We start from the raw sequence: 71786 nt of genomic DNA, 5'->3' as shown, positions 1-71786 counted from the left end.
GGGTCGAACGTGTTAAGTTCCGCAGGAGACCCAAGTCAAAACCTAAAAGAACGAATAGATTAAGTTTTGGATCAAACGTGTTAAGTTCCGCAGGCGATCCAAAATTTAATTTAAAAGAACACATGGTAGCTAGGAAAAGGTTCAGACCTTTGTACAAAATTTTTGTACAGTGGAACCTCTAGGTTTTCCGAGTAGCAACCAACAATTGGTATCAGAGCTAGGATTTTGCCTCTGTGTATTTGGTATTAGTTTAATTATGCACATGTCATACATAATTTAGGCAGGTTAATAGTAGGATGTGCTAACTTTGTGGATGCAGGATCCAACTATTATGGCTTTTAGTTATTATGTGTGTGATTGGACCCTTGGACATGTCAAGGGCATTTATATGTATGTGCATGATTGTATTATAAAATATAGCAGGAGCTGTATTTAGTTTGATTAGGATTTTATTTTGATCTAGATACATGTACATTCCTTTTATGAAATATAGGATCAAAAATGTAAAATTCTATTTATGTCGCGGATCGAATCTTGCAAAGCGTGGAACCTTCTAAGGACCAGAGGCGCAGCGGAACTAGGAGCAAGATGGATGTGACAGCTAGACTCGGTGGCGGTGGCCAAATATGGCAGCAGCTTGGGATGACAACACACGGAGGACAACTAGAGATAAAAGCCATAATAGTTGAAAATTAGATTTTCTATTTATTACTTTTATATTGTGCTGTGTGTGCATGTTGGTTTACATATTTAGTAGGCTAGCATAGTTAAAATTCCTCATTTATAAATAACTAAGTGGGAGAGGGATTTTTAAGTAAATCCCATGGTCTCCATTACTGGTTTGTAAGTGATGCAAACAAGCTTGCGCGTTGGCTCTGAGTGCCTTCCTCCATAACGGATGAGCTTGTTTGCGGATCACTAGAACAGACTTCCATTTTTGGATGACTATAGGAAGTTAATTAAGAGCGTGTGATCTTCCCCAACGGAAGGGGCATAATCTTATTAATGGACTTAGTGTCAAGTAATGGTATACACTTAGACACATCTAATAGTATCCTCCCATCAGTCACTGCTATTATTTGTGTGACCAAATGAAACCAACTATTAATTTGTTATAAAACTAGGTTGACAAGATAATAAAATTAAAGGGTTAAAACCCCTCTTACAAATGATTGATTTTGTATACGTCCACACTAACGTGGCATACAAAATTAACGGTGTTTGAGATAATTTTATTTGTCATAAAGTTACGTTGACAAGATAGTTAATGGGTAAAACCCTCCTCTTACAAATGTTGATTTTGTATACGTCCACACTAACGTGGCATGCAAAATTCATGGTGTTTTGAGGTGTTGGTAAATTTAAATAGTATTGTTAGAGGAATCAATATTATTTTAAATTTAGAGTCTTGACCAAATATTTGATTAAAGATAGACCAACTATTAATTTTATTCGTCATAAAGTAAGGTTGACGAGATAATAAAATTAAATGATAAAATTTCTTCTTTGAATTTGTATACGTCCACACTAACGTGGCATACAAAATTCATAGGGATTTTTAAGGAGTTGGTCTTAACCAAATATTTTTGTGATTCTTAGGAAGATGGTCAATCCCTAGCTGATATACTTTAGGATAGACTTAGTGGTCCCAATTATAATTGATTGGAAATAGAATTTGGACATTAAGGTATCCTCTTAGAACTAAGAACAATATAGGTGTATTTTATTCATTAGTTGATACATGTTTAGTGGAGTTATCTACGGTACTGGTGTGTAGATATGGGAGCCACTGATCATGTCTGCAATTCCGACAACTAAATGAAAATAAAAACACCGTCCACATGGGCACTACTGCAAAAGTAGCAGTATTGCGATGGGAGAGGTTTATTCTCTAATAGGAATAAAATTTGGATTATTAGGAATTGTCTTTACATACTAAGTTTAGAAAGAACATGATTTCAGTTTCTAAACTATTATAGAATAGATATTGTGTCTATTTTGATAACAAAGTTGTTATCAAGAAAAATAGGCAAGTTATCTATTCTGGTATGTTGGTTGACAATTTATAATCCAATAACTCCCATGATGCAACAAATGGAAATTAATAACACATCTTCTAACTTAAGAGAAAGCAACCTTCGAAAATGAACCAATTATATCTTTGACATCTAAGGCTAGGTTATATTAACTTAAGTAGGATTCATTGGTAGTTGATGAACTTTTGGGTTCATTAGTAGTGGAAATTTTTCCAACCTGCGAGTCTTACTTGGAAGGAAAATAACCAAGAAGCTTTTAAGTCCAAGGGGTATGGAGTCAAAGATATGTTGAAATCGGTTCATTCTAATTTGTGTGATCCTATGACTATCCAGACAAGAGGTAGTATTGAATATTTCATCTATTTTATAGACAACTATTCAAGATACAAATAAATTTACTTAATGTACCGCAAGACTAAGTACTTTGATTAGTTCAAAGAGTACAATGCGGAGAAATGTTAAAGTAAATGTCACTATGGTAAGATCGTAGTGGCAAGTACCTCTTGGGAGAATTTAAGAGTCACTTATTAAAAGTAGGGATTCAATCCCAACTAACTGCACCTGGTACACCCCAACAGAATGGTGTAGTAGAAAGAAGGTAAAGGACTCTTATGAAATAATTAGATAGATGATGAGTTATTTAGAAAATTACCAAATTTGTTTTAAGGATAAACTCTGATAACGAAAGTGAACATAGTACCTTCCAAGTTAGAACTCTCTACTCATATAGAATTGCTGAATAGGTGAAAACCTATTTTGAAGCATATTCGGATTTGGGTAATCCAGCACATATGTTAAAAAGAGACAATGATAAGTTGGATAGGAGTTCACTTGTTTGTAAGTTATCCTAGATAAACAAAAGTAGGTTTATAGTCTTAAAAATCAGAAGGTCATTGTTAGCATCAATGACTGATTTTTTAGAAAAGGACTATATAATGAACCACGTGCTCATAAGTAAATTTGTTCTTAAGGAAATAATAAAGGACATGTCTAACCTAGTACCAATTGTACAAGATGAGATACCACAAGAAAACGCAGCACGATTACCACAAATTGCAACACGAAAGTGTCTTGTAGTAGTGGGAGGGTTGTTATGCAACCTAAATAGGTTCATGTTTTGGGAGAGTTTTTGGACTCGATCCCTGGAGGACATGAACCTGATCTCCGGTCATATGATGAAGCACTCCAAGATAAAGATGCAGCATCTTGGCAAAGAGTAATGAATAAAAGAATTAGAATATATGTATTCTAATAAAATCTGGAAGCTTGTAGAATCACCAAATGGTGTAAAAGCCGTTGGGTGTAAAAGGTCTATAATAGGAAAAGAGGGATAGACAGGAAGGTAGTAACTTTCAAAGCAAGGCTTGATGAAAAGAAACTTTTCACTGGTAGTCATGATTAAGTCTATCCGGATTCTTTTATCTATTTGGCAAGTGGATGTCAAGACAACATTCCTTAATGGAAGTCTTGAAGAAAACATCCATATAAAGCAACCAGAAGGGTTCATTGCAAAGGGCTAAGAGCATCTTGTGTGTAAGCTCAATCAGTCTATGGACTGAGGCAAAGCTTCAAGGTCTTGGAATATCCGGTTTATCAAAGTAATCCAGATCTATGGATTTAGTAACCGGATAAGTCTTGTGTATACAAAAGATGTGATGGAAACGTGGTGGTATTTTTTGTACTATACTTAGATAACATTTTTGGTAGTTGGAAACAATATCAAAATGTTGTCAGAAGTAAGGGTATGGTTGTCCAAACAATTCGATATAAAGGACTTGGGAGAATGTATATATTCTTGAGATCAAAGTAATAAGGGATCGCAAGAAAAGAATATTTTACTTATCCCAAGCTTCATACATCGGAAAAATCCTTGTTCGTTTTAAGCATACAAAACTCCAAGAAAGGTTTCTTACCTTTTCAGGATGGAGTAACTTTATCTAAAGATATGTCTCTGTAGACATCAAAGGAGATAAAGGAAATATAGGCAGTTCTTTATGCTACGGCTGTTGAAAGCCTAATGTATGCTATGCACGAGATCAGAAATCTGTTTTGCCAAAGGCATAGTTAGCAGATATCAAAGTAACCCTGGACAAGGACAGTGGACTGCAGTAAAGCATATATTGTAGTACCTTAGAGGCACTAGAGATTATATGCTAGCTTACAAGACAGTTAATTTGGTCCTTGTGGGTTGCATGGATTTTGACTTCCAATCGGATAGGGACAATAATAAGTCAACCTCGGGATTTTGTGTTTACTTTAGGAGGTAAAGTCATAACTATGGAAGAGTGATAAGCATAGGTGTTTTTCTGGACTCCACCATAGAAGCTTAGTATATGGCAAGCCTCTGAGGTAGCTATAAAAGCTGAATGACTCAATAATCTCAAGATAGACTTAGATATGATTTCTGGTTTGTCCAAAGATTATTACAATTTATTGTAATAATATTGGTGCAGTAGCAAACTCGAAGAAACCATAAGTCTATAAACACAATAGAGCGCAAGTACCACCCAATACGAGAAATCGTATAAACGAGAAGAAGTTGTTGCTGCCTAGATTGCATCAAGTGATGACCTATAGATCCTTCCACCGAGGTCCTTAAGGCAAGAGCTTTTGATGGACATGTTGAAGGGTTAGGAATCAGATGTATGGCAAGGCAACTTAGTCTTTTAGTATAAGTGGGAGATTGTTAGGGTGTATACTAAAAGCCTAGCTTTTGGTATAAATATTTATCTAGTAATAAGAATCACATTGGTCAAATGTCTACATTTATGATAAATGTAGTTGTTCAATTAATTTATATTGTAGATAACATGGTGTGTGGTGTCACACACAGAGGATCATGTTATCAGTACCTTATAAATTATAAACAGTAGCTCACGACCAAAATGGAAAGGAACAAACCATTAGAAGGTTGTAGTGTAATTAGGTATCAGTTTATCTTGACTGTATAATTACACTAGTACACTTAGAGTGTATTGAGTAGGACCATTTGAGGTCGTTTCCTTTATACTGATTTTATAAAGAAACAAAGACCTCGGTTATTATGGAAGTGTGTGCTCTTAATCCTAATATAATAACAAGCACATATATTTGATATTTATTTCTTTAATTTATCAATGGGTGAGATTTAGTTCGATGAATCAATAAGCCCGATAAGTTGGGAAATGGTATCACTTATAGTGTGTGTTGTTGATTATAGAAGGAAGTCCTAGAGATACTAGGTTGATAATGTCCTCAAGAGGAGCTCATAAGGATTGTCATGTTAAACCCTGCAGGTGGACCTAGTCCGACATGATGATAAGGTTGAGTGGTACTACTCTTGGACTAAGATATTAATTAAATGAGTTGTCAGTAACTCACTTAATTAGTGGACATTCGACATCTTAAACACAGGGAGACTAACACACTCATAATAAGGAGCCCAAAATGTAATTTGGGATTGGTGCGGTAGTTCAATAATAGTTCTTTACTGGATTGAATTATTATTGATAAAATTAAGTTGTGTGTTCGGGGCGAGCACGTGATGCTTAATTTTATCGGGAGACCAAAACCAATTCCTCCTCTCGGTCCCTATCGTAGCCTCTTGTATATAGAGATTTATACCCACCACATACCCACCTTCTTACCCAACCAATAGGGGCCGGCCAAGCTAACTTGGAACCCAAGCTAGGGCCGGCCAAGACCCAAAGGTTGAGCCAAGTTGGTGGCCGGCCACATCATATTAAAAGTGATTTTTATTAAAATTATTTCTTATGTGGATATCATAGTTTTAAAAGAGAGTTTAAAATTTAAATCTTTCCTTTTAAAGCTTTCTACAAAAGATTAAGAAAAGATTTGAAATCTTTCCTTATTTGTAGATTAAAAGGAGATTTTATTTTAAGAAAACTTTCCTTTTTAACCATGATAATAATCTAAAAGAAGTTTAAAAATTAAATCTTCTATTTTATTAGTTTCTACAAAAGATTAAGACACGATTTGATATCTTTCCTTATTTGTAGATTGAAAAGAGATTTTAATTTTTAGAGCTAACTTTCCTTTTGAAATTATCCACATGTTTAAAAGAAGAATTTTAATTTATAAAATTTCCTTTTATTAACCACCATGAAGGGAAAATTATTGGAGAAATTTTTATAAATTTCGGAGACAAATTAGGAAGTTTTAATTAATTAAAACTCTCCTTGTTTATAACTTGATGATGGCCGCCATTTAAATAATAGGAAAATTGTTTTAATTAAATAAATTTTTCTTTTCATGGCAAAAGAATTAAGGAAGTTTTAATTAAATTTCCTTATTTGCCAAGACCAAGGATTATAAAAGAGGGGTAGAGGTGCCTTCATGGGTGAAAAAACTCTATTATTCTTCTCCTCTCTTTTCCTCCTTGGTGGCCGGCCCTAGCTTCTTCCTCTTCTCTTCTTCTTATGGCGGTGGCAACCTCTCTTGGAGCTCTTGATGGTGGCCGGTTCTAGCTAGGAGAAGAAGGAGAGAAAGGTGGTTTGTTTCTTGCATCCCTTGGAGCTTGGTGGTGGTGGCGGAACCTCTACTTCTCTTGGAGAATTGTGGTGGCGAAACTTGTAAGGAAGAAGAAGGTGCTTGGTGGTTTCTCATCTCGGAAGATCGTTGCCCACACAACGTCCGAGGTTAGAAGAGGAATACGGTAGAAGAGCAAGAGGTCTTTCTAAAAGGTATAACTAGTAATTTTTTCTTTCCGCATCATGCTAGTTATTTATGGAAATAATACCAAATACAAGAGGCTTACGATTCTAGAATTTCGAATATGTTTTTCGATGTTGTGTTCTTTTGTTTTTTCTTTTCCTTGTGATTTGATTGTTCTTTTCGGTTAACCTAAAGTTATTTTAGGAAATTAAATATTACCTTTCTATAAAAGGTTTTGTCTAGTCGGTGGTGGTTGCTCCCATATCCAAGAAGGCCATGTGCCTCGCCACGTCAGTACTGGGAACCAATTATGGAAATTAATATTTAATGGAATTAATAACTTAAGGTGATTTGGGTCGAACGTGTTAAGTTCCGCAGGAGACCCAAGTCAAAACCTAAAAGAACGAATAGATTAAGTTTTGGATCAAACGTGTTAAGTTCCGCAGGCGATCCAAAATTTAATTTAAAAGAACACATGGTAGCTAGGAAAAGGTTCAGACCTTTGTACAAAATTTTTGTACAGTGGAACCTCTAGGTTTTCCGAGTAGCAACCAACAGATCAATTGGGAAGAATTCTGTTTGAGCGATATAAGCTCCCGATCGATCGGTTGATTGATTAGGCCAGCCTTCATTCGCGCGCATAGCCAATCGATCGACTGATCGATTGGACTATGGTCCAATCGATTGGTTGATCTATTGGCCTCCCTTTGACTTGCTTAAATCAAGTTTAGGATCCCCAATTCCAATATCCGGTCAATCATGACCTGTTGGAACTTCTCGTGCCTAGTATCTAGTCAACTTTGGCCTGCAGGGACTTCTTCACCAAGTGTCCAATCAATCCTTTGACCCACTTGGACTTTTCCCTTCATGCCAAGTGTCCAGTCAACCTTGACCAACTTAGATTTACCGTCTCATGCCAAGTGTCCGGTCCTCCATGACCCTACTTGGACTTCCATCAGATGTCCAGTCTCCCCTTGACTCATCTGGATTTCCTCGTGCCAAGTATCCGGTCAATCCTTTGACCTACTTGGGCTTCCCAACACCTGGTGTCCGGTCAACATTGACCCATCTAGATCTCTACGTACCTGGCTTCACTCACCAGAACTTTTCATTTACCTAGCTTCACTCACCAGGACTTTCATCTAACTTCACTTACTAGGGTTTTCACCTAGCTTCACTCACCAGGATTTTTCCACTGTCTGGCTTCACCCACCGGGACTTTCACTTGCCTAGTTTCACTCACTAGGTCTTTTACTAGGCTTCACTCACCAGGATTTCCCAACTACCTAGCTTCACTCACTAGATTTTTCACCTGGCTTCACTCACCAGGATTTCCCAACTGCCTGGCTTCACTCACCAAGACTTTCACTTGCCTAACCTCCAGATAGGACGGACTTTCTCAATCAAGTATCCGGTCAACCCTTTGACCTACTTGACTCTTCTTCACATCTAACTAGTCAGTCTTTGATCAGAGGGGAATTGTATCAATAATCACCCCAATCAGATGATTGCATCTACAATCCCCATGTATTGTCAAACATTGAAATCCAAACATCAAGACTCAAGTTTGAGCCAACTCAAGCTTAGTCAATCAGGTCAACCTTGACTTAGGGATATTGCACCAACATCAACTTGCTGGAGGTATTCTACACGATCTTTTATTATGACCTAATTGTTTGCACCTACTATACTTGTTTTTTACCTTTCCCATGTGCTTGGGCAGGATACTCGCCTTCTTCCTTCTTCCATGTTGCACAAGGCTACTAGGTGGTAAAACAATACATTCTTGTCCACCTATTGACTAATAATGTTTACTCCTACATGTATAAATATAATCCATGTAAGTACTTTTCTAAGTTTCAAATAAAAATAATGCTCACAATACTTATACGAGTCCATGTTTCTGTATGAACACACTGCCATAGCGTGTGAGCAAGAAAACCTTGAAATCTGGAACTCACAACAATCATATTTACAAAACTTCATGTCAATTATATAGGATGATGATGAAGTTTATACCTCTATTTCTGTTCTAGTATGTAGACGAACTGTAAAGTACCTAATTTTTTTCTCCTAGTGTCAATCTCCTTCATAACTAATGACATCAATACTCTTACAGGATTAACCACTTGCTCCCTACAATTATAAAATCATTGAGTAACCTTCCTTCTTATGTTGTTTATTAGTACTGTAATTGGGAGTTCTCGAGTCTTCTTGAACAATGCATTCATCCTTTCAGAACAATTTGTTGTCAACTTAAGTATCTTCTACTAGGGAAATCTACATTTGCCCATTTTGTAGGTTCTATATTTTAAAGTCATTTATAAACATCTATATGTGTCTCTAACATAGTTTGAATGATTTAATCAAATTATGGAATTATATTTGCTCTAGCTGCAGACCAAAATAATCCTAATGTAAGTTTATCATGAGTATCTGTAACCATATTATAAGATAGGTGATGACAATATAATCCATGGTATGTAGTAGGGTAAACTTTACTCATTGCATATAATATTCTACGATGTCTATCAAATATAATTGTCATATTTGGAATATCTTTAAATGATTTAAAAATCACTCCCATATAGAGCCACACTAAATCTCAACAATTGCAAAGCCAACTGGAAGTAGATTTTCATTATCCTCTATTATTATGGCCATCAATAGTACATCAGGATACTTGCCCCTTAGGTGTGTTATATTAATTCCAATTAATTTTTAAAAATATGTTCAAAAAATTCTTCCACATGCACTAGAAGCCCAAAAACAACGTTGGAATTTATCACCATTTCTTTTAAATGCAATGTATGTATCATATATTTTAGCTTACGAAATAATTTAAGGATATCATCATAATCCTTATCGAAATCACCTACCACTTTATTTATAGCTTTCACACGTGCATAGTATGCCTTTCAATATGATATATTCGCTCTAAATTTTGATTTCATCTCATTCTAAATGTTTATGGGTCTATAATCTTCTGATGTCACAAAATGACTTTTAATTTAAGAAGTTATAAATGAAGATGTGCATGCAGGATGATCAGTTGTTGTCATACTAAAAAAAACCTAGTTAGCTTCATTGATTATATCAAGGGGTGACCAACCCGGTCTCATGGAATTTTTTTACCGGCCACCAAGGTAAATTGGGAAGCGCTCGCAGTGGATGGCTAAGAAGTCGAGTATCTTTTTGTTGTGCGCCCCATTTGAACGAAAAAATTCTACAAATTTACTATAGCTAGAGATCGAATCGTGGGTGTCTGGGTGACAAAGCTATTGACATACTAAAACCGCACTGATGACACTAAATATTTTGTAACTATGAATTCAATATCTCCTCTTGTAATAATTGTCCATGTATAATTTTCTTCAACACATATTATTTTAACTCTATTCTTTTTGATGTTCTTTATTTTGTATTTGAAGCGTCTATTCATAGCATATTTAATAAATGTATCTGTAAAATATTTTTGTGTTGCATATACCAATAATAAGAATTTATATATGTTTATGTTAGTACTATTAGGCTCCGTTTGGTAGGGGTGATAGGATTAGGATTATGTTTTCAAAAAGTTATTAATATGCCGTTTGGTAGGATTGATTAGAGGTAGGATTAGAATTGATTAGGAATGAGATTCATAATCCCTAGACATGGGGAGTGATTATGAATCCTACCCCTAATCTTATTCTAATCAACCTAATTCTAATCCTATAATCTCTACCAAACTGAGCCTTCAAATTGAGTTGACATTATGAAAGTTTTAAAAAAATACATTATCTAACTAATAAATAATTCCTCAATAAAATCATCTACTTCTTTTATTAGTAATGTTCATTTCATTTGCATCTTTCGCTAATGGAAAGGGTTGATAGCCCTCTGTACATTCATGGCCAAAGAGAATCCGGAGACTTATAAATAGCACCCTTTTAGTAATTCAAGGTGAAGATGAAGGTTGTGATGTTCTGATGTACTTTCTCCATGTATCAGTCAGGCCTGAGAATGACTTTACAGTTTAAAATCCTCCCCTTATGAAACACATGGAAGACGACTGTGTGTTGATTGACTACGATGGCGGTGACTAGTAGGTTTCATCACTATTTTAATTATTTCGACAACACGAGATTTTGGTGAAGAAACTAGTCAACAATTTTAGGCTATTGGATTTGAAGATAGACTTCGTTACTAGCGATGCTGATTAGTGAATCTTCGTGGGAAGGTTGTTTCCGCTTTCGGTTTTTCTTATCTTTTTATCATACAAATCAAACTAAACTTCTATTAGAAAAGTAATTAAACCAAATGATTGAAAAAATATATATTCTATAATATAAAAAGGACAAAAATAAAAATGACATTTTTTTTTCTAAATCACCGAGGGTACTTTTTATTATTATTATTTTTTATTTAAATGATAAACTGATCGAATATATTATAGCAGCTATACAGCCGTTCTTGCTACAACATACTTTTGACTTTTGCCCATATAACAAAAATAAGATTTCTTTTTCAATGGACTGAAGGTATATAAAGTTTTTATGATTACATCATTGAGGCGTGCCTATGCTGAGCCCACACGCCTTGGGCCTTTCGGGCCCATCAAATGTCCTTGTTAGTCAGGCACAGCCCGACTCAAATGCAATACAATATTTTGAAACAAGACAGTGGGGCTGGACCTGATCAATTTTTTAAAATAATAACAATAAAAATAAAAAGTAAAAAAATGGAAATAAATTTATTAATAAAATGATATTTATTATGCTTAAATTTGACTGGCCGATTGAGTTAAAAAAAAAAATAAAAATACTATAACAAGAGAAGTTTTTGTAAGTTGACAGTTCATTTTTTTAAACATGCGGCCATTCTCCGAGGAGTTGACTAAACTTCACCAAAAAGGCAATAAGAGAAAAAAAAAATCTAAAAATATTAAAATCGTCAAGTTGATTCTCCTTTTAAGGCACCCATATTCTACGTATTAGATGCCATTTGAAAATTGAAAAAGAAAATCATCAAACATTTTATATTTAATTATTTAACTTCAATTTTCATTTTCCTTTCTTTTAAGTCACCCATATTCTACGTATTAGATGCCATCTCTAGAATCAGTCTGTAGCGAACTGTTAAATTTTTTTTTCGAAAATTAATTTCTCATCCTATTATAATAAATCTGCTACCTGAGTTCCCGTGGGCATCGTGTTTCTTCTCTTATAAGTACACAAAGTCGGCGATAAATAACTTATCGACTATTTATATTATTTAAAAAATGATACTGAAGCAGGTCTAGGAATTAAATAAATAATTTTAAATTCCTTTCATTCGGGACACGTGTTATTCTTTCGGATCGCTCGACTGGCCGTTCCTCGGGAATTTTTTTTGTCCTCCTGGGTGGGCCTCGACGCTTCCTCCAGGACCCGCGACCCACGACCCACCAAGCGCGTCGTCTTTCGGTATGTTTCTGGGTTTTGGTGTCCGAGTATGGAAGTTTGCATTTCTTAAATGTTTGGTCTTGGTGACGGGGAGTGGTGGCGGTGTTTTGAATTCGATTGCTTTGTACTTCTCCTGCGTCGTCGTTTTCTTCCTTTTAAGAAGGCGATTTGTTTTTGTTGCTCCTCCCCGTGCCGGTGCCGTCCTCTCTCGCTTCGTTGAAACTGGAGGGGATTCCCGTGGTTTGTACTCGGGATAGTCGTTCTTTCGTGTCGGCTGATGGACTTCAGGTAAGCATTGCCCCGAATTCTTTCTGTAAGGTTGAATTGTTGATCCAGACCCTGGAAGTCGGAATCACTTTATTCAGTTTCCTTCTTTTTTGTTGGATAATTTATACCGGTTGTGGCGTACTTTGGAATTGATATTTGTGAATGAACTTTGGTTGTTCTGGGGTTTTTTAACTGGGTTTTGTAGTTGCCCACGGACCAAATGAGGGATTCCCCTCTGTGTAGATTGTGGTGAAGGAGGAACTAGATTATAAAATGCCCAAATCGCTTTCTTCTGTTTTCCCACTAATTCTGCTAGCACACATATTGCGAATACGGCATTGGGTGGCATTGCATCTTACTTATTTAACAGGCACTTGTTTTACTCTTTTGGCGAAATACCAAAAGATACTCATCTGACTCCCTTTCAATTACCAGGCATGCTTCTCCGAGCTCTCCCGATGGACATTATGGAAGACTTGACACTGAATTTCTAAGTGGTGAAAGAAATGGTATGGCTGGCCATGATCAGAATGGAAGTCTACTAGGTCAGGCAACAAGTGCTGTAGTGAGCGGAAGAAGAGATGTTAGCAGGCAAGACTGATACTTATCATCTCTTTCAAACGTAAAAATTAGCAATTTTCCCCTTTCTTCCATGATGCTTGCTTATTTTCTGTGCTTATTCTTCAGATATTTAATTTAAGCCTACGGAAGATCATTTTGCAACTTAAAAACAATTCTTCCTTTTACATTTTACATTAAACTTTCAGCACCTTATGTGATTTTCTTAACGTTTGCTGTTTCAGTTTATTTCCTCCATTTTATTTCTGCTTTTTTCATTCTTCCATACTAATTGCTAAATTTCTCGTTGAACTGAGCAATTTTAGCGGTAAACATTTCTGATCATTATTTATATACAACATCTGTTAGTGTAAGGAATCCATGATTCACTTTGTTGCTCTGATATTGCACAATTATAAAGAAATTCTGGCAAAAATCAAAATGGTGAAAGACTCCCCAAGTCAGATCATCCAAGGCGCCCCTTTTTAATTGTTTATTAAAAGGGCACTTCAAATTTAATTTTTCAACAAATTACCTCTACTCAATAGAAGTCATTTATTTTTTCTTTTTATTTTTTTGCTAAATGCTTTATAAAATAAAATAAAAAATTATTTGTAAATTCTAACTTCTACTTTTGTGGGTATGAATATTTTTTCTTTTGTAAGCTTACAATTTTATTTACTAATCGGATTAATAGTAAATTTTTTTTTTTTTATTTTGTGATTGCTGTTATTTTTCTATTGTGTTAAAATATAAAAAAATTCTATGAATTTAAAATTTTCTCGACCTATTTAGCTTTTTATATTGTTAAATACTTTATAAAAATTATAAAATTATTTTCTTATAAATTTAAAATTACATATATTTTTATGCATGTGATTATTTTTATTTTATAAAATTAAGAGTTAATCTACTGATGAGATCGGGACATTGGGTTGAGTTTCTTTTTTAATCAACCAAACTAGCCAATAAACCGTTCCTATTGAACTGATTTTATATGGTTGATCTTGGGAAAAATTAGATTTGAGGCTCCCTTTTGATAAAAAAAAAAAAACCAAAAATGAGTTATCGTTTAATAGAAAAAAAAGGGTGCCTTTTGATGATTTTTATAAGTAAGGGCATTCTTTTAATGTTTGCCCAAGAAATTTCACTTATACTGATTACACAATTTTTTTGTTTTTTGCAAAAAAGTTCATAAACCGATCAAAAATTCACTACAGGCGCAAAACTTTAAGTCATCGTGCTATAAATGAAGCATAGTGAAAATTGATTTCTTTGATCTTTGATAAATTGGTGAATGTTTCTTGCGTGCTCATATTTCTTTTGTTTTATGGGATAATTAAGGGATAGAATTTATTGTCTTTTTTTCTCATTTTATTTTATATTTGCTACATGATTCATCTTCTTTTGTGATCTTATGCATATATCTAAAAATGGTAGATTTCATGTAGCGGAATTCTGATCATTTATGTTCATCTACAGGCCACTATCTGGAGTAAAATCCTTTGAAGACGATATGGACTTGGAAAATGGTAAAGATGACAATGGAAGGGATAAACCGTTTCGCTACAATAGGCCTCTAAAGTTGAATAACCAAGCTTTTCTATCTGGTCTTGCTTACTGCTTGTCATCATGTAGCATGATACTTGTGAACAAGTTTGTGTTGTCTGGCTATGATTTTAGTGCTGGGATTTCGCTAATGCTTTACCAGGTGTGGTTCAATACTGTCTTCATTTCTTTGCTTCTATTCTACACATCATCATGTTGAATTCATTACCACATCAAACTACTAAAATGGCTTACATTTGAATGCAACTTCTTGGTTTGCAGAACTTCGTTTCAGTTATACTAGTCTCCACTTTGAGTTCATTTGGTGTAGTATCAACGGAACCACTCACTTGGAAATTAATCAAAGTTTGGTTACCGGTGAATATAATATTTGTTGGGATGCTTGCCACAAGCATGCTTAGGTATGACAATCTTCTTGATTCAAATTTCTCTGATCTTGGTCTTTTGGCTGCTTTTCATGCATAAAAACTGAGAGGTAGTATTTAAATAAGAATGAAACAAAAATTGCTAGGCTTAGCAGGAGATGAAATAGAGTAATCTTCTTTACTTTCATTTTCATTCTCTGTTTAGCTGCATATTGTATTTGTAGTTCCTTCTAGTTTATTCCAACCCATTTAACTGGAAGAAAAAGAGGATCAATTATTTATACACATTATACACCTCTGACAATTATATCATTACCATAAGGTCATGTATGAAAGCTAATGGAAGTGTAACCAATGGGCCTGTAAGTTTTCATCATGAACCAACTCTAAGTCCTTATCTTTTACATTAATACTAGAGGTATTGTGTCTGGGTACATTTGATGTATATGCAGGTATTACTACAAAAATTATTTGATCTTTATTGTATTTGGAATAGCACGACTTTAAGTATAGTAACTTAACCAAGAAAATGAATGCATATATGCTCACTAATAATTAACAAAAAAAGAAAGAAAAAAAACACATTATCTAAACTTTCTATTGGTTAAAAAATTACCCTGCTTATGCAATCAAAAAAAAAAAAAAAATCATCCGACCCCACCTAGTGGGAAAAGGCTTGGTTGTTGTTGTTGTTGTGCATGCAATCAAAAACATAAAGTTGATATGCAATATTTAAAATATTTTTAGTAAGATTAGTCATTTGATTCCACATAATCATAACATTCCTCATTTTCTTGTATTCTACCTCTCCTGGAGTAAAATGATTAAGAATTTACTTTTCTCTCATGCCATTCCTCCTATCTTACAGGAGATGTTGAAACCTTGATCCAAATTTTTTGTCCGCAACACTTTTATTAGAAGGATATATTGAGTTCTTGTTCTCTTTCAATAATATCTTTATTTTTTCTCGAGTAGATGCTGTTACTTACTCAACTCTCTTCTTCAACAACTCCTTTTGACCCTTGAAGTAAGGGTCAACTTTTATTGTATTCTCTCAATATTTTCTCCTCTTTTACGTCTCCATTAAAGTTTTTTTGGCTCCAATTTGCTTTTGATCGATGGATGATGCAACACCTTCAATTTCAAGTTAGGAAAAAAGATAATGTCTGATGTGCTCTTTTAAGCACAAACCAAGTTGTTGACTTCAACATCTCACTATCATAGTTAGAAGGAGGCCCACTTGTCCCACTTGTGTCTTGATATCTTCATCTAATGTCCTAGTCAATCATGTTTTGTAGTTTGTGGAACTCCAACTTGAGGAAAAGTGTTAGAGAAGTCCCGCATTAGTAATTATGTACTGTGTTAAGTCTTATATAAGGTGCAGTTTGTCTCATTTCTTATTGAATAAGAATGATGTATTTCTTCCAACTCACACATAAGTATCAGACAAGTTTCATATCACAGATTTGAATATTCTTGCTACTAGGACAAGAAACCATGATATGATATTGACATGGAGAGAAGGGAAGGAAAAAAGAGAATGGAGAAGGAACTGAGAAAGATAAACCATCCTTCTTTTTGCTTGAGGAAAAGAAACAAAAGGGAGGAATAACTGAATAATAGTACTGACCGGTGATAGTTGACAACATTGGTTGATATTTGCTGACCAGATTAGTCAGCAACTACTAGCCTATATCCTCAATCATTTGGTGAATGTGCTGGCCTGCTATTCCTCTCCTCTTCATCCTATTTGGCTGGAAAGACTATAGAGTCAGGACAGGAAAAACTTTGGTCCTCTTTCTCTTCCAAGTAAAACAGGACTGTTCCTCTCCCTTCTTCCTTTCCTCCATGTTTTTCTTTCCTCTTTATTTTGGACCCAAATAAAGTTGCCTCTATATAAACTCTTATAGGCTTTCATTTGAGGTCCTCACGGTATCTGTGGACTTTGGTACTAGTTCTATGACACTATGGATTTTGTGTGCCAACAGAACCGAGCGAGCATCTCTGGACTTATACTTCCTCCGATTATGAGTGTTTATTTTTTTTTTTCTGAATATTGGCAGTACCATGTATCTTTCTTATTTGTTTGTGTTTGATCAATCTTGCATTATTTCCCAGTAGACCTTGTTATTGTTTATAGCCTACTTGCACTTAGTGACCCACACCACAACATTATCTTGCATGACTATTCTTAATATTTCTATCTGATAATATGCTAATGGAATTTTTTTATCTGTTGCAGCTTAAAATACATCAATGTTGCCATGGTAACAGTTCTTAAGAATGCCACCAATGTCATAACTGCTATTGGTGAAATGTACCTTTTCATGAAGCATCATGATGGGAAAGTGTGGACAGCTCTGATTCTAATGGTACTCCTTATCAAGTGTAGAAAATAATTAAGTATATATCACTGGCGTGAAATGATGACTATGTGCATATATGACTAAAGTAGATAAGAAATTTTTTCTTGGCGTTAGGTTATCAATAAATGTGTTTAGTGCTGCTTGACATTTTCGTTTAGCTTGTTCATTGATATTCATTTTAAAGTAGATTATGTTCCATTCATGAAGTAGTCACATTACTCTTTAACAATCCTACATTGTGGTGTAACATATTATCTCCCTAATATTTCCCACTGACTCTTTCTGCAGATTATTTCGGCAATTTCAGGAGGGATAACAGATCTATCATTTCATGCTATTGGCTATGGATGGCAGATTTTAAATTGTTTTCTGACGGCATTCTATTCGGTCATTTTTTATGTTTCTTATTTTCTCAGCAAATTTTAAGATCATCATATGCTTCTACCAATCAGTACTCACACTGAGCCACGCCATTCACTTCTTATTTTGTTTGAACGTTAAACTTATAACTGTGAGAGAACAGTAGTGGCACAAGTTCTTGGACTTTTTTCTCCTCTTTGAGTTTTTGTTCATTGTTAAATAAATGTGGAATTTTTAGATGAATAAGGCATATTGGACACTGATTCTTTGATAGTAACCAATTGAGTAATGATATAATAGCGACTTTACCAAAATTGTTTTTAAGATGAGCAAGAAACCACCAGGAAGATTTTTGGGTGTGTCCAAAGAGAGATTTATATGCAATTAGTTAATCAAGGTTAGTGACTCCATACATGCTTCCTAAGGGGAAAGTCATTTTATATCAGTTGAGATAGCTTGTTTGATTTGTGGTATTTCTGTGTATTATACTTAAATTGACATGTTGGACTTTGTAAGGTAACAGCTGAACATTGCAACTTACTAGCCATACTTATGTTTTCTTTCCATATTGCTGAAATTTCCACTGGAATCAAGCATTGCAGCTCATTCATCGACTATATTGACCCTATAACTGCAGAACTCAAAGTGTGCTACTATGACCTTGCATTTTTTATGCTATGTTTTAATGTACAACACTTGATTACCAGATTTTAGTAAATCTGACATAATTTTCTAGTTTTTTATTCAATGAACTGACAAAGGTTTTCCTACAACACAGTTGACCCTACGGCGAGTTATGGATACCGCAAAGCAAGTAACCAAATCTGGAAACTTAAATGAGTTTTCAATGGTTATACTCAATAACATGCTTTCTCTGCCTTTGGGACTTCTACTAATATTTGCTTCCAATGAAGTCGACTATCTTTATAAAACGTGAGTAGTTTATGTTGTTCTCTTACTACATATTGTTTAATATCCAGTAGTAATTTTTAGTATGAGCTGCTTCAGTTTTTGATTCTCGAACTGGAATTATCTTGTCTTTATGGCATTTGCTTCCAATTGACATTAAAAAAAAACCATAAAACTTTATCATGGCAGTTTGATCAGTTCTCAGATAATTAACTATATGCTTAGTTTCTGCTGAAGCCTTAATATTAACTGAAGCTTTCTTAGGAGATAGTAGAATCCACAATGGGTTTCTAATACATAATTGTTTTTATGACACTTCTAATATTACTATTTGGAAAAAGAAATGAAAAACAAATATCTAAATACAAGTTATGCTTGCCATTCCTCTATATTACTTTGTCCTATCCGCTAGCTCTCTGTCATTTCTTAACCGTTTTCCATGTTTAAAATTTTGACATAATCAAGGACATGAAATTACTGTGACATCTGATGTCTAGAATAACTCGATGCAGCGTAACATACTAGCCAATGATAGGTCATTTTTTGACTATCAATGGAGTTATATTCGTTATTTCCTCAATTTTCTGTCCTTTCTTGTTATTTATCATTCTTTTTTTTTGGACAATGCTAAATGGCTAGAATCTAGCGGGCTAGAATGATTTTTTTTTTTTTTAATTTTTAGGGTTATTATTAAAGGTGTTCAAGTAATATCATATTTTGAGTCAATTATATCATCTATTTTCATATTTAATTTCAAAAATAATATCTAATTCATTTTATTAATAATATTTGATTAATTTTTTAATTAGCTTAATTAATTTTTTAGCTAGATAAATTCAGATTTTGGGCAGTCAAATTCTAGCTAGTCAGATTTACCGCTTCTTTTTATCATATTACCCACTTTTTTAGAAGTATCAGGGAGTCAAACTTCTTGGAATAATAACATTGGACTGAGCAGTTAGCACAACCTTTGGCACTGAGATCCACGTCTATTGTTTTGCAATGTTGTATTTCCTAGACCAAATAATCGTGTTGCTTGGCAAAATTACTCCGGTTTTGTAGGATGTCTCACATTTTTGAACAGCAAAGATTGTCTCGAGGTTTAGTTGATAATTATTGCATATGCGCAATAATTGTCTATGAATATATAGTATTAAAATTTAAATTGATACCTTTGAATTTTGTGTTAGATACTTGGACTAAAAGATTTCTAGTCTTAGCTAACAACTAGTGAAATATATCGAGTCATTGACTAGTAAATATTTGAAGTGTAAGGATGTAAGCTGCTGCTCTTATCAATTAAATTTATTATAATTCCCTGAAACACTCTCTTTATTGGGCTTATGAACTAGTGATTTGGCAGGCCACTTTTGAAGATGCCTATGTTTTGGCTGGTGACAACTTTAAGTGGTTTTCTAGGTCTTGCTATCAGCTTCACTTCAATGTGGTTTCTTCATCAGACAGGTGCAACTACATACAGGTAGGGCAGACCGTCTATCATTTGTCAAATTAAATTTATTAGGCTTCATTTCCAATCCATCCCAGTCACACAACTTGTTTACTCAAATAGGACTTAGTTTTTCATTTGAATTTTATTTTTGTTCCTATTTTTGTAATATCAACAGCATTCCATTTGTCATGACCCCCCATGCATACTTTCACTTTGGATGTTGGGTACCCATATTGTCACTGGTTATACATCTTTTGCATATAGTTCAATAGCGGGAGAAAATCCATGCAGCAAATCCAAAATAGTCGGAACATCACAGCTTGAGGATGATGTATTCTTCCCTAAGACTCATGTTTACACATTATTCAATATAAAAGCCAGAATGCTTAACCAAATCATTGATTTTTACGTTGTTGATTAGATAGACTTCTCTATATCTCTTATATTATATAATCCTCCTGCCTAGTGAAGCACATGTTGACCCATGGTGGAATTAACAATCTTTGATCATGGGTGATACTGTTTTGTATATCGCTTGATTAGGGTAATTGTTTGCTGATATGTGGATTTTGCAGTCTTGTAGGATCACTCAATAAAATTCCACTTTCACTTGCTGGAATCCTTCTTTTCAAAGTTCCAACCAGCTTAGAGAATCTGTTCAGCATTCTTTTTGGTAAGTTTTCATTTTGAGCTTAGGCATTCTGTTTGTGCACACATTTAATGGAGGAGCTTATGCCTACCTCTGCAGGTCTCTTAGCTGGTGTGTTCTTTGCTAGAGCAAAAATGTGATAATTGCTTAACAGTATAATACAACCACTTCTATCGGAGAAAGAACTATGAAGCATGATAATGAAAATGCTTCCTATCATAGCAATGGCATGATTACACGAGTAAACTTACGAGTAGCAAACAAAGAGTTTGAAGGCCTCAATGCCACTGAGGTTTCCTTGTTAAGGAATCATCCATCATTCAATATCGAGAAGCTATGTACTATTTCTATATATATACTCCTTTTTTTCCCTTCCATTTTTAGCTTTCCTCAATTATTTTTAAAAGGAAGACAATCCTCAAGCTTAGTTTTATTTTGTTGTGTTTTATCTGAATTTACTTTTAATTGAAAATGTTTTTGAATGATAATGATTCTTATTGTCTGCTAAAGTTCTTCAAACAGTCCCTTGGATTACTTGTGGTGTCCGCTTCTCTTCAGTTAGCTTCTGTTTCAACTTTCTAGTGTATGATTCTTTTATTACCATCGAGTTTGGTACAAGTTTTACTTGAATGATCTGCACATGTGTTTAATTATTTCAAGTCGATCTGTTTAATAAAAAATTATACTTTTGCAACTCAAACTCAAATTGAGTTGACTAATCTAATTATGAAAGTTAATGCCTGCCCTTAAAGTGCACAATTCTTTTAGTTAGTGTTATATATACTTTAGAGATTTAATTAATCATAAATCAAATAAGATAACATTTAACAGTTATTAAAAATTTGTTTAGATGAGGAGTATGTAGCTAGAAAACAATTAGATGTCAGCATGAACTCAATGATTAGAAGAAAAAAAGGCAAAAACTTTTACATGATTCACTGTAGGGAATATTTGTTTTGACAGCAGATTTCCTACTATCTCGCAATCTTAGCACACGCATCAAGCATGATTCAAACTCGAACAGTTCACTAGAAGAAGAAGTTGAGCAAAAAGGGAACGCAATCTAAAGAACAGGATTTGAAATAATGAAGAAATGTTGATGCTTTTGAATTTGAACGTGCAAGTTTACCGCGTCAATCACAGCCAGAGCTTGGTGCCGCAATGCTGCGACAAGATGCGACCATCTCCGGCTAGGGCACTCGTCAGAACACCGCAAGTCACCTCCATCCTCATGCTCCAAAGCTTCAACATTCCCACCTTCGGCCGAGTCCTCAACTTCGCCGTCAACTCCAGCGCCGCGGCTCCCTTCGGCGGCGAGGCGCCCGACCCGCGGAGAGCCAGCGGCATCGCCGTCGTGCTCCGGGACCCCTGGTCGAACCCCGGCGTCTCCCCGGCTGCGATCTCGGCTCCGCTGCTGACGGCAACGAGGGCCGCGCTCCCGCCGGCTGCGTAGGAGTACCCCATCGCGCGGCTAGGGTTCCAGACGCTCAAGGTCAGATCGTACTCTGTTTCAGTGGTGTTTTGGACGGAGAGGCTTTGGACAGCGAAGGCGGGGCGCAAGGCGAAGTGCAAGGCGGCGGCGGTAGCAGCGAGGAGGAGGAAGGCGGCGGCGAGGATCCAGATGAGGCAGAGGAGGCCGGGGCTGCGGCGGCGGTTTTTGGTGCGTTTGCAGTAGCGCTCGATGAGGTAGGCATTCTCCGGCGGGGGGACGCGGTAGACCTGGTCCTTGGCGACTTGGACGACGAAGGTGCCGAGCTGGGGCACGGGGCCGGGCAGGGCGTTGGTTGTGGGCGGTGTCTGCTCCGGCTCCGACATGGGAAGTAGGGGTGCGGTGAGGGAGGAAGAGTAGCCAGAGGAAGGAAGTGAGGCGATGGCATCGGGAGGAGAAGGGTTGGAAAAAGGGGAACACCCGCACACGTAGTGGCGGAAACAGCTTCAGGCCAGCCGCGGTGATGGGCCATGGCGCGGTTTGATGTGTTGTCGTCGAACGGAGAGTTGACCTTACAATCGGTCAAAAACACGCGGATACGTTTGTCTCACTGTGTTCGAGCCGATTTAATAATTTATTGAAGAAAATCACAATGCAATGGATTTTCTCAATTTTATTATTATTATTATTATTATTATTATTATTATTATTATTATTATTGATCCTATCCGAATACTGAATCAACGGATGCTGGGCACGTGGCGCTCTCCGGTGGCTGACATAGATTTTCGACTGGTTGCATGAACCTCTGGCGAACCTGCACAGAAGTAGGGCCGGGAAGGGTTCCCGGCGACGACCCTCCGACGCTCAAGTCAGGCAAGCAAATAATGAAAAAAGTAGCTCCAAAGGTGTCCAACGCGTACCTCCGGCGAAGTATAAGGCTCTTTATATAGAACGGTGGAGAAGCGAGTGTACACCTACCGAGGTGTACACGTGTCAGCAGCCCATACCCCAGTAAGGACTTGTCAGTGAGCTTACCTGACCCATACTGCTACAGTCCAAGCATTTCCTCGATGGGACAGCGGAACCCCCTGTCATAAGATTTGCAGTATGGCCTACATGTGGAACATACCCGCTGTCAGAAAAAGATGTCCCTTGTCCTTTTGCCCTTACTCCCTGGAGAGAGTCCGACCGGCCGGCTTCCGCGACATCCGGCCGGACGTATGCGGTGGTTTACTTGGGGAGATTCTTACTCACGTGCTTTGTGGAGACTGTTAGCAGTGCTACCTGATGGCTTTGGCCGAGCGTGCAGTCCGATCGGCCCTGCGATCTTGTCCGCTGAGCGTCGGAACCCTGACTTTCGACAGGGCGCCTTTAACCATCCACTAGACACCGACCGGTCGCCCGGCCGGTCGAACCCACCCCTCTTCGGCCGGCCACCTGCCATTTTGACTTCCACGTGGCGTTGACTCCATCGGACGGGGGGCCCCTGTTCTTACAACCGGATCACTTGCCTCCCCTTCAAGTCTAGTCGAAGGAGGCGATTAGTCCGACTGACTGGACTGTTAGCTTAGCCGGGCGGCGCCTTTAGGCACACCTAATCCGCTCGGCTTTTCACAGGAATGGCCTTTAAGGTTAGTCAACAGCAACCTTCCTCGGATCTCTTCATAACCCGTGCCAATCTTCGACATTAAGGCTGAGCATGCACTCATTAAATGCATCGAATGACCAAACGCCACGTGGCGAACTGTCGGCATCGTACGGCGGCGGCGGTATGGTGCTTTGATGGGATCGAGGCGGTTCGAAATGGACGGCGCGATGTGCGCTTTGATTCCCGTGACCTGGATCCAACGGTGGAGGCCGCCCGGCCTCCACCCTATAAAATCTTCGTTTGCTCCGTCGTTGCCTCACTCCTCCTTACGCGTGCCCCCAGTTATTCGTCTCGTTCTAGAGCTCCGGCGATCGTGTTCTCCTGCTTTCGTTGATCCTCGGTGTTCTTCTCTCGATCCTCTTTTTTTCCCGTAAGATTCTCTCCTTTTCTTTCTCGTCTCCGGTACTTTCTTCGCCTTTCTTTCCCCAGTTTTCGCTTCCAGGGCGTTCTTTTTACTTGATACCGTCTTTCTTCTTTCTGCCTTTTTGATTTCTCCCGCTCGGATCATGGCTAGTTCTTCTCATCCTGAAGACCAGTCCCTCGGTCCATGGTACACTACCATGCAGTCCCGATTCGAACAGCGGGACTTCGATGTTCTGACAGACAATTTTGAAATCCCAGAAGATTTCGAAATTCGTTTAGCCGGTCCTTCCGCTCGGTCGCATAAGCCGCCGCGCGGAGCTTTCTGTGTCTTCCGCGACCAGTTTACCGCCGGTCTGCGTTTCCCTGTACATCCGTTCATCATAGATGTTTGTAATTTTTTCGATGTGCCGCTCGGCAGTATGGTACCCAACACCTTTCGTCTCCTCTGTGGTGTTGTTGTTTTGTTCAAGATTCATAACATCCCCCTCCGACCGGAGGTCTTTTTTTATTTCTATTATCCTAAGCAAGCTGAGTCGGGCACTTTCATGTTCCAAGCTTGGCCCGGCTTAGTCTTCTTCAACAAACTACCCTCTTCCAATAAACATTGGAAGGATTATTTTTTCTACATCCGTATGCCCGATCGGGCCAACTTCCCGACCCAGTGGCAGGTCAGCCTACCCCCTACTCCCGAGCTGAAGAAATTCAAGACCCGACCGGACTACCTCCATGCTGCAAATATGCTAGCCGGTCTGCGCCTTGACATCAATAAGCTTCTTCACGAAAGAGTGATGTACATCTTCGGCCTGAGTCCCATACGGACTCCTCTTCCGACCGGCTTCGGTAAGAATTTTACTTTGGCATTTGCTTTGATTGCTAACTGATTTCTTTTCTTTCCTTTGCAGCGGGCATCGTCATGGATTCGGTGATGGCCGGCGTTTTGAAGAGAAAGGCGGCAGCTCTGGAAGCCGCCGCGGCCAAAGAAATGGAAGCGCTAGGTATCCAGCCGGTCGGATCCTATGAAGGAGAGAGCGGGACTCAGGCTGAGTCGGCTGCTCCAGCTTCTCAACTAAACGTGGCCAGCGGAGCCACCCCCCCCCCCGGAGAACCAACTGCTCCCGAGGAAGGTTCCGCTCGGGAGGAAGATCAGCCTCTACAAAAGAGGCGCCGAGTGGAGACTCCCCTTCGGTCGGCTACCTCCGCGGTCCAACCATCCGAGCGGATCACTGCGACTGCACGGGGCAAGGCGCCAGAGATCGAAGCTATTTCGTCCGACCGGACACCTTCTGAATGGGACGAGCCGGCTGCTCCAATTGAGGTTATTCCGATGAGCACCCTTCCGCCCGCTCGTCATTCAGTCCAACGCTCAACCATTCATTCCCAGTTTTCTGCGCCGGCTTCTGATCCCCTTCCGACCGCCGGTCGGACGACTCCTGGTCATGGCCGCACGATTCGGGTAACCCTTCATCTCCCGACTGAAGAGCTGCTGCCAGAGGCCGACCGACCGACCGCGCCCGAGCACACCATCACCTTGAAAGGGCCCCTAGCTGAGATGTGGGCCGATACTCGGGCGCGCATCGCGTTGATCCCCCTCCGAAACTTGGCCAATAGCCACATGCAAGAGGCCACGGGGGTAAGTTCGCTTTTTCCGAAGTTTTGTATTCATTCTTTCCGATCGGCCACTAACAATTCTAATTTTCTTTTGCCATAGATGGGTGGAGGAGATTGCAATCTCCAACCGCCTGACATGGTGGATGAAGAACTGAGACAACTAAAGGCGGCAGTCGGTCCGTCCGGCTCTCACGGCCCTTCATATTCTGAGCTGCAAAAGGAGCTGAAGAAAGCACAAGCTTTGTTGGCGGCCGAGCAAAAAAAGACGGCCGATCAAGCCCATGCCTTGGCCAAGTCCGAGCGACAAGTCAAGTCGCTCGACACAAAAATAACCTTGGCCACCACTCGGAAAAATACAGCTATCTCCGATCTGGAGAAAAAGAACGTGGAGGCTCGAGGCCTGGAGCTGAAGATAAAGGAGTTGACAGAGCAGCTCGACAGGGAGAAGGCGGGCCGCTCGGCCGACGCGGACAAGCTTCAGAGTCTGAATGAGGCCCTTACTAGCTCCCAGGCGACTTTCAAAGAATATCAAGATGCCGAGCCGAGTCGAATCGCTGTCTTAAGACAGAGCTACATCCGCTCGCCCGAATTCTCGGAGAAAATATGCGAGCGGATGTACACAGCCTTCGACTTGGCTATGACCGCCACCACCACTTATCTGAAGTCTAAGGGTCTTCTTCCGGAGTCTACTACTATTCCGGTCGGCGATCAAGTGGCACTTCTGAATAACATTCCCAGGGACCTCTATGATTTCATTGAGTAGACGTATGTAGTTGGGCCGCTAGGCCAAAGAATGACCCTTTTTTGTACTTAGGCCGCTCGGCCTTAAGTTCTAATCTTAATGCAATGCTTTTCTTTCACGTACTGTCTCTTTGCTAGTGAATGTATGTTGCCTACTCGCCTTCCGCTCGACTAAATATGTAACATTTTGACTGCTTAATATTCCGCTCCGATTGCAGAAATCGCTCGCTAGATCCCGTTAAGTACCCTTGGGTGCTGGGCTGAGCGGACCCTAGAGACGCGCTAACAATATTGAAGGCGAGTTTCTGGGGCAACTGCATCCCTTTTATGGGCATCTTCCGCTCGGATGATTTATAGACGCCGACTCGTCTCTCAATATTTAACGTCGGAGCTCGACGGCCTTTCGCTCGGATGATTTATAGACGCCGGCTCGTCTCTCGATATTTAACGTCGGAGCTTGACGGTCTTCCGCTCGGAGGGTTTATAGACGCCGGCTCGTCTCTCGATATTTAACGTCGGAGCTCGACGGTCTTCCGCTCGGATGGTTTATAGACGCCGGCTCGTCTCTCGATTTTTAACGTCGGAGCTCGACGGTCTTCCGCTTGGAGGATTTATAGACGCCGACTCGTCTCTCGATATTTAACGTCGGAGCTCGACGGTCTTCCGCTCGGATTATTTATAGACGCCGGCTCGTCTCTCGATTTTTAACGTCGGAGCTCGACGGTCTTCCGCTCGGAGGATTTATAGACGCCGGCTCGTCTCTTGATTTTTAACGTCGGAGCTCGACGGTCTTCCGCTCGGAGGATTTATAGACGCCGGCTCGTCTCTCGATTTTTAACGTCGGAGCTCGACGGTCTTCCGCTCGGATTATTTATAGACGTCGGCTCGTCTCTCGATTTTTAACGTTGGAGCTCGACGGTCTTCCGCTCGGATTATTTATAGACGTCGGCTCGTCTCTCGATTTTTAACGTCGGAGCTCGACGGTCTTCCGCTCGGAGGATTTATAGACGCCGGCTCGTCTCTCGATTTTTAACGTCGGAGCTCGACGGTCTTCCGCTCGGAGGGTTTATAGACGCCGGCTCGTCTCTCGATATTTAACGTCGGAGCTCGACGGTCTTCAAGGCTAACTTGATACAGCCGTTCGGCGAAGCTATTTGCCATCCTTCAATTATTTTGGCTTCCTGTATTACAATGGCATGGGCGACTAGAATATACACGAAAATGAGTTACATCAGTGCACCTTTCACCCAGCTCTATAAGGCTGGAGATGATTTGCACTCCATGGCCGATCCAGCTGTCGTCCGTCTTCATCCTCCAGATAGTAAGCGCCCGAGCGGAGCTTTTCGATGATTTTGAAAGGACCCGCCCACGGAGCTTCTAGCTTGCCGACGTCGCCGACCGGCTTCACTTTCTTCCAGACAAGATCGCCGACCTGGAATGATCTTGGGATTACGCGCCGGTTGTAATTCTGCTTCATCCTTTGACGGTACGCCATCAGCCGGACGGATGCCTTGGCTCTCTCTTCTTTGATCAAATCCAGCTCCATGTTCCTCCGCTCAGCGTTGTTGTCATCATAATTCTGGATCCGAGCGGACTCGACGCCAACTTCGACAGGAATAACTGCTTCGCCGCCATACACCAGATGGAAGGGCGTGACTCCAGTTCCTTCCTTCGTGGTCGTTCGGATGGCCCATAAGACGCCGGGCACCTCATCCACCCAGCTTCCTCCCATATGGTCGAGCCGAGCGCGCAAAATACGAAGAATTTCCCGATTGGCTACTTCGGTTTGACCATTGCTTTGGGGATATGCCACGGACGTGAAATGTTGCTCGATGTCATAGCTTTTGCACCAATCTTCGAGCAACTTTCCTGTGAATTGTCACCCATTATCGGAGATAAGTCGACGAGGGATGCCGAACCGACAGATGATGTTCTGCCAAATAAATTTCTTGATCATCTGCTCGGTGATCTTGGCTAGCGGCTCGGCCTCCACCCACTTGGAAAAATAATCAACCGCCACCAATAAAAATTTCTGCTGTCCGGTCGCCATAAGAAACGGACCCACAATATCCATTCCCCATTGGTCGAACGGACACGACACAGTAGCGGCCTTCATTTCCTCCGCCGGTCGGTGAGAGAAATTATGATACCTTTGACAAGAAAGGCACGTAGCGACTGTCCGAGCGGCGTCTGCTTGTAAAGTTGGCCAAAAGTATCCTGCCAGCAGTATCTTTTTAGCTAGTGATCGCCCGCCCGGATGACCCCCGCACGATCCTTGATGCACTTCTTGCAGGATGTATGCCGCATCTTCTGAACTCACGCATTTCAGAAGCGGGCGGGAGAAAGCCTTCTTGTATAGCTGATCTCCAACGAGCGTGAACCGACCGGCTCTCCTCCTCAGTAGCTGGGCCTCATCCCGATCGGACGATGTAGCACCCGAGCGGAGAAACTCCATGATGGGTGTCCGCCAGTCGCTCGGAAATATGAGGCCCTCCATCCGATCGACGTGCGCCACCAAAGATACTTGTTCAATTGGCTGCTGGATGGCGATCGGCGTTATTGAGCTTGCAAGTTTGGCTAACTCGTCAGCCGCTTGGTTCTCCGCTCGGGGTATCTTCTGGATAATAACTTCTCTAAAGTCGGCCCTGAATTTCTCGAAGGCTTGAGCGTAAAGCTTGAACCGAGCGTTGTTGATTTCAAAAGTACCTGTGAGCTGCTGAGCGGCCAATTGAGAGTCTGAATATAGCGTTACCCGTCCAGCCCCTACATGCCAGGCGGCCTGTAAACCAGCTATAAGAGCGTCGTATTCTGCCTCATTATTCGTAGCTCTATAATCCAGCCGGACGAATAAGTGCATCTTCTCTTCTTGGGGAGACAACAATAATACACCAATACCGCTCCCAAGCCGAGTGGACGATCCGTCTACAAATACCTTCCACATGGCTTCGGGCTCGGGCCTTTGTACCTCGATGACGAAATCCGCCAAGGACTGCGCTTTTATCGCCGACCGGAGCTGGTATTGAATGTCGAACTCACTTAATTCCGTTGTCCATTTGATGAGCCGTCCGGATGCTTCTGGATTCAGCAATATTCGTCCGAGCGGACTATTAGTTTTGACAATGATGGTATGCGCTAGGAAATATGGGCGAAGGCGCCGAGCGGCGAGGACCAAAGCGAAAGCAAGTTTCTCGAGCCTGGTGTAGCGAGATTCAGCATCTTTTAAAATATGGCTCAGAAAATACACAGGATCTTCTCCGCTCGGCCTTACTAATGCTGAGCCGACGGCTTGTTCAGTAGAAGATAAGTAGATACATAGTGGCTCACCTGCAGCCGGCTTGGCTAATACCGGGAGAGAGTTCAGATATGCCTTCAAATCTTCGAACGCCCGATCGCATTGTTCGTCCCAGTGAAACTTGGTGGCTTTGCGCAAGATTTTGTAAAAAGGTAGGCTCCGATCGGTGGTTTTTGAGTTGAATCTGGACAGAGCAGTTATCCGACCGGTCAAGCGTTGCACTTCCCTCAAATTTCTTCGGGGTGGCATGTCTTGTAGAGCTTTCACCTTGCTGGGATTGGCTTCGATGCCCCGCTCGGTCACTATGTAACCGAAGAAGCGCCCTTCTTTTGCTCCGAACAGGCACTTCTGGGGATTTAGCTTGACTCCATATTTGAGTAGCGTTCGGAAGGTTTCCTCCATGTCTTTGAAGAGATCGGCCGCTCGGACGGACTTGATGAGAATGCCGTCCACGTACACTTCCAGATTTCGCCCGATCTGCTCTCTGAATACTTTATTCATCAAGCGCTGATATGTGGCTCCCTGATAAGGCCTAAAATCTATATTAAATGTCACAAATAGGCTTATCAAATTAACAATTTAATATTTCACTGAACCCCTTAATTTTGCAATGACGTTGTAGTAACGAGCCCAGGATCGCTCTCGAGGAACCAACGATGATATGTAATCTAGGATTGTATTTTATTCCTATTTTTGGGGTTTTCGATATAAAAATGGAGTTGGGGGGGGGGGGGGGGGTTTAAGCCTAAATCTAAATCTACAAAAGTAAAGCACAACGGATAAGAAATTATTCTAATGCATAAATGAAACCAAACTCGGTGCCAATAATCCAATCATAACGTATTGTCACCCTACGTCGTGATTAAATCATTAACACACTTAAACTAAGCAATAAAATAACAAGACATAAGATAAATCTAATCTTAAGCAAAATTTAAATCTTAACTACTAAAACTAAGCTACTCAACAGTACTGAAATTTAAGCTAAAGCTAAATTAACAACAACTTCAAAAGAAATTAAAACTAAATTACTCAAACCCTTGAATTAAAACAATTAAGCTAAGAAGAACTATACTAATGAATCCAAACAACATTAACTGAAATCTAAATCTGTAAACAGTAAAAGAATGCAAAAGTAAACCCTAAACCATCTCAACTCCAAATCACTTCTCACGGCAACTTCTCCTTGCCGTCACACAAGGAAACAGCAGAGAACACTCCAACTGTAATCGGGGAAGACAACCTCAGCAACTGAACCCAGCTCAGCCTTCACCAGCACCATCGGAGACCACTCCAAACGGAACTAATGAAGATCGAAGCTGCCAACTCCAGAAATCTGCAAATCTGCGAACTCCGTTCTGATGTAGAGTCGATGGTGGATGAAATGTTGTCGGAATGGTTGAGTGGCAGTGGAGGAACACCGTCAAAGCTCTCGGATGGAAAACGGAACCACCAATCGGAGGAACACCTCCAAATGGCCAGCAGTAGAAGCAGAGTTCGCGGATACAATTCTCGTCGCAGGACCACCCTTGAGCGAGGTCAGATCGCCGGAAGCTGGTCGCAAGCATTTGAGGACATCGTCGCCGATGAAATTGGCCGGAAAACTGATCTAGAAGTGGAGATGGGGTCGGAATCTCGGAGAACGCCGCGGGACGCGAAGAACAGCGCTGTGGAGAATCGACACTGGAAAACACTGTAGCTTCTGTGTTTTGAATCTGTCCCAGATCTAAACCGACGGCTGGGATTAATTTGGAGCTAAATCAACGGTGAAAGTTTGCCCAAAATCTTATCTGAAGGTACTGATGTTGATCTAGGGTCTGGATCTATCCTCCCTTAGGTCGGATCGATCAGATCATCACTGGATGGCCCAGATCTGCCGATCTTAAATGAACGGCCCAGATTAATCCGGCTGGATCAATGGCTGGATGAACTCAGATCTGGATCAAAACTTCTGGATCTTCATCAATGGCTTAGATCTGCTCCCCATTAGGTTGGATCGGCCAGATCTTCAATGGATGGTCCAGATCTGTCCTATTCTTGATGAATGACCCATAATGCTCCAAAGCTTGATCTTCTTGTTTGAACTCCGATTCGAGCCCAATTTCGGTCCAAATAGATCCAAATTCAAGATCCTTTGATGCCTACAAAATAAGAATCAAATATTAGCATCAAATAATATAAAAATAAAGTAATTTGTAATTAAGTCCAAAAATACACACAATGCACAAAATGTGATGTAACCATGATTTTAACCTATGAAATCAACATCAAACCATGCATATATGAATCAAAATAATGCAGTAAAATCATGGTTATCAAATCCCTCACACTTAGTCTTGAACGTCCCGTGAAAGTAAAGAAAACTCAAAATCATCTCCATAGAAAATTCCCTAGCAATATCTAAAAGATAGTAAAAAGAATTTAACTAAGATCATCTTAAAGATCACAAACAATCATGAATACAATCCAAACAATAATCAGTAGGTATGGTAGTTTCAATCCAATTGAAAAATAAAGCAAGTTGCATCTCACAAGGATTTACCTATTCTAGCTCTCCCACTCAAAAATATGTATAAGTGGAGCTCACTCAATGCAACTCACAACATTTCACTACCATAAGCTTGCTTATTTTCTAATTCTCCACCACTATAAAACATAGCATACATGAATCAAAAGGATATTATCATGAAGAATTTAAATGGAAGCAAGAACAATTAAAGTGGATGAAATAGGCAAAAGAAAAGGCAATAATGAAGAAAATTGAGAAGATAAGAGTATTGGAGGAATATACTTGATGAGTTGACCATTTTGATGTGAAAAGAGTTGTATATCATTTGTCATTACCAATTCAAAGTATCAAGCTAACCTCTCCTTCAATTTGATGGCAAACAAAGAATCTTGATACTCTATCTTCCACTTGATACTCTCTTGATATGCCAATTTTTTTTTTCACTGTTTTTGCTCTTTTTCCACTTCAATTCCAGCATTTGAACTTCAAATAATCTCAAATCAACTAATAGATAAGGAATCCCTCCCCCACACTTAAAACATTGTCCGTCTCGGACAATAAAATCATATCACAATTAGTTGAAACACTTCCACTTCTTAACAACTTTAACCACTGTTTACAATCTTTATTCTGCAGATTCTGTCCCTTTTCTTCCTATGCTTCAGTGGTGTTTAGCATTACAAGATCCTCATAATGCAACAGAAAATTCTCCATTTCTGAACAATACAGCTCCTAGTAGATCTCCAATAAAAATGATAAAGTTTCAAAAACTTGGACAAAGAAATCAGCTTCACAGGAGTACAAGATTTGGCACACAGCAACCCCTTTGCATATAGAATCCAGCAATAGAAATAGAATTCAGAAATCAGATTCTGTAATTCTTGTCATATACTCCTCATCCTGTCAATTCCTGAAACTTTATAATGCTGATTTCTGTACAGCCGACAGGGACAAATCTCAAAGAACTAAAGGCTAAAACTTGCACGGTTGTAATTTCTTCAAAGCACCATCTTGAAATGCTCCACGAGTGGAATGGTGCTTAACAAATGAATTTCGAATTTTGTTCCATTTTGATAAGATTTCAGTAGCTTCAAGAGTTCATTGTTTCTTCATTTCCAAATCTTCTATTTCCATAACTTGATTCTTCTAGTTTCTGCAAAATTCAGTTTGAAAAGGCATAGAGTGAATTGAGAAACCAATTGTTACTAAAATTAATAGAGTTTCACTTGAGATCTTGTTGATTTTAGGACTGCTAATAAGAATTTGGTACAAACTTGATACATTAGAGTCAAATTACAGATTTCCAAATGCATGCAACTGCTGTACGTCAGTTTCAGAAATCAGAATTTCAGAAATCAAATGTCATCTCAACCAAGACACAACTGCTGTAAATTCAGTTAACAGAAATGCTACAATCCTTGTTCTGTAAAATTCTGCACTCTCCTTCATTTCTGTTCCTGCAGAATTCTAGTAGCACTGTCAGAATTAAACAACTACAGAATTGTTGCAGAACTTCAAATGTCCAGATCCTGCCTTGTTAAGCAATCCAACTTCCAGAAACATCTTTGTAGAATCCAACACATTAACTTCTTCTTCCAACAATTATCTCCTTGAGTTTGAATGTATCATCATTAAATCCTGAAATTCCAGTTTACTAGATTACAGCTGCAGTGTGCCAAAATTCTATCAGTTTGCAACATTCCAGCAACTGACTTAAATTCAGCAACTCCACCAATAGTAGCTGTGAAGACTCCAAGATGGCTTCAATCTTGAAGAAAAGAGAACACCAGATGTCTTTCACAAGGGATCAAAAGTTTCATTTAGACCTCTCAATAATTAAAAATCTGCACACCAAAATTGGCACTCACAACTAAAATCCAATTCACCATTCAACTTCTTAACAAATTCAGTTACCACTTAATGACTTTCAAGTTTTGAAGCATAGAGAAATCAGGAAGGGACAAACACTAACCAACAATGAGTAATAAAAAACTCTACTATAATTCTTCAGTAATTAAGGAGTTTCAGCAAGAGGTTGTTACTCAATAGGCTAGGTTGATACAAAGTTCACTGTTGAAAACAATTCCCATATTTCTGATCCGTTAATATGACTTTCCATTGGGATTTTCTTTCTCTTTATTTGAAGGCCAGATACGATTTGTTGCTGCACAATATAGGACTCTACTTGAGTTTCTCCCTGGTTTAAACTTGCTACTAAATTTTGATACATCTTGATACCAAATCACAGCACTTCTCATGTTCTGCAGTTTGGAAATTTTAAGGTGTGTCTGCAATTTTAAGCTTCAGAATTCAGAATTCAAAATCAAAATTTCCAGAATTAAGGCCTAAGTTTCAGGATTGAGATTCTTAGGTGGCTTCAGCTTAAATCAGATAGAATACAGCTAAGATGAGGGTATCATTTAGCTCTGGAATGTTAGAAATTTAAATTCAGATTGCTGCTATCCAAAAATAACATAAACATATTGGCACCAAATTCTGCATTTCTGCCACTTCATCAATTCCTGCATAGTTACTGCTATTCAAAATTAGCATGCAGAATTGACACCAAACAGAATTTCAATTTCAAATTCCAGAATTTAGATTTACAGTTTCAATTGTGTCATTCAAAATACCACACTGCCTTAAGCAGTTTGAACACTTAATAATGCTCCAGCAATTTGATTAACTGCAGTCTCTGAATTTTAAACCAAAATTCCAGCAACTAGTTGTTTCTGAAATAGAGTTCAAGAAATGCAATCTGTTGCTGCTCAGATGGAGAAATTGCTAACTATACCAACTGCTATAATCCAATTTCAGAAATCATATTTCAAGAATGCTCACTGATATTGACACAAAACTTGTATCAAGCACTCTGATTTTAATCATGCAGCTTGCACAGAATCTCAGCAATTCAGCAATCAAATTCAGTTAAACTTCAAGAGTTTGCAACAACTTTCCTAGCTACAAGGTTTTTGTTGATTTGTATCTGATTCTGACAGAAACTTAACTTCCAGATTTTCAACTCAACCCAACTCACTGATTAGATTTCCAGTTTCCTGATTACAACTGCTGACAGACTAATTCCTCAATTTCTCCAAGAATTAAACCTTTATCAATGAGCTAGCACATGTACCCATTCAAATTCTGTAAAGGAGACAAAACCCCTTAAACATTTTTCAGCTACAGCAAATATCAGGTTCATGTATTAAGTTTCAGCAACTGGAATTCAATGTGATTTCAGCTCAATGCATTACAACTGAATTTATCTTCTTATCATCCTGCTCTCTTCAATTTCTGCAGCTTTGTCCATCTTTGTATGATTTTTGCTTCTCCAAAAATCTGAAGACAGGCTTCCAATTTAGCACTGAACAATTTTCTTTGAAATCAGGATACACCAACTGATACTCTTCTAATTTGGATTTTGTTTACCATGTTCCTCACTGCATATATGATTTCTTTGAGAATTCTGATTCTCATTTCTTTGAAAATTATGCATATATCGATACTCTTCAAATCTAGATTAGCAGCAATTATTTGTGAAGCTATTATAGATCAATGAAATTTCTGGAAGTTGCAACTTGATGTGCCTACTTCGAAAATAATTACAACAAGCTAGAGTTGCTAATCTAGTTAGTTACTATTCAAAATCAGAATTCAGCTTCTTAAAACCCCAATGATTCAAATCAAAGCAATTCTGATCAGTATCAATTTCAGCATCACCAACTCCTGCACCTTTGGTTTAATACATCAAACTTTTGAACCAACAAAACTAAAGAACAGAATCTTCAATTCCTGCCTTAATTACTGCACATTTTACACATCAAGCATCAATAGGAAAACATTGAGTCATCCGAAATCTTCCATACCTCTGATTTCATCCAAATCCTTGCATTTCAAATAAACAGTTATAGCAGAAAAGTCTGATTTCAAAAATTAGATTCTACAACAAATGATTTCACAATTCCATAATTTCCAATCAACTTGTATTAGGAACCTCCATGACTTCATAACATATGTATCTTCCCCCACACTTAAATCTTTGTCCATCTTAGCAATCTAACTCATCAAGGATTCAATTAAAACTCTTAATGAAATTATGACAAGCAAAGATAGTCAAGGGTTTGAATGCTAGATGAAATGAAAATGTTTCAAGAAAATTGTGGAGAAAGAAATGGAAAATATGATGGAACAAGAATGACAATATCCTTTATTTCCATGCATACATATGCTATTGTGACTTTGAAAAGAAATTAAGCAAGTTCTAGAGTTCAATTGCTATGAGTACATGCCACACTACAAGAAAATAAAGTGTAGGCTTGAAGTGATCCTCTCTAGATATTTTTTATGCAATCAAGCTTAATTGATCAAATTGGAATCCACTACCATTTAACCAATATCATGTAAGAAAGACATCCAATCATGTTAAATGACCTAAAATTGATGGTCAAATTTAAGAGACTTTTACCATCTTACAAATATTACTTAGAAAATTCCCATGGTGAATTTTATTCAAATGAAATGCTATGTATACCAAACTAAATGCAAAGTATGGAAATAAACTTGTAAAATGTATAAACAAAGTGCAAATGCAAAGTATGAAATTAAAATGCAAATGAAAAGTATTAAACTAAAGACACGTATAAAGCAAGAATTTATTAACAAAGCATGAATTAAAACGCAAAAGGAAGTGAAATTGGAACCAACTCCCCTTTAAATCCCGGTGGTTGAAGAAGGTTTAGAAGTAGTAGCCACCCCGGAAGTGGAGTAATCATGGTTCCACTCAAATTCTCCTTATTACTCATTTTTCCCTTCAAAATTCTTTCTGGAGGTCTAAGTCGGTTCAGTTTTAATACCCACTCTGGAAGCTCATGTTCTCCTACCACATCAATAAAAGAAAATACCTCCCACACGCATGTGGGGTAAAAAGAAAATAGGAGAATATCAGTGTGGTTTAAAGATATTTCAAGAAATGAATCACAACTAATAAAATCAACAAATGGTACCTCTATAAAATTCTCTGAAAAATTACACAAAATACTCACCTTGTCATCTTGAGAGGTACCTGGAGTGGTGTTTGTTACCTCTTTCTCCTCAAATAAATGCTCAGACTCTAGTTCTGGTGAGTGTACAACTTCATGTGGTAATCCTTGGGTGCTTGGCTCCATAGCACAAGTCCCTACACTTACATCATCTATTCTTGGTGATTCTTGAGGTAATGCTTCCAGTAAGCACTCCCCTACACTTATATCATCTTCTGCAACAATACCTGCATCTACAACATCATCTAAAGCAACACTATCAGTAGAATCAGAAATCTGAACAACTACATCATCATCAGAAATAAAATTAGATAAATCTTGTGAATAAATGGGAATAGGGTCAGGCCTGACAAAATCACTACTCTCCATCTCTCCACTGGAGTTCTGTGCTTGTAACTGATTAATAGATGATGCTATCTGATCTAACTGACTCTGTATATTCTGTATCCTTGCAAATTGCTGCTCTTGATGCTCACTCATTTGATGCATAACTTTATTGAATTTCCAAACTGACTCTGCAAATTTTTCTTGTACATCCTCGTACCTATTCCGTTGCTCCATAGGTAGGTAGTACTGTCTCTCCCTCCAATCTCCAAAATACTGATATGGATCCATGGTCAAATAGAATTTCCTGCTCTTACACAACAACTAGCAAATAAAATTAGAAGACTCAGGAACAAATAAAATCAACACATGGATATATATTCATGAAAGCAATCAAACAACAATCCTAAAATTACCAAACATTGCATATTAACGTCTTCCCCGGCAACGGCGTCAAAATTTGATTAGGCCTAAAATCTATATTAAATGTCACAAATAGGCTTATCAAATTAACAATTTAATATTTCACTGAACCCCTTAATTTTGCAATGACGTTGTAGTAACGAGCCCAAGATCGCTCTCGAGGAACCAACGATGATATGTAATCTAGGATTGTATTTTATTCCTATTTTTGAAATTTTCGATATAAAAATGGAGTTGGGGGGGGGGGGTTTAAGCCTAAATCTAAATCTACAAAAGTAAAGCACAATGGATAAGAAATTATTCTAATGCATAAATGAAACCAAACTCGGTGCCAATAATCCAATCATAACGTATTGTCACCCTACGTCGTGATTAAATCATTAACACACTTAAACTAAGCAATGAAATAACAAGACATAAGATAAATCTAATCTTAAGCAAAATTTAAATCTTAACTACTAAAACTAAGCTACTCAACAGTACTGAAATTTAAGCTAAAGCTAAATTAACAACAACTTCAAAAGAAATTAAAACTAAATTACTCAAACACTTGAATTAAAACAATTAAGCTAAGAAGAACTATACTAATGAATCCAAACAACATTAACTGAAATCTAAATCTGTAAACAGTAAAAGAATGCAAAAGTAAACCCTAAACCATCTCAACTCCAAATCACTTCTCACGGCAACTTCTCCTTGCCGTCACACAAGGAAACAGCAGAGAACACTCCAACTATAATCGGGGAAGACAACCTCAGCAACTGAACCCAGCTCAGCCTTCACCAGCACCATCGGAGACCACTCCAAACGGAACTAATGAAGATCGAAGCTGCCAACTCCAGAAATCTGCAAATCTGCGAACTCCGTTCTGATGTAGAGTCGATGGTGGATGAAATGTTGTCGGAATGGTTGAGTAGCAGTGGAGGAACACCGTCAAAGCTCTCGAATGGAAAACGGAACCACCAATCGGAGGAACACCTCCAAATGACCAGCAATAGAAGCAGAGTTCGCGGATACAATTCTCGCCGCAGGACCACCCTTGAGCGAGGTCAGATCGCCGGAAGCTGGTCGCAAGCATTTGAGGACATCGTCGCTGATGAAATTGGCCGGAAAACTGATCTAGAAGTGGAGATGGGGTCGAAATCTCGGAGAACGCCGCGGGACGCGAAGAACGGCGCTGTGGAGAATCGACACTGGAAAACACTGTAGCTTCTGTGTTTTGAATCTGTCCCAGATCTGAACCGACGGCTGGGATTAATTTGGAGCTAAATCAACGGTGAAAGTTTGCCCAAAATCTGATCCGAAAGTACTGATGTTGATCTAGGGTCTGGATCTACCCTCCCTTAGGTCGGATCGATCAGATCATCACTGGATGGCCCAGATCTTCCGATCTTAAATGAACGGCCCAGATTAATCCGGCTGGATCAATGGCTGGATGAACTCAGATCTGGATCAAAACTTCTGGATCTTCATCAATGGCTTAGATCTGCTCCCCATTAGGTTGGATCGGCCAGATCTTCAATGGATGGTTCAGATCTGTCATATTCTTGATGAATGACCCATAATGCTCCAAAGCTTGATCTTCTTGTTTGAACTCCGATTCGAGCCCAATTTCGGTCCAAATAGATCCAAATTCAAGATCCTTTGATGCCTACAAAATAAGAATCAAATATTAGCATCAAATAATATAAAAATAAAGTAATTTGCAATTAAGTCCAAAAATACACACAATGCACAAAATGTGATGTAACCATGATTTTAACCTATGAAATCAACATCAAACCATGCATATATGAATCAAAATAATGCAGTAAAATCATGGTTATCACTCCCGCATTCTTCAATCCGAACGGCATCACATTATAGCAATAGGTGCCGTCGGCCGTCACGAAGCTAACTTTTTCTCGATCTTCACGGGCGAGCGGCACTTGATGATAGCCTTGGTAAGCGTCGAGCATACATATTAATTCGCAGCCGGCCGTAGAGTCGACTAGCTGATCGATCCGAGGCAGAGGATAAAAGTCTTTCGGGCAAGCTTTGTTGAGATCCCGAAAATCTATGCATACTCTCCACTTGTTGCTCGGCTTGGAGACTAATACTACGTTCGCCAGCCAGCTCGGGAACTGCACCTCGCGTATATGGCCGGCTTCCAGAAGCTTCTCCACCTCCGCCCGGATGATGGCATTCTGCTCGGCGCTGAAATCTCTCTTTCTCTGCTTTACTGGCTGAGCGTCCGGTCGGACGTGGAGCTCATGCTGCGCAATACTTGGTGAAATTCCGGGCAGCTCATGTGTCGACCAGACGAAGATATCATGGTTTCTTCGGAGGCATTGGATCACCTCCTCTTTCTGATTTGCCTCTAGATCGGACGCGATGAATGTCGTGGCCTCCGATCGGGTCAGGTGTATTTGCACTTCCTCTTTTTCTTCGTAAACTAAAGAGGGAGACTTTTCAGTTATAACATTCACCTCGATCCGTGGCGACTTCCGAGTGGAATTTGCTTCTGCTCCGACCATTTCGACGTAGCATCACCGAGCTGCCAGTTGATCTCCCCGTACTTCTCCCACTTTGTCTTCGACGGGGAACTTGATCTTCTGGTGGAAGGTGGAGACGGCCGCTCGGAACTCGCTGAGCGCCGGTCGTCCCAAAATGACGTTGTATGAGGAGGGAGAGTCGACCACCACGAAGTTTGCTGTCCGCGTCCTCCTGAGCGGCTCTTCTCCCAGTGAAATAGGCATCCGGATTTGTCCGACCGGCAGGACTTCATTGCCCGTAAACCCGTAGAGGGGGTTGTCATGGGCAGCAGCTCGGCGCGGTCAATTTGTAGTTGATCGAACACCTTTTTGAATATTATGTTGACCGAGCTTCCTGTGTCAATAAAAACGCGGTGAATAGTGTAGTTGACTATTACCGCTTTGATGAGCAGAGCGTCAGGTCCGTTCGCCCGTTCCTGACTGCAGCCGGCCGCATGGATCTGGAGCTGCCGGACGCTCGCCTTCCTTGGTCGGTTGGAATCTCCTCCGGTCGGCCCGCCAGCAATAATGTTGATCTCGTCTCGGGAAATATTACTTCTATTTTCTTCTTCCCGAGTGGATGGTCGGGACCGTTCTCTTGACATTCGACGATTCTCCGGCCTTGGAGAGCGATGTCGATCGGGTGTCTGTTGTTGTCGCCTGTCGGCTTGCGTCCGATCGGCTTCATGAGTTCTCTGTCGCCTGTCGACTGAGGGAGACCGTCGGCCGTCATTCCGGGGAACGAGACGAGCAATTAAGGGAAGACTTCGACAATCCCTTGTGTTGTGCGTATCTGTCCGGTGGAAGGAGCAGAACATCGGGGTCCATTTCTTCTTGGGTTTGGGCTGGGCGACAGCTACCTCTTGCACGTGAGACCTCGCATGGGGGGAGCGGATTGCTTCGGCCCTTGGTCCTCTGGGCGGCTGATGAGCAACGTGCTGTTTTCGCTCGGCAAGAGGAGCTCGCTCGGTTGGAGTTTCTTTTTTCCGGACTGCTTGGGCTTCCTCCACGTTGATGTATTCGTTGGCCCGGTGTAGCATGTGGTCGTAGTCTCGGGGCGGCTTTCGGATGAGCGATCGGAAGAAATCCCCATCCACTAGGCCTTGTGTGAAGGCATTCATCATGGTCTCCGAGGTGGCCGTTGGAATATCCATGGCCACTTTGTTGAACCGCTGGGTGTAAGCTCGGAGCGATTCATGGGCTTCTTGTTTGATGGCGAACAGACTAACGCTGGTTTTTTGATAGCGCCGATTGCTTGCGAAGTGGTGGAGGAAGGCCGTCCGGAAGTCCTTGAAGCTTGTGATGGATCCGTCCGGCAACCTCCGAAACTAACGTTGAACCGATCCAGATAGAGTGGTGAGGAAAACCCGACACTTCACCCCATCTGTGTATTGATGCAGGGTTGCCGTGTTATCAAACTTGCCCAAATGATCATCCGAGTCGCTGGTTCCATTGTACTCGCCGATCGTCGGAGGCACATAATGCTTGGGCAGAGGGTCTCTTAGAATAGTCTCTGAAAATTGGCGATTAATCCGCTCGGGCGATGCGTCCTCTCGGGGGGCTTTCCCTTTTCTGTCATCTCGTCTTGGCCTTTCATCAGAAGAAGATCCCCTATCTCGATTGGTTGCTGCGGCCTCAGGAGTGCGGAATAGGGCCCGGTGGAATGCAACGGTGGCTTGAGGTGCTTCCGCTCGGCCACCAGATGCTGAGGTTGCTTGCTGCTCTGGCCGCTCGGCTGTTGCCTTCTGTTTTTGCTCCATAAGCTTGGCGGCCCTCAACTCGATCAGAGCGTCAAGTTCCTCCGTAGAGAGCGTTACCGTGTATTGTCGTCCAGTCTCGTCCATTGTTTCCGTTCGGATGCAGGAGCGTTCCCATAGACGGCGCCAATTTGATCCTGTCCGAATGCTGAATCAACGGACGTTGGGCACGTGGCGCTCTCCGGTGGCTGACATGGATCTTCGACTGGTTGCACGAACCTCCGGCGAACCTGCACAGAAGTCGGGCCGGGAAGGGGTTCCCGGCGGCGACCCTCCGACGCTCAAGTCAGGCAAGCAAATAATGAAAAAAGTGGCTCCAAAGATGTCCAACGCGTACCTCCGGCGAAGTATAAGGCTCTTTATATAGAGCGGTGGAGAAGCGAGTGTACACCTACCGAGGTGTACACGTGTCAGCGACCCATACCCCAGTAAGGACTTGTCAGTGAGCTTACCTGACTCATACTGCTACAGTCCAAGCATGTGACGAGAGAACCCAACTGTCATAAGATTTGGCCTAGCCATGGAACATACAACTGTCAAAAGATGTCCTTGTCCTTTGCCCTACTCCAGAGTCCGGTACGTCCGTCCGGACGGGGAGTGACGTCCGGACGACTTTGGTCGAACGTGCAGTCCGATCGGCCCTGCGATCTTGTCCGCTGAGCGCCGGAACCCTGACTTTCGACAGGGCGCCTTTAACCATCCACTAGACACCGACCGACCGCCCGGTCGGTCGAACCCACCCCTCTCCGGCCGGCCACCTGCCACTTTGACTTCTTCGTGGCGTTGACTCCACCGGACGGAGGGCCCCTGTTCTTACAACCGGATCAATTATTATTATTATTATTATTTGTGTTTTGTGGTGTTGATCAAGAAAAATCCGGTTAATAAAATATTTTGGGAATTAATTATTTAGTGGGATTTTGGTTTTTAAATTAATGCTGCTATATTCCAGCTGTAACATATTGTGAGCAAGGCCGACCGTGTTTCTAATATTTTGCTAGCCTAGAAAAATTGGCAGACCTACTAGCTTGTCAATAGAAAAAGAAACCATGTACCAGGAACAATGAGTTAGGGCTTCCATATTAACGTTATAATACTTATAAGACGTTATCGGTGTTAAAATCAATACATTACTTGTTATTAATAAAATGTATTGAAAAGGCCGAATACATTTTGCTAGCCCGTTTAAGGCCCGTATAATTCATACTGTGCGTTCCGAAACGGCTGCGTTTGACGCAACCGGCTCAATTCTGGGTCTTGTTTAAGTCGCCCACCCGTATAAGTAACAGAGAAGTAGGGTTTGGGGGAGCGAATCAGCAGCAGGAGGAGGGAGGAGGAAGGAGGAAGGAGGAAGGAGGAGGGAGGAGCAGCAGTAGCCAACATGAGGCCGATTTTGATGAAAGGCCACGAGAGGCCACTGACGTTTCTGAGGTACAACCGGGAGGGAGATCTGCTCTTCTCCTGCGCCAAGGACCACACACCCAACGTTTGGTTTGCCGACAACGGAGAGAGGCTCGGTACTTATCGTGGCCACAATGGCGCCGTCTGGTGTTGCGATGTCTCCCGTGAGTTCCTCTTCCGCCGCTGCTCCCGTTTTCATAACTTTTTTTGTTGACAAGGTTTGGTTAATGAGACATATCTTATATGCCTTTGTTCGGGAAGGAAGTTAGGGTTTTTCCGTCTCGGGACGCCAATTTTAACAGATTTTTCTTCTTTTCTTACCTTGGATGTGGAGCTGATATGCTGTTAATCTGATGATTCTAGGGGATTCTATGCGTTTAATCACGGCGAGCGCAGATCAGACCGTGAAGCTATGGAATGTGCAGGATGGAGTTCAGCTTTATTCTTTTAATTTTGACTCTCCAGCTAAATCTGTGGACTTCTCAGTTGGCGACAAACTTGTTGTAGTCACGACTGATCCATTCATGGGCTTGCCATCCACCATTCAAGTGAAGCGAATTGCCAGGGATCCAAATGAACGTATGAACTGTCTGAAAATATACTTTGTTTACACTTTGAACATGCTAGCTTTTATCTTAACTACATATCTAAGTTCTTCAACATAATGTTGCCTTGGCCTTGAGGTAGGCTCCATGAGAATGTATAAGATAATTATTGAACTACTATTACTTTGTAGGTTCATGCATGACTGAAATTTGCTCACACTGTTATAGTTATGTATAACCTTACAGTTCTCACCATCTTCTTCACTGTTATAGGACAGTCATTTCATGATGTTTGTTTATGCAGAAACTACTGAATCGGTCCTCACGATTAAGGGGCCTGTGGGACGTATAAATAGGGCTGTGTGGGGACCGCTAAACAAGACTATAATTAGTGCCGGTGAAGATACAGTGATCCGTGTATGGGATACTGAGGTGGGTTTGTTTATATTTTTCATTATATCTTTTCATAGTTTCCATATATTAGATAAACAATTTCACTATAACTAACGTGCTTTCCTCTGGTATCATACACATTCATGTATTACATATATGACAAGGCTATTCATTTTCTTGGAATTATTTACCAAAGGCTTGATGGATGTTTCTATCTTCTAATCTGTAAATTTGCTGTTTAGTGATATGACGTTAGCTAAGTATGGATTTTTTTTTCCTTCTGATACCATGTTAGCCCCCCTTACAATTATTGTACCGGTTCCTAATATATCATTCTTTCACATGGTCTACTTTTCATGTTTTGCAATGTTTTGTGGTGGCTCTTATCTTTCAAGGAAATTTCATGCCGCTTGGCAACATATAATTATAAGACACTGTTATCATATCTAATTTAATTATCATTTCATTCTTGATGAGCCAATGAAATCAAATCGGTCTCAAGGAATAGTAGTACAAAATCTAAGATATATAAAATATCAGACTTATTTGATTTCATTTTTTAATTAGTCAAGACCTTGCCCAGCTCTTCATCACAGCACAGTCAATTTCATTCTTGTTGTCATTGGGCAACATGTGTATTAATTGTGGTATTTTTGTGTGAACTTTTCAGACTGGCAAACTGCTGAAGGAGGCAGACAAAGAAATTGGTCATCAGAAAACGATTACCTCCCTATCTAAATCTGCAGATGGCTCTCATTTTCTAACAGGTTCATCAGATAAGTCTGCCAAGGTGACAGCCACTTTTATCTAGAGTTTTTTATCTCAAACTTCAATTTTTTGTTTACTTTCTTCATAAATTTCGTTTTTCCTATTTCTTTGGTTTAGCTCTGGGATGCAAGAACTTTGACTCTTCTCAAGACGTATGTGACAGAACGTCCAGTGAATGCTTGTGCAATATCTCCACTTCTTGATCATGTAAGCAACTATTTGCCACAAAATATTTTCTGCTTGGCTTCTCATTTGATTGATTCTGCTTTGTCAATTTCCATTAGATGAAAGCAACCAAGCATGCAAGAAATGTGGAATTAAAAGCATCCACTTTACATAAACAAAGATATTTTCCTTTGTTTTGGTAGATTTGCCTTTTTTTTTTTTTAAAGCTTTCCCCCTATTTGCCTAGACATTTTCTTTTCACCTACAAAGCAATACCTTATGACAGAGCTACCTTAAATGAGCTGTTGTAGCTTCAATGTGCAGCTTGAAACCTGCAATATAGCTATATTGTAATTTGAACCTTGCATTCAAAACTTTGTAATGGCTTAACAGCTACCTTCTCTCATTATGTTTGATAGTGACACACTGTTTTTTGTATGATAATGTGGGACAGTGGAAACTTATGCTTTATATGGAGTGTGGAATACTTGGTTACATTATATGACTTCATGTTGTGATCCAGTGTTTTGAATTGAAAATGTGACATTGTTATTTAAATGGGAATTTCTCATGTTGGAAATTAATTAAAGTTTGAAAGTAAACAACATTGTACTTAGTAAATATTGTATGCCTACCCTTGTAAATCTCAGGTGGCGTTTGATTCTCTCTTAGGAATCGGAATGAGAATGAGTATCATAGTATTGTGAAATGGGAATGGGTATGAGCTTGGGTATTATTCTTAAAAATAATATTTGGTTAGTTGAATATTTTCAATCGGAATGAACCTAAATTTCCTTTTTTACCCTTAAAAGAAAATAAAAGAAAAAATTAGATGGAAGAGAAAGTTGAATGTGAGAGAAATATATGATGAGAGAGAAAATGTAATGGGAAAAAATGAAAAGAGAGAAAGTGTGATGAGAGAAAACGAGGAGAGAGAGTGTGATAGGAGAGATTGAGAAGAGAAAAAGTATGATGAGAGAGTATTTTGAGAGAGAAAGAGTGATGGGAAAAAATGAAGAGAGAGTAAGAGTGATGAGAAAAAATAAAGAGAAAGAAAGTGTGATGAGAAAAAAATGAGAGATTGAGAGAAAGTATGATGAGAAAATGTGATGAGAGAGAAAGTATGATGGGAAAAAATAAAGAGAGGGAAAGTGTGATGAGAGAAAATCAGGAGAGTGTGTGATGGAAGACAATGAAGAGAGAGAAAATGCGATGAGAGGAAATATGGAGAGAGAGTATGGTAAGAGAGATTGAGGAGAGAGAAAGTATGATGAAAAAATGAGAAGAGAATGAAGAGAGAGAAAATAATGAGAGAGTGTGTGATGACAGAGAATTCAGAGAGGAAATGGTAGAGAATGTATGATAAGAGAGAATGAGGAGAGAGAGTGGGATGAGAGAGAATGAAGAGAGAGAGTGGGATGAGAGAGAATGAAGAGAGAGAGTGGGATGAGAGAGAATGAAGAGAGAGAAAGTATAATGAGATAAAATATGGAGAGAGAGTATGGTAAGAGATATTGAGAAGAGAGAAAGTATGATGAAAAAATGAGAGAATAAAAAGAAAGAAATAATGAGAGAGAGAGTGTGATGATGAGAGAATACAGAGAGAATAGTAGACAATGTGTGATGAGAGAGAATGAGGAGAGAGAAAATATGTTGAGAGAGAAAATGTGATGATAGAATGAGGAGAGAGAAAGTATGATGAGAGAGAACAAGGAGAGAAAGTGAAATGAAAGAAAAATTGAACAAATATACTAAGAGTATTTTCGTCCAAAACTTAATTCTTATTTCCATTCCATCAAAACCTAAGGGAGGGGGTGAGTTTCATCCATACCTAAATTTTTGGGTTTCATTCCAAAATTTTGATTCCATTCCCATCAACCAAACACAAAGTTTGGGAATGAATTCATTCCCTCATTCCCAAACTTTTAAACCAAACGCCATCTGATATTTATATGGGTAGTCACATCAACTTTTCCTTACAGTTGGTAGTTGGCACTCCTTGTAGTGTTGCAGGTCTTGAATTCTTGATTTTTAGCTTGGTCTATTGGTTTTATTTAGGTGGTTATTGGAGGAGGCCAAGAAGCAGTACATGTCACTACCACTGACCGCCGTGCAGGAAAATTTGAGGCCAAATTCTTTCACAAGGTGAACTATTTTATTAGTTTCCCGAATGCTATGATATTTATTATAATTTATATTATGTTTTTATTTTAACTAAATCTTTATTAATCAATTTTTTTAACTAATAGAATCTTCAAGAAGAAATTGGTGGCGTGAAAGGACACTTTGGACCAATAAATGCTCTGGCTTTCAACCCTGATGGGAGAAGGTTTGCTGCACTGCTTATGTTTTATAACCATGCTAAATTTCAACTATGCTAACTGTTTGATAAAAAAAAAACTACTATCTAATCCTAACCTAATTCTTCTCCCTGTATGTTCCTATAGTAGATATAGGTTATTAAGTTGATGTATCGTGCTTTATTAATTTGTTTATTCTATCTGCAATTATCCTTGTTTGCAGTGTTAGATGTGTGTTTGTTGTATCCATATATTTGCACTAAATATTTTCTTCTTGACTTCCAGTTGTTAATTTAATTTGTCTTTTATCTTGAAGATTATTAGCCTGTCAAGCCTTTTCATGTTTGTTTCTAAGAGCTTGTGAAGTGATTCTTATGTGTGGGAGCGCAATCAGACCTTTCATTTACCTCCCTCATTCCATCCCTTCCTTTCTTAAGACATTGTAGATGATGGCATTGCTCGTTTTTATCTTAATTGTTAAGTAGTTGAAATACCTGTTGCTGATCCTTTGGTTTTGCTAATGTTTATTTTTGATATGACATCGACATAATTATTATTTCCATCTTCTGAACCATGACATATAACCCCTTCCGAGTCCTTGTAATGTTGGACGGTTGGTTCCTTCATGAAATGAAACAACTACCCTAGCACAACGGATTTTGAATAACATGTTTTGCTGAGACTTGAGAATACTTAACATATTTTTGATGGTATCTACCATATGAAAACATTACCCTAAATCCATTTTATTCTCTCTTTTTTTTTTTTTCCTTGTGCCCCATCAAATGAGGGTTACTGGTCTGATTGTTTTCCAAAATTCCAGACGCTAGTTTGGATTATTAGTTGCTCATGTCGATCTTGTTTGATTCTTATTATGTCTAGTTTCTCGAGTGGAGGTGAAGATGGTTACGTGAGACTGCATCACTTTGACCCAGATTACTTCAGTATCAGAATGTGAATACGAGGTGCCATTATACCCTCTCTCTATTTACATCGTAAATGGCTAAATACATCCTCGTGGCTGCTATGATTTCTGATTAATGCTAATTTGCGTTACTCAGGCTGCTTTATTGTGGCTCATTGGTTTATGAGGAGGAACCGGGAAGAGTTTCAGTTGGTTGTGCTCCGAGTGATTCCGATAGGATAATATTTCTTTGCAAGAGGACTTTCTATCATTTATTTTGCTCTTGTTATATTATGTCTTTGATTAGAAATTAATGTCAGTATTTTGAAATTTCACATCATATCAATTGATTTGAAAAATGAATTTATTGATCTTGTATTTTTTTTTAAAAAAAAATCATATTTTGTGGACTTGAGTTTACTCTCTAGATCAGAGCTGTTTACTCTCTTCAATCTAAAGTATGACCTTATTAGACAAATGTACCAAATTAAAATAGCAAAAAGACTAATATACCAAATTGAAATGTCAAATCTTTATAAATTTTATCTTAATGCTGGTTTATCTTTTTATTTCAACTCGTTTTATTATGTTTATTTTTGATTCAATTTATTTAAAAAATGAAACTTATCATATTTCAATTAATACGAAAAGTATGGATTTAATAAATCGATTCGATTTATGAACGAACGGGAATCAACGATTAAAGAAAGTACTTCTAAATATTATTTTTTTCTATTTATGAAACATGATAAACAGAAAAAGGGTTAGACGGTGGTCATTATTGTATTGGTTCCAGTTTCCACGTTATGTAATGTCGTACTTAACTTTCTTAACGTAATTGCCCACTGTTCTTGGACCTGGTGAAAAGCAAGGACTTGTAACACGTGATCTTGAATGCCAGGTACAGATTGCTTAATATCTAAATTTCAGAGGAAACAAGGGACACTGACTCCTTCATTTAAGGTTTTGAATGAAAACCAAAATGTCAAAAAAGAAACTTGAACATGGTACAAAATTCGAACTAGTATCTTTCTCTGTCACTTTTTTTTTCCTGATCCCTTTCCGTCTCCAATGGAACAAACTGATTCAAGAATCTCCTTTTCAGCTGCATTGTCTTGTTTTTTTCAAAGTAAACATACGTTGTCACATTTTTCTGACATGGCCAACAAGCTTCCAACAAAAAAAGAATGGAAGCTTTGAAACACTAATGGACCGAAATATCACTTCAAGCTGGATTTAAAACTATGCTCACCTTGTGATTTGTTTGAAAATTCACTAATTTCATCTCTGTTCTGCTTTAGTTGTCTGTCTATGTCAATGTTATCTATCTCTAACAATGGCAAGGTGGAACCGTCACCCTAGCGGCCCCTTGGCCCCGGCCCCACAAGATTTCAGAGGGAGTAAATCACGATTAATGCTGGACAAGATAGGTGAGGGTCGTATCTATCTCTAACAATGAAATGAAGGTAGATGGTGTATTCATCGACATTGGGTTCTCGTGAATTGAGATGCCAACTTAATCAACTGCTTACTGCTAATTCGTTCGAGATTTAATTCCCACCAAATTAGTTAGGACAACAATGAATATCACCTTAAATGCACGAGCGACTCGAACCTGCTCATCAAATTAGTGTTCTTCCACACATGTCTCGCAGCATGATATATGGCTTACTGAAAATCTCTCTACTCAGGTCACAGTCTCCAGCTAGAGTCGACAGTGAATGAGCTCTTTAGAAAGTCCTTTTTCTTGCATTAATTATGGGATGTCTTATTGTTGTTGTATGTTAATTAAATCTTTTAATAGCACGCCTAAATAGCAGAAGAGGTAGGAGATGGCATTTAACAGGAACTGGTGGCAGATTGATGGCACTGTGGTCGTGAGAGCGAAGAACCAGCATTCAAGACAATTGAAAGAGGAGAGTAAATGGTGGCAGGTGCGACTCCAATTTATGAACTATGGCCTTTTTTTTCCCTGCTTTTATTGTCGAGGGCCTTTTTCCTCTTTAAGGATCAAACTCCTCGATATGCTCCAATTCTGCTGAATCCCATAAAAATTTCTCCTTTCCAAAAGAAACTCTATACAGGTGTTGGCTAGACAGTGTTCCTGCATCAACTTCCATTGGCTTCTCTGTCTGATAAATGGTTCTTCTGCCAGTGCCACTGATGTTAACTTAAGACTTAAGATTCCGTTGGATGACTAAGGTTTTCATTAGGTTAATTGGCGCAGATAACCAGCTACATCTGATTTAATTACATCGAGCTGTTGCTTAGCTGGACCGATGTTTCATACTGTTTCTACATGAATCTTATCAAATAGTCCTAAATATTAAGCCCTGCCAAGTGCTTACTCTTGAACAGTGTTATATGAAACATCCCATCGGAACTGTAACCTCGATCAAGATGGCATATATCCTTATTAGGTGATCTATTGTCGGATGATCACCACAAGCTCATTGTTGCAAATCACTTTTGTGGCTTGGCCGTGAGTTGAGCCTTAGGCTTGGTTGTGATTCGCGGTCGTGAGCTCGCGTCTAGGCCATGATTTATAGTCTTGATTGTGAGTCACGGCAGTTGGAAGACAATTGGGTGTTACAGTGCCAAATTTCCAATTATAACTTTACTTATCTATTAATGCTCACATAAAGAATTTTATTCCATCATGTCTGATCAGGAAATTTGAGGAAGTGTGATGGACTTAACGAACAGGAAGAGATCGATTGATTAAAATTGTGGTTTAAAAGTGAGAGTTGATGTGCTTTAAATTTGGGGAAACCCAATGAGGAAGGTGGAGTTCATAAAGCAGAGTGCATTTACTACGTTGCTTCTTCCTCTTCAGCTATTATTACCGCCACTTCAATCCACACCAACCATCAATGCACGAAAATGCTATTTATTTCTTAAAAGTTGCTTAGTGTGTTCGCCAATTATCATTAATGTGCTTACAAATCAGAAATATTTTTATCGGTAAATTTAGCCGGCAGGTCAGAAAATAAATTTATTTAGTTAAAACATTAATTAAACTAGTTAAAAAATTAATTAAGTATTATTAATAAAAATTAATTAGGTATTATTTTTGAAATTAAATATGAAAATAGGTGAGAAAGGATATAATTAATCCATGAAATATGATATTATTTGGACACCTTTAATAATAATTTTAAAATAAAAAAAAATTATTTTAACGGGTCAGATTTTAACTATTTAGAATTATTCTATTTTTATTTATCAATAAACAATTATATATCAACTTTGTGTTCTATATCTATCCATATATATTATGGTAAAAGATGATTATATTAATCACATATATTCCTCACAGTATCAAAAAAAAAAAAAAATTATAAAATCAGCTTATAATCATAATCACCATTGAGTGAATAGGGATGTGAGGAGCTACTCTCTCAATCCATGCATAAATGATCAAAAGATGGATATATATAGAGAGAGATATATGTGTATATGGTGCATTAGATCCTTGCTTGTAGTTATATCCCCTTACAATTTAATGACCAACACCTTTCATCAAGCCAATCCATTCCCTATATAAGCAAATCTCAAGTCCCCACAAATCACATAAAAAAAAGAGAGAGTTTGGTGTTTGAGAATTGACTCGATCTCCTGTTCCTCCTCCGCTCATGGTGTCCTTGCAAGCAGCCCTTCCTATTGAGAAGAAGAAAAGGTCGTGCCCCAAAGTTGAGAATTTTTTATCCAAAAAGAGGAAGAAGAGGAATGATGAAGAAGAGGATGGAGAATTGCCCGCGAAGGATATAAAAGAGAACAAAAAGGAAGAGAAGAAAGACGAGATCGATCTTAATCTCGACGCTCCGTTGCCGATGGATTGGCAACGGTGTCTCGATATCGAGGTGGGTATATCTAAAATTCAAATTTTGCGTGTGTGTGTGTTTATTTTAAATTCAAATATTCACAGAGAAGAATTATTATTAATTATGGATCGTCGAGTTAATTTTGCAGTCCGGCCAAATCCACTTCTACAACACGAAGACTCGCCGGAGGACGTCGACGGACCCCCGGCTGAGCTTAGACCCACCGCCAGGCTCGCCTTTGAGTCTCGACCTAGAGCTCAACCTCGCCAGCCCCGAGCCGCCGCCGATTGGAGCATCGACGCGGCAACAGGAGAAGCCCAAGACGGACTTCAGAGGCGGTCCCTTGTCGCGGGTCTCACCTTTCCCCGACGCCGAGGAGATGGTGGCGGCGGTCTGCGCTCGCTGTCACATGCTGGTGATGATGAGCAAGGCGGCCTTGTCTTGCCCTAATTGCAAGTTCGTGAACCGGCCTGAGCGCGTCTTTTCAACGGAGATCAAGCCAGCGGTAAAAATTTTGCGCTGCAAGGATCAGTGAGTGCTCGATTTGACGATGGAAAGCTTGATCTTCCTTACACAATTAATATATGAATCTGACGCTTACATTGAGTACTTAACGTTAATGAAAATAATACCTGATGGAGTCGCCCTGTTTGACATATTTGACACTTCACGTTAATGATATGCATAGATGCATGGTTGGATAAATCTGCATCTTTGTGCTTGCAACTCTAAGCTTATTTAAATAACACATATAGTTTAAGGGGGTTTTATCTATTGGTGACTACTTATCAGACAAATTGCTTGCTTCTTAATCAGTTAAACGACACCTTCTCGCCACAATTAATTTATAGAAGAGAATGCAGTCTTCTTTCTGGTGCACATATCCAAAACAAATATGACTCTTTTGGCAGATTTAGTTTCTCCTTGTGTATAGCTAGCTGTAGAGACACGGCTGTTGTCTAAATATCTGTATCTCTTTGCCTGTAACATTTAGTTTACTTAAAGAAAGAAGAACTACTTCAAGAGGCTTGGTATTTGTTAGTCGTTATTATTTTATTCTTTTGGTAAATTGAGAGCTGTTTTTCTCAATTAATGATGGAGAGCCGTGGCTCCTGGTTTTGACACAGTGATCTTCCTAGCATTCAATATCCCTCAGTTAATTGAAAAGATGGCTCATGAAAACAAATGTAGGAGAGAATAAGGGCTTCTTGAAGGTGCAAGCACTTTGGATGCAGTAGCCCTGTCTGATAGATTTAATCTCTCAGTTTTAGTAGGAAGGTTGAGGATGCATGCTTCTGTGCTAAATTTGTGTACGAAGGCCTGTGCTTGGAACTTTATATATATAAATAAGAACAGGGTTTGGCATATATGGAATAGTGTTGGTTCCTAGTAGAGCAGAACCTTTGTGAGGTTCTGAGTTTGGGAACCAGAACCACCTACACTGTAGGTATGGAACCAAAATCTTGCTTAGGAGACTAATGGCCTGAATGGTTGTGGGTAACCTTGTTGGAACTTGGAGCCTGTTTTATTTTGTTCTAAAAAATTGGATTCTATCTTGTATATAAACAAAAGCAATGCTTAAGAAGTCTGACCCTAGTTGCTTATTTCTAATTGTCATGGTTATTAGATTGTTGTATGTTTATGGGTTAAGTTGTAGAAAATTAGTAAAAAAATACTTTTATATTTTAGGACGAAAATTAAAAAAGTGCCCCTTATTTTCGTTATCATCAAAAGAGCATTCTATTTTGAAAAAAATATTGAAAGGGTGCCCCATCATATTTGTAATCCCAAATATACCCTTGTTTCAACGTTGTATAGCAGTTACCACCGTAGTCCATAGCTATAGCTACTACAACCAATTTAGGTCAAATTGCTCCATGTTGTAGCACTATAGCTAGAACTGGTATAAGTTATAGCAATTATGGTCATAACTGCTAAAACAGTGTTGCAACAATTTTAACTTAAGTTGGAAAACAAATATTTTGATTTAATGATGCTTTTGTGTAGTAGTTTTGACCCAGTTAGAGCAAGATATGACGATAAGTAGTTTTTGCATGAAAAATATAATGGGATGCCCTTTTGATGATAATGAAAATCAGGTGTCTTTTTTATTTTTGCCCTACACTATACTCTGTATTGTTGTACATACACGTACACCAAGCTAAAGCAGATTTAGGAAGTGTGATTTCAGTTATTTATTGCTGAGTTTATAAGTCAGAAAATTGCTTTCTGCTTATACAGTAAACTGAAGGAGTCTGGTGAAAGATACTTCTATGCTAGAAGTCACACAAATGGAAACATGACAAAAGGTTGAGGGTGATACATAAAGGACAATTTCAGCACTAATTGATATACCTTTCCCTTATTAGTAGATAGGTGTAGATGCATGGCTGTAGACTCTCTATCTCTCTGTGTTTGTTATTTTCCAATTTATTGAAGATAAATTTGTTTCAAAATACTCATGCTAATTTGTTTTGTGACAAAATATCATATATATTGTTGTTGTCATCATACAAGATGGCTCTAGGAAGTGATTGAAAACCACCCAAAAGAAAATGTGTTCTTGTCAGTAACATTATGGATTAGCATGTAGAGCATTTCAAGCTATAGTTTCGCATTACCCTTATTATCAGATGCCTATATATCCGTGGTTGTAGGCAAAAATTTTCTCTGCTTGAAAGTTTTCTGAAACTGGACAGTTAAATATTGGCAGTTTAATGTCCAAATCATGCAGGCATAACGCATTACTAGTATTTTTCTTTTCTAGCAACTTCCATTGGTTAGCATATAAAAAAACATTATAAGAAAATCTGCATTAATGGAGCTGCTGAAGTGAGAATGTATTTAAGAACATGACTAAGAGTTAGATGAACACATTAAATCCTTCGTTTTCATCCATGTTTTATATATATATATATATATAATTTTTTAGTGTTTAATCCTTCCCAATGATGAAAATTTGCTAAAATAACCACCTGGATACTAAAGAGTTTAGATGCCAGTGCATATCTTAACAAGTAGCATTTTGTACTTGTCTATCATTAATTCATGGCAGTTTAATAGTTGGATGTAGCTCAACTGATGGGATCACAAACGTGACTAGGCTTACAAACTGATCTGACATGGAATGCATGTGAGATTATTGATTAGGTCTTCTTTTTTGTGTTCTGCGAACTGTTTCTGGATACCTGGAATCACATTTCCCAGTAGTTTAAAAAAGTCCCTTTGATGTCAGCTACATTGTTGTAAACTTGTAATCTCAAATGCAGTTTCTGGACAGATATTTGACCACTGCTCGAGCTAATTGTCTAGATGATTCTTTGGTATTGGAAATGGATTGATTTTAAATTATTCATTTAATTAATTTGAAGATGCATATCGTTTTCTAACGTGTCTGTGGGATCCTATCCCTTCGAGCCATATGCACGCTGTAATATGCAACCCCTTTGATGCAATTTAATTGTTAGCAATTCTGTCAATTTATAAGGTATGTAAGATGACAATTTGTAGGGTATATCAGGCATAACAACGTACAAAACATTCTATTTCAGCATGTAGCTTTCAGCATATATAACTGGCAAACCGAATGACCTGTCTTCAGTTTTCGTTTTGAGTCCGCTCCATTTAACCTCTGTTTATATACCGTTCTCTAAGGTTTAGTGCCCATGATACTGGGCCTCAACGAGGCCCCAATGACGCCTACATAAAATGGTATCATCGTATTATTGGTACACAAAATATCAGACGGTCGATTTTGATAATGACAAAAGAGTTTAAAGTTAAGTTATCTTATTTTCTAAGATATTGTACTAAGCATATAAGAAAGTCCTAAGTGATTTTAGACAAAGCAAAGTCTTAGCTGCGGTTAGGTAGTTGGAAAGTCCTATCTGCGGTTAGACAACGAAGTCCTGGTTTGGGGGACTAGACAAAGTCTTGACGGGTTGAGGATTTTGGGTGAAATTCTAGAGTCAAGGACTTTAGGTAAAAATCTTGGGGGTCGCGGATATTAGGTGGCAAACTGGACATGTCATGGAGTGAGCGTTCAGTATGAAGTCATGAAGTTTCGGACGCTGAACAAAAGTCCAGACGGTCTGGAGGAACGGTATGTAAAAAGGTAATTTCTCTTGAGAGGAGTAAGTAAAGATGTGTTCCTTGAAGAGGGAACAGTAGACATCGGTCTGATCTAGAGTTTCAGCGAAACTCAAAGTCAGGACCGGACAGTCCGAAAGCTGTCAAATCTTATCATTCTTTACATATTATTTGCCTGAAATAACCTGATTTTGCAGGAAAATAAAATCATGAAAATGGTGGTCCGGGTACCCGGAGCTGCTCCAAGTGCCCAGACTAGCTTTGCCCGGAGCAAGGTGCCTGGCAACGTGCCCTTGAGGTCTGGGCGCTTGGAGTTGCTCCAGGCGTCCGAAAGGCCAAAAACCTATCTACATGGCAAGCTAGAGTGCGTTGATTGGGGGACCTATGTCATGGTCTGGGCGCCAAGGGGTGGTTCGGACGCTCGGACATGAATAATTTTTACAGATTGAGTTGCAATGAGAGCACGGCTCGTCAGCCCTGTGGGGGCGTTTGGGGTAGAGTCTAGGCGCTCGGAATGAGTTATAAAAGGAGGATTCGACCCGCACCTCAACAACATTCTAAACATCTTCTACTTGTATGTGCTGCTCAGAAAATGCCTCCACGATGCCTGAAAGTTGATCTGATTATAACTACGCTGAAGATTTCTTCCTTTTAGTCATCGGTATTTTCTTTAATTGTTCAAGTTACTTACACACAATTGTAATTCCTTTTGTAACTTATTCAGATTGATAGTAATTGTTCAACGAAAGCGATCGACGATCGTGGGCCTTCGAGTATGAGTCATCATAGGCTCCGAACCAAGTAAATCAAAGTGTTAGTGATTGCTTGTTTTGATTTTTTTCCCTTTATTTCGTTGCTCTTTACTCTGACTATTTTTAAGCGAACGTGAAAGTTACGAGCGCTATTAGTTAGGACTAAAAAAATTAGATATTTCCATAATAGTATGATATTGTCAACTTTGGGTCTAAGCCCTCATGGTTTTATTTTTGGGTTTTACCCAAAATACCTCATACCAATGGAGATATCTTTTTCTTATAAACCCATGATCTTTCCCATGTATTTTCAATGTGGGAATATGTTTGTAATCTTGTAACCCCAACAATAATTGTTCGATCTTGGATCATAGCTTTGGCTCGTGCTTCTTCCGGCAGTTAGTCCAATGAAAAGCGACCTCGCTTTGGTACAATTGTTTGGACCAAAGAATTTAGATATCTCCGTAATAGTTATGATATTGTCCACTTTGGGTTTAAACCCTCATGATTTTGCTCTTAGGCTCTACCCAAAAGACCTCATACTAATGAAGATATCTTTTTCTTATAAACTCATGATCTTTCTCATGTGTTTTTAATATGGGACTATGTTTATAACCTTGCAATCTTAATATTATTCACCCTCCCCTCTAGCACGTCTTGATTCTACACATATTGCATTAGCTCTATGACACAGTAAGGTAGAAGTGACTATTTCATTTGGACAGTAAGATAGAGGTGACAATTGAATTGGGCATGACATTGCTTTAGGCTGTGTTCAATACTACCCAAGCACTTATGGGCTAATCCCAACATTCAAAAAGAAAAGATTTGGGTATCTTGAACTCATCAATTCGAATTAGTTTATACAACTTAGCTATTTGAGGAATTGGAGATTCACCTTGTTGGATCATTTCCAATGGTAGATCAACAAAAACAATTCTTGATTCATCATAGTAGACTACTTCCTTGAATGAGGCAAGAATGAATCCATCGACAAGTAGATCATTGAGCAAATCAGGTACTTAATATAGAGCCCAATTATCACCCAGTTTGGTCTGCCTACGATCATCATCACATTCAACAAGACCAAGTTTCACAATTAGGTATTTTGTGTTCAGAGACTTCTGGGTGGTCAGAGGAATCCTTGGACCTAAAATGAGACATCTTTAGAATTATAAAACTTCCCTTGAGGACAAACTTGATCCGAAAATGAGTGGTGAATTTGGTAAGTGTCTTGTAATTTTTAATAGTTAATTTGAAGATTTTACCCTTCATTTTATGCAATAATTTCTCAATTTAATTTTGTATAGTTGCTACCAAATTTGTGTTTAAAATGTGAGCATCTCTTGTGGCTGAATGTTATCTTAAGCAGTTAAACATCTAATTATAACATCCTAATATGAGGACCTCTTATTGCCAAAGATCCTTCCAAAGTTAATGTTTTAGTGTTATTTTTCTTTGTACTTCTTTCCTGGTTCTCCGGATATTTCTTTATTAATTCTTCTTCAATATCTCTTTTGTTCATTTGTAACCTTCTGGCGTTTGATTTCTTTCGTCGTCAAGAATTCACTTGGATTAAACAATGTGATTATGGATCTGAATCACATGGATACAAGGATAAATCATGGGAATACAGCAAATAAGGAACCAATTATGATGGGGAATACTTAGCGAGACTCATAACCTTAAGTCTTCTAAATTGCACTTATTTCTATAACGGCGGTAACTGTATATGATCCGGTAGTAATAGCAGGGGACCCCGCCCTGTGAAGTCAACGCAACGTGGAAGTCACAGTGGCAGTTGTCCATCCGGAGAGGGCCGGGTCCGACCGGACGGCCGGAGAGGGCAGAGTCCGACCGGACGTCCGGCCGGCCGATGGAATCGAACGCCCGGAGAGGGATGGGTCCGATCGGCTTGCCGACCGGACGATATACGGCTGATGGTTAAAGGCGCCCTGTCGAAATCAGGGTTCCGGCGCTCAGTGGAAAAGGTCGTGGGCCGAGCGGACCTCACGCTCGGCCAAAGTCATAAGGTAACACTGCTAATAGTCCCCATAAAGCACGTGATGGAGGATCTCCCCAAGTAAACCATCGCATATGTCCGGCCGATGTTGGCTGGCCGGAAGCCGGCTGGGAGCAAAGGGAAAAGGACAAGGAACGTCTTTTTCTGACAGTAGGTATGTGTGGGCCATGCTCCAAATCTTGTGACAGGGGATTCCGCTGTCCCATCGAGGACATGCTAAGACTGTAGCAGTATGGGTTAGGGAAGCTCACTGACAAGTCCTTACTGGGGTATGGGCTATGGACACGTGTACACCTCGGTAGGTGTACACTCACTTCTTCGCTGCCCTATATAAAGGTCCTCATTCTTCGCCGGAGGTACGCGGTCTACAAGTTTTAAAGCCACTGTTTCTTTCTGGAGCTTCGCCTGACTTGAGCGTCGGAGGGTCGCCGCCGGGAATCCCTTTCCGGCCCGACTTCTGTGCAGGTTCGCCGGAGCTTTGTGCCGCCAGTCGAAGATCCACGCCAGCAGCCGGAAGCGCCACGTGCCCAGTGTCCGTTGATTTGGCATTCGGACAGGATCAAATTGGCGCCGTCTGTGGGAACGTTCCTGTATCCGAGCGGAAACAATGGATGAAGCTGGATGACAACACATGGTGACGCTTTCGAACGAGGAACTCGACGCTCTGATCGAGATAAGAGCCTCCAAGCTTGTGGAGCAAAAACAGAAAGCCACAGCCGAGCGGCCCGAGCAGCAAGCAACGTCAGCGTCTGGAGGTCGAGCGGAAGCACCGCCGGCCACCGTCGCATTTCATCGAGCCCTATTCCGCACCCCTGAAGCCGTACCAGCTCATAGAGATAAGGGATCTTCTTCGGATGAGATGCCTAGACGAGATAACAGAAAAGGGAAAGCCCCCCGAGCGGACTCATCTCCCGAGCGGATCAATCGCCAATTTTCGGAGGCTATTCTGCAAGACCCTCTGCCCAAGCACTACGTGCCTCCGACGATCGGCGAGTACAATGGGACAACCGACCCGGATGATCATCTGGGTAAGTTCGATAACACAGCCACTCTCCATCAATACACAGATGGAGTAAAGTGCCGAGTTTTTCTTACCACTCTCTCGGGATCGGCTCAACGGTGGTTCCGGAGGCTGCCGGACGGATCCATCACAAGCTTCAAGGACTTCCGAACGGCCTTCCTCCATCATTTTGCAAGCAGTCGGCGCTATCAAAAAACGAGCGTGAGCCTGTTCGCCATCAAGCAAGAAGCCCGTGAATCGCTTCGAGCTTACATCCAGCGGTTCAACCAAGTGGCGATGGACATTCCAACGGCCACCTCGGAAACCATGATGAATGCCTTCACACAAGGCCTAATGGATGGGGATTTCTTCCGATCGCTCATCCGAAAGCCGCCCCGAGACTATGATCACATGCTACACCGGGCGAACGAATACATCAACGTGGAAGAGGCACAAGCGGCTAGGAAAAAAGAAACTCCAACCGAGAGGGCTCCTCCGGCCGAGCGGAAACCACACGCCACACATCAGCCGCCCAGAGGACCAAGGGCCGAAGCAATCCGATCCCCCCATGCCAGGCCCCACGTGCAAGAGGTAGTCGCCGCCCGGCCCAAGCCAAAAAAGAAATGGACCCCGATGTTCTGCTCCTTCCACCGGACGGATACGCACAACACAAGGGATTGCCGAAGTCTTCCCTTCGTGACTCATCCCGTGCCCCGGAATGCCGGACGACGGTCTCCCTCAGTCGATAGGCGACAGATAACTAATGAAGCCGATCGGACGCGAGCTGATAGGCGACAGCCACAAACTCCCGATCGGCATCGTTCTCCAAGGCAGGGGAATCCCTGGGCGTCCAGAGAACGGTCTCGACCGTCCGCTCGGGAAGAGGAAAATAGAAGCAATACTTCCCGAGGCGAGATCAACGTTATTGCTGGCGTGCCGACTGGAGGAGACTCCAATCGAGCCAGAAAGGCGAGCGTCCGGCAGCTCCAGATTCATGCGGTCGGCTGTAGCCGAGAACGAGCAGAAGGGCCCGAAATTAGTTTCAGGCCCGGGGACTTGGAGGGAGTTGAAGTACCCCACGACGATGCTCTGCTCATCAAAACGGTAATAGTCAATTATACTATTCACCGCGTATTTGTTGACACAGGGAGCTCAGTCAACATCATATTCAAGAAGGCGTTCGATCAGCTGCAAATTGATCGAGCCGAGCTGTTGCCCATGACAACTCCGCTCTACGGGTTTTCGGGTAACGAAGTTCAGCCGATCGGACAGATCCGGCTAGCTACCTCGCTGGGAGAAGAGCCGCTCAGGAGGACAAGGACAACAAACTTCGTGATGGTCGACTCTCCCTCGTCCTACAACGTCATTTTGGGACGACCGGCGCTCAGCGAATTCCGAGCGGTCGTCTCAACCTTCCACCAGAAGATCAAGTTCCCCGTGGAGGACAAAGTGGGAGAAGTACGGGGAGATCAGCTAGTAGCTCGGCGATGCTACATTGAGATGGTCCGAGCAGAAGCCAATTCCGCTCGGAAGGCGCCCCGGATCGAGGTAAACGCCATCACCGAAAAGCCACCCTCTTTAATTTATGAAGAAAAGGAGGAAGTGCAAATTCACCCAACCCGATCGGAGGCCACGACTTTTATTGCGTCCGATCTGGAGGAGAAGCAGAAAGAGGAGCTGATCCAATGCCTCCGAAGAAATCATGATGTCTTCGTCTGGTCGACACATGAGCTGCCCTGAATTTTGCCGAGCATAGCGCAGCACGAGTTGCATGTCCGACCGGACGCTCGGCCGGTGAAGCAGAGAAAAAGGGATTTCAGCGCCGAACAGAATGTCATCATCCGGGCGGAAGTTGAGAAGCTTTTGGAGGCCGGCCATATACGCGAGGTTCAGTTCCCGAGCTGGCTGGCGAACGTAGTATTAGTCTCCAAGCCAGGCAACAAGTGGAGAGTGTGCATAGATTTTCGGGATCTCAACAAAGCTTGCCCGAAAGATTTTTATCCTCTGCCCCGGATAGATCAGCTGGTGGACTCTACGGCCGGCTACGAATTAATCTGTATGCTCGACGCCTACCAGGGATATCACCAAGTGTCGCTCGCCCGTAAAGATCAAGAAAAAGTCAGCTTCGTGACGGCCGACGACACATATTGCTATAATGTGATGCCGTTCGGATTAAAGAATGCGGGGGCCACATATCAGCGCTTGATGAATAAAGTATTCAGAGAGCAGATCGGGCGGAATCTAGAAGTTTATGTGGACGACATTCTCATTAAATCCGTCCGAGCGGCCGATCTCTTCAAGGATATGGAAGAAACCTTCCGAACGCTGCGCAAATATGGAGTCAAGCTAAATCCCCAGAAGTGCCTGTTCGGAGCAAAAGGAGGGCACTTTCTGGGGTACATAGTGACCGAGCGGGGCATCGAAGCAAATCCCAGTAAGGTGAAAGCTCTACAAGATATGCCGCCTCCAAGAAATACAAGGGAAGTGCAGCATTTGACCAGTCGGATAACCGCTCTGTCCAGGTTCATCTCCAAAACCGCCGACCGGAGCCTTCCGTTTTTCAAGATCTTGCGCAAGGCTACAAAATTTCATTGGGACGAAGAATGCGACCGGGCGTTCGAAGATTTGAAGGCATATTTGAACTCTCTCCCGGTATTAGCCAAGCCGACTGCGGGTGAGCCACTTCATATATACTTGTCTTCAACCGAGCATGCAATCGGCTCAGCTTTAGTGAGGTCGAGCGGACAAGAGCCTGTGTATTTCCTTAGTCACATTTTAAAAGATGCTGAATCTCGCTACACTGGGCTCGAGAAGCTGGCTTTCGCTCTGGTCCTTGCCGCTCGGCGCCTTCGTCCATACTTCCTGGCGCATACGATCATTGTCAAAACCAATAGCCCGCTCGGACGTGTTCTACTAAATCCAGAGGCATCCGGACGGCTCATCAAATGGACGACGGAGTTAAGTGAATTTGATATCCAATACCAGCCCCGCTCGGCGATCAAAGCGCAATCCTTGGCCGATTTTGTAACTGAGGTGCAAAGGCCGGAGCCGGAAGCTATGTGGAGAATATATGTGGATGGGTCGTCCACTCGGCTCGGAAGCGGGATTGGAATATTGTTACTCTCCCCTCAAGAAGAGAAGATGCACTTATCCGTCCTAGGTTGGATTATAAAGCTACCAACAATGAAGCGGAGTATGAGGCCCTCATAGCCGGACTGCAGCAGCTCGACATGTGGGAGCCGGTCGGGTAACACTTCACTCGGATTCGCAGTTGGTCGCTCAACAGCTCTGGTACCTTGAAATCAATAGTGTTCGGCTCAAGCTCTACGTTGAAGCCTTCGAGAAGCTCAAAGCTTATTTTAGAGAAGTTATTGTCCGGAAGATACCAGAGCAGAAAATCAAGCAGCCGATGAGTTAGCCAAACTCGCGAGCTCAATAACGCCCCGCCAATTGAAAAAGTACTGTTGGTGGCGCACGTCGACCGGATGGAAGACCTCACATTTCCAAGCGATGGCGGACACCCATCATAGAGTTCCTCCGCTGGGAGCCACACCGTCCAATGAGTAGAAGCCGAGGAGCCGGTCGGTTCACACTCATCGGCGATCGGCTTTATAAGAAGGCTTTCTCACGCTTGTTGAAATGTGAGCTCGGAAGACTCATTACATCCTCCAAGAGGTACATCAAGGATCGTGCGGGAGACATCCGGGCGGACGATCACTAGCTAAGAAGATCACGCTAGCGAGATACTTTTGGCCGACCTTACAAGCGACGCCGCTTCGGACGGATATCTACGTGCCTTCGTGCGGGTACCATAACTTCTCCCACCGGCCGTAGGAAATGAAGGCATCAACCGTTTCATGTCCGTTCGATCAATGGGAATGGATATTGTCGGTCCATTTCCGATGGCAACGGAGAGGAAATTTTTGCTAGTGGCGGTCGATTATTTTCCAAGTGAGTGAGGCCGAGTACCGGCAAAGATCACCGAGCAGATGGTCAAAAATTCATCTGACAACACATCATCTGTCGGTTCGGCATCCCTCGCCGATTGGTTTCCGACAATGGGCGGCAATTCACAGGGAAGGTGCTAGAGGATTGGTGCAAAAGCTACGGCATCGAGCAACACTTCACGTCCGTGGCTTATCCCCAAAGCAACGGTCAAGCCGAAGTAGCCAATCGGGAAATTCTTCGTATTCTGCGCGCTCGGCTCGACCATTTGGGAGGAAATTGGTCGGATGAAGTGCCGGGCGTCTTATGGGCCATCCGAACGACTCCGAAGGAAGGGACGGGTGTCACACCGTTCCATTTGGTGTATGGCGGCGAGGCGGTTATTCTGGTTGAAGTCGGCGTCGAGTCCGTCCGAATCCAGAGCTATGATGATGACAACGTCGAACGGAGGAACATGGAGCTGGATTTGGTCGACGAGGAGCGAGCCAAGGCGTCCATTCGGCTGATGGCGTACCGGCAGCGGATGAAGCAAAATTACAACCGCCGTGTAATCCCCAGATCATTCCAGGTCGGTGATCTTGTCTGGAAGAAAGTCAAGCCGGTCGGCGACGTCGGCAAACTGGAGGCACCGTGGGCAGGCCCCTTCAAGGTTATTGAAAAGCTCCGCTCGGGAGCCTATTATTTGGAAGATGAAGACGGGCGGCAGCTGGATCGACCATGGAGTGCGAATCATCTCCAGCTTTATCGAACGGGGTGAAAGGTGCACGAATGTAAATCATTTTTGTATATGTTAGTCGCCCGTGTCCTTGTAATGCAGGAAGCAAAATTAATTCAAAGGATTGCCAAGGGTTCTGCCGATCGGCAGTGTCGAAGTTAGCCGTAAAGGCCGTCGAGCTCCGACGTTAAATATCGAGAGACGAGCCGGCGTCTATAAACGTCCGAGCGGAAGACCGCCGGCTCGGTCGTGTGTTACTAAACCCAGAAACGTCCGAGCGGAAGACCGTCGAGCTCCGACGTTAAATATCGAGAGACGAGCCGGCGTCTATAAACGTCCGAGCGGAAGGCCGTCGAGCTCCGACGTTAAATATCGAGAGACGAGCCGGCGTCTATAAACGTCCGAGCGGAAGACCGTCGAGCTCCGACGTTAAATATCGAGAGACGAGCCGGCGTCTATAAACGTCCGAGCGGAAGACCGTCGAGCTCCGACGTTAAATATCGAGAGACGAGCCGGCGTCTATAAACGTCCGAGCGGAAGACCATCGAGCCCCGACGTTAAATATCGAGAGACGAGCCGGCGTCTATAAACCCTCCGAGCGGAAGACCGTCGAGCTCCGACGTTAAATATCGAGAGACGAGCCGGCGTCTATAAACGTCCAAGCCGAATACCGTCGAGCTCCGACGTTAAATATCGAGAGACGAGCCAGCGTCTATAAACGTCCGAGCGGAAGACCGTCGAGCTCCGACGTTAAATATCGAGAGACGAGCCGGCGTCTATAAACGTCCGAGCCGAAGATCGTCGAGCTCCGACGTTAAATATCGAGAGACGAGCCGGCGTCTATAAACGTCCGAGCGGAAGACCGTCGAGCTCCGACGTTAAATATCGAGAGACGAGCCGGCGTCTATAAACGTCCGAGCGGAAGACCGTCGAGCTCCGACGTTAAATATCGAGAGACGAGCCGACGTCTATAAATATTCCGAGCGAAAAAAAAAAAGACTGCAAGTGTCCGAGAAGTTCGCCGCCAATATTGTTCGACCGACTCTACGTTCCGCTCGGCTCAAGGCCCAAAGGTTCTTGTCGGCTTATAGCGAGCGATCCTTGCTAGCAAAGCGGAATGTTACGCGTCCGGAATATTTGCCCGAGCGGAAGGGCATGGCCAAGTACTTCGCAAGAATGCCTTTCGAATGCCAGAGGTGTGATAATAGGCGAGCGGGCAACACACATATTAATTAGCAAAAGGACAAAGTGCAAAAAGATAGAGTGCGCGAAAGGAAAGCATTGCATTAAAAATAAAATCTCAGGCCGGGCGACCTAAGTACAAAAGGGATCATATTTAGCCGAGTGGCCAAATTACAAAAATTACTCGATATAATCATAGAGGGTCTTGGGGATGTTATCTAGGAGCGCCACCTGATCGCCGGCCGGAATATTGGCGGACTCCGGAAGAAGGCTCTTCGACTTCAGATAGGTCATAGTGGCAGTCATGGCCAAGTCGAAGGCTGAGTACATCCGCTCGCAAATTTTCTCCGAGAATTCGGGCGATCGGATGTAGCTCTGTCGTAGAGCGGCGACTCGGCTCGGCTCGGCATCCTGATATTCTTTGAAAGCCGCCTGGGAGCCTGTGAGGGCCTCGTTCAGATTCTTAAGCTTTTCCGCGTCGGCCGAGCGGCCCGCCTTCTCCCTGTCGAGCTGCTCTGTCAACTCCTTTATCTTCAGCTCCAGGCCCCGAGCCTCAACGTTCTTCTTCTCCAGATCGGAGATAGCTGTATTCTTCCGAGTGGTGGCCAGGGCTATTTTCGTGTCAAGCGACTTGACTTGTCGCTCGGACTCGGCCAAGGCATGGGCCTGGTCGGCTGTCTTCTTCTGTTCGGCCGTCAGCAGAGTTTGAGCTTTCTTCAGCTCCTTTTGCAGCTCGGAATAGGAAGGGCCCTGAAGGCCGGACGGACCAACTGCGGCCTTCAGTTGCCGTAGCTCTTCATCCACCAAGGCCAAGCGGTTGGAAACCGCAATTTCCTCCACCCATCTCTGGCAAAAGAAAATTATAGCTATTAACGGCCGATCGGAAAGAATGAACACCAAAGTTGGTAGATTACAAACTTACCCCTGTGGCCTGCTGCATATGGCTGTTAGCCAAATTTCCGAGGGGTATCAGCGCAGTGCGGGCCCGAGCATCGGCCCACATCTCAGCTAGGGGCCCTTTCAAGGTGATGGTGTGCTCGGGCGCAGATGGACGGTCGACCTCTGGAATCAGCTCTTCAGTCGGAAGATGAAGAGGAATCGTGCGGCCATGACCGGGGGTCGTCTGACCGGCAGTCGGAAGGGGATCAGAAGCCGGCGTAGAAAACTGGGAATGAATGGTCTAGCGCTGGGCTGAATGGCGAGCGGGCGGAAGGGTGCTGATTAGAATAGCCTCCACTGGAGCAGCTGGCTCGTCCCAATCCGAAGGCGTCCGGTCGGACGAGATGGTTTCGGTCTCTAGCGCCTTGCCCCGAGCATTTGCAGTGACCCGCTCGGATGGTTGGACCGCGGAGGTTGCCGACCGCAGGGGAGTCTCCACTCGACGCCTCTTTTGTAAGGGCTGCTCCTCCTCCCGAGAGGAACCTTCCTCGGGGGCAGTTGGTTCTCCAGAAGGAGTGGCTCCGCTGGCCACGTTTTACTGAGAAGCGGGAGCGGTCGACTCAGCCTGAGTCCCGCTCTCTCCTTCGTGGGATCCGACCGGCTGGATACCCAAAGCTTCCATTTCTCTGGCCGCCGCGGCTTCCAGAGCGGCCGCCTTCCTCTTCAAAACACCGGCCATGACCGAATCTATAACGATGTCCGCTGCAAAGAAAGGAAAAGAAATCAGTTAGCAATCAAAGCAAATGCCCAACCAAAGTTCTTACCAAAGCCGACCGGAAGAGGGGTCCGTATAGGACTCAGCCCGAAGATGTACATCACTCCCTCGTGGAGAAGTTTGTTGATGTCAAGCCGCAGACCGGCCAGTATATTTGCAGCGTGGAGGTAGTCCGGTCGGGTCTTGAACTTCTTCAACTCGGGAGTGGGGGGCAGACTGACCTGCCACTGGGTCGGGAAGTTTGCCTGATTGGGCATACGGATGTAGAAAAAATAATCCTTCCAATGTTTATTGGAAGTAGGAAGTTTGTTGAAAAAGACCAAGCCGGGCCGAGCTTGGAACATGAAGGTGCCCGGCTCGGCTTGCTTGGGGTAATAGAAATAAAAGAAGACCTCCGGTCGGAGGGGGATGTTGTGAATCTTAAACAAAACGACAACACCGCAGAGGAGACGGAAGGTATTGGGTACTAAACTGCCGAGCGGCACACCGAAAAAATTACAGACATCTATAATGAAAGGGTGCACAGGAAAACGAAGACCGGCGGTAAACTGGTCTCGGAAGACACAGAAAGCTCCGCGCGGCAGCCTGTGAGGTCGAGCGGAGGGACCAGCTAAGCGAATTTCGAAATCCTCTAGGATTTCGAAATTGTCTGCCAAAATATCGAAGTCCCGCTGTTCGAATCGAGACTACATAGTGGTGTACCATGGGCCGAGCGACTGATCTTCGGGATTGGAAGAGCTAGCCATGGGCCGATCGGGAGGAGTCAAAAGGCAAAAAGGCAGGAGCAAAACAACAGCAGACGAAAGGAAGTTTCAAGGATCGAAACTGAGAAAGAAATGCGGAGGAAACACCGGAAAGGAGGAAGGAAAGATATAAAACCTTGCTGCGGAGAAAGGGATCAAGGAAAAGGCGCCGGAGAGCGTCGGAGAGCAGAAACAGGATCGCCGGAGCTCCGAAGCGCAGGAGGCAATGGTCGAAATCGCGGAGGCAGGTGAGGAAGAGAAGGAAATGAAGAATTTATAGGGTGAAGGCCGGGCGGCCTCCACCGTTGGATCCAGGTCACGGGAATCAAAGCATGCATCGAGCCGTCCATTTCGAATCGCTTCGATCACATCAAAACACCACGCCACCGCCGCCGTACGCCGATGGCAGTGCTCCACGTGGCATTCAATCATTCGAAGCATTTAATAAAAGCATGCTCAACCTTAATGTCGAAGATTGGCGCAGAACACGAGGAGATCCGGTGAATGCCATTGTTGATTCGCTTAAGGCTACCTCTATGGTTGGCCGAGCGGATGATACAAGCACGGAGGAACCGCTCGGCCAGATTCTTAGTCCAGTCAGTCGGACTATTCGCCTCCTTCGACTAGACTTGAAGGGGAGGCAAGTGATCCGGTAGTAATAGTAGGGGACCCCGCCCTGTGAAGTCAACGCCACGTGGAAGTCACAGTGGCAGTTGTCCATCCGGAGAGGGTCGGGTCTGACCGGACGCCCGGAGAGGGCCGGGGCCGACCGGACGGCCGGAGAGGGCAGAGTCCGACCGGACGTCCGGCCGGCCGATGGAATCGAACGCCCGGAGAGGGATGGGTCCGATCGGCTTGCCGACCTGACGATATACGGCTGATGGTTAAAGGCGCCCTGTCGAAATCAGGGTTCCGACGCCCAGTGGAAAAGGTCGTGGGCCGAGCGGACCTCACGCTCGGCCAAAGCCATAAGGTAACACTGCTAATAGTCCCCATAAATCACGTGATGGAGGATCTCCCCAAGTAAACCATCGCATATGTCCGGCTGGATGTTCCGGAAGCCAGATTTGGAGCAAAGGGGAAAAGGACAAGGAACGTCTTTTTCTGACAGCAGGTATGTTTCACGTGTGGGCCATGCTCCAAATCTTGTGACAGGGGATTCCGCTGTCCCATCGAGGACATGCTAAGACTGTAGCAGTATGGGTTAGGGAAGCTCACTGACAAGTCCTTACTGGGGTATGGGCTATGGACACGTGTACACCTCGGTAAGTGTACACTCACTTCTTCGCTGCCCTATATAAAGGCCCTCATTCTTCGCCAGAGGTATGCGGTCTACAAGTTTTAAAGCCACTGTTTCTTTCTGGAGCTTCGCCTGACTTGAGCGTCGGAGGGTCGCCGCCGGGAATCCCTTCCCGGCCCGACTTCTGTGCAGGTTCGCCGGAGCTTTGTGCCGCCAGTCGAAGATCCACGCCAGCAGCCAGCGTCCGTTGATTCGGCATTCGGACAGGATCAGTATAGTTGTACTCCTTTCCACTCCTAGTTATTTGGCAGTCAATTATAAATTGATCCTATGATTTATTTTTTTTACATAATCTGAGGACGGACTGTGAGAGACGTCTGAGACGAGTGTAATTATTTTTTTCTACAAAAATAAGTGTATAGTTGTAGTCATGAGGCAATTGTGCAACGACATAGTGTATTCTCAGTTTTTTAGGCATTTGAGATCAATAAATTTTCCTTAATAGATTGTTGATTTAAGAATGTTGGTTGATGGATCATCCATTGTAAATATTATTTGATATATCCTGGTCGGGTAGAAAACTTATGTGAGGTTGGATTCATCAACTTAAAATTAATCAACATAAGAGTAAGTTGGATATTTGATGTAAACTAGAAAAACAAATAAATGTAACGGTATAGGTGTAACCTTTGTTTCTTTATTGACCTTTGATCATTTCATTTGAGAGATAGGAACTTCGTAAACTTGTTTTTTTTTTCTTTTGTCATGCATGTGTTTATTGCTAAAAAGATAATTTGTAAACTTGTAAGTGACCAAGTGATTTGTGTTTTACAAGTTTGTTTAGTATTGTCTTTAGGATTAATTTCTAATTTAGTCCCTCATGTTTTTAACACGGTCCTAATTTCGTCCCTCATTTTTCAATTGACCCAATTTTGTCTTTCAATTTTTGAACGTTTTCCTAAATCGATCTTTCCATTCAAATCTCTATTAAAATAGATGGAAAAACTTGTTTTATCAGTGGAAGTGACCTACTGTAGGAGTTGCTTTCATTGTTGACTGGTTCCCTTAATTTATATGATTTAGAAATCGCAATCAAAGACTTACGCTTATTGTTTCTTCCCCAAGTGTCTATCGATTTTATTATTGACTTGTTCCCCTAATTTATATTGACTTAGAAATCGCAATTAAAAACTCATGCTTATTGTTTCTTCCCCAAGTGTTTATCGATGTAAAAAGGTAGCATCTTCTTCCTACTGTTTCCATTCTTTCTCCTCTTTACTTCCATTTCACCGTCCACTAGGTCTCTCCTCTCCTCCTACCATTTTCTTTTTGTTATTTTGATTTTAGCTTATCATTCATCTGTCACAGATATAACTATGCAAGTATAGCTGGATCAAAAACCCTCCTTTGATTTGTGCTCATGGAGGCGACTCAACAAGGGTCTTCGCTAACATGGTACCTACCCCTTTCCTAAAAGCAAATCAGAGACAAAAAAAAAAAAAATCGCTATGAAATTTCGTCTGATTTAGCTTTCTTTGGTTAAGCTTGACATATAACTTCTCGAGTATATTGTGTTGAGGTGAATGTGTCCCGTTCTTCAGATGGGGTCTTGTTTGCTCTTCACAATATGTATGGTAAACTTCAACTTTTATATCACGCTAATTTTCTATATTGTGTAAAATAAACAATGACAAATTTGCTCCTGAAATCCTAAAACAGAAAATGGAAGGTTTCCGACAATGGTATTTTTGAACTTCATTTCTTAAGATTATATAAAATTTGAACTTCAGTCACTTAATTAAGTACAGAGTTATTTGACATAAAATTACTTATGACAATGCTTAATGAGGTAATAAAACTACGAAGGAGAGAATATATGACATTAG

The 71786-nt window shown here is 41.3% G+C and overlaps 4 protein-coding genes across 5 annotated transcripts; 3 read left to right on the top strand and 1 right to left on the bottom strand.

Annotated features, from left to right (window-relative positions):
- Nucleotides 1–12166: 12166 nt before the first annotated feature.
- On the top strand, nt 12167–21096 carry LOC122038021 (GDP-mannose transporter GONST1-like). Of its 2 annotated transcripts, none has more exons than XM_042597561.1 (10): nt 12167–12403; nt 12818–12973; nt 14423–14651; nt 14771–14910; nt 17117–17246; nt 17529–17627; nt 18379–18533; nt 19873–19989; nt 20535–20632; nt 20708–21096. In XM_042597561.1, exons 1-10 carry the CDS (start codon nt 12393–12395, stop codon nt 20746–20748), a joined length of 1176 nt encoding a protein of 391 aa, XP_042453495.1. In that variant the 5' UTR covers nt 12167–12392; the 3' UTR covers nt 20749–21096. The 2 variants fall into 2 exon arrangements, with proteins under 2 accessions (XP_042453495.1, XP_042453496.1); XM_042597562.1 differs by lacking the exon at nt 12167–12403 and having other exon boundaries at nt 12959–12973; nt 14423–14472; nt 14579–14651.
- A 374-nt stretch (nt 21097–21470) lies between these two features.
- On the bottom strand, nt 21471–22569 carry LOC122038023 (NDR1/HIN1-like protein 13). Its single transcript, XM_042597563.1, has one exon. It carries the CDS (start codon nt 22421–22423, stop codon nt 21746–21748), a length of 678 nt encoding a protein of 225 aa, XP_042453497.1. The 5' UTR covers nt 22424–22569; the 3' UTR covers nt 21471–21745.
- Nucleotides 22570–43572: 21003 nt separating this feature from the next.
- LOC122038020 (eukaryotic translation initiation factor 3 subunit I-like) lies at nt 43573–49107 on the top strand. Its single transcript, XM_042597560.1, has 9 exons — nt 43573–43822; nt 44022–44237; nt 44508–44635; nt 45267–45386; nt 45482–45571; nt 47588–47674; nt 47779–47858; nt 48712–48794; nt 48891–49107. The coding sequence occupies exons 1-8, from the start codon at nt 43639–43641 to the stop codon at nt 48785–48787; spliced, it is 981 nt and encodes a 326-aa protein (XP_042453494.1). The 5' UTR covers nt 43573–43638; the 3' UTR covers nt 48788–48794; nt 48891–49107.
- Nucleotides 49108–52122: 3015 nt separating this feature from the next.
- On the top strand, nt 52123–55075 carry LOC122011315. Its single transcript, XM_042567703.1, has 3 exons — nt 52123–52596; nt 52706–53088; nt 54799–55075. The coding sequence occupies exons 1-3, from the start codon at nt 52369–52371 to the stop codon at nt 54869–54871; spliced, it is 684 nt and encodes a 227-aa protein (XP_042423637.1). The 5' UTR covers nt 52123–52368; the 3' UTR covers nt 54872–55075.
- Nucleotides 55076–71786: the final 16711 nt, after the last annotated feature.

The sequence above is a fragment of the Zingiber officinale genome, chromosome 1A (genome assembly GCF_018446385.1).
Source record: "Zingiber officinale cultivar Zhangliang chromosome 1A, Zo_v1.1, whole genome shotgun sequence".
Classification (NCBI taxonomy): domain Eukaryota; kingdom Viridiplantae; phylum Streptophyta; class Magnoliopsida; order Zingiberales; family Zingiberaceae; genus Zingiber; species Zingiber officinale.
The sequence above is the reverse complement of the archived record's forward strand: the minus strand, read 5'-3'. Positions and strand labels throughout refer to the sequence as shown.

Excerpts from the sequence above, each read along its gene's own strand:
- LOC122038021 (XM_042597561.1), top strand. Across the intron at positions 14,652-14,770 it reads TTTCGCTAATGCTTTACCAG|AACTTCGTTTCAGTTATACT; the intron begins GTGTGGTTCAAT and ends CTTGGTTTGCAG. Across the intron at positions 17,628-18,378 it reads TTCTGACGGCATTCTATTCG|TTGACCCTACGGCGAGTTAT; the intron begins GTCATTTTTTAT and ends CCTACAACACAG.
- LOC122038023 (XM_042597563.1), bottom strand. The coding sequence starts at position 22,423 with ATGTCGGAGCCGGAGCAGACACCGCCCACAACCAACGCCCTGCCCGGC.
- LOC122038020 (XM_042597560.1), top strand. The coding sequence starts at position 43,639 with ATGAGGCCGATTTTGATGAAAGGCCACGAGAGGCCACTGACGTTTCTG. Across the intron at positions 44,238-44,507 it reads TGCCAGGGATCCAAATGAAC|AAACTACTGAATCGGTCCTC; the intron begins GTATGAACTGTC and ends TTGTTTATGCAG. Across the intron at positions 45,387-45,481 it reads CATCAGATAAGTCTGCCAAG|CTCTGGGATGCAAGAACTTT; the intron begins GTGACAGCCACT and ends TCTTTGGTTTAG.
- LOC122011315 (XM_042567703.1), top strand. The coding sequence starts at position 52,369 with ATGGTGTCCTTGCAAGCAGCCCTTCCTATTGAGAAGAAGAAAAGGTCG. Across the intron at positions 52,597-52,705 it reads AACGGTGTCTCGATATCGAG|TCCGGCCAAATCCACTTCTA; the intron begins GTGGGTATATCT and ends TTAATTTTGCAG. Across the intron at positions 53,089-54,798 it reads ATTTTGCGCTGCAAGGATCA|TAAACTGAAGGAGTCTGGTG; the intron begins GTGAGTGCTCGA and ends CTGCTTATACAG.